Source organism: Camelina sativa, chromosome 20, assembly GCF_030686135.1.
Source record: "Camelina sativa cultivar CO46 ecotype springtype chromosome 20, ASM3068613v1".
Lineage (NCBI taxonomy): Eukaryota > Viridiplantae > Streptophyta > Magnoliopsida > Brassicales > Brassicaceae > Camelina > Camelina sativa.
The window spans coordinates 35,240,151-35,307,046 of record NC_141899.1 but is presented as its reverse complement, the minus strand read 5'-3'; the positions used below and the strand labels follow the sequence as shown (position 1 = coordinate 35,307,046).

General features: G+C 37.3%; 7 protein-coding genes and 1 pseudogene across 8 annotated transcripts; 6 read left to right on the top strand and 2 right to left on the bottom strand.

The window, feature by feature from the left end:
• Positions 1-7,085: 7,085 nt before the first annotated feature.
• Positions 7,086-7,600, top strand: LOC109131271 (putative defensin-like protein 126). The gene is made up of 2 exons (XM_019241983.2): positions 7,086-7,192; positions 7,290-7,600. The coding sequence occupies exons 1-2, from the start codon at positions 7,147-7,149 to the stop codon at positions 7,472-7,474; spliced, it is 231 nt and encodes a 76-aa protein (XP_019097528.1). The 5' UTR covers positions 7,086-7,146; the 3' UTR covers positions 7,475-7,600.
• Positions 7,601-21,520: 13,920 nt separating this feature from the next.
• Positions 21,521-24,408, top strand: LOC104771981 (putative serine/threonine-protein kinase PBL19). Its single transcript, XM_010496615.3, has 4 exons — positions 21,521-22,551; positions 22,944-23,195; positions 23,508-23,630; positions 23,776-24,408. Exons 1-4 carry the CDS (start codon positions 22,147-22,149, stop codon positions 24,247-24,249), a joined length of 1,254 nt encoding a protein of 417 aa, XP_010494917.1. The 5' UTR covers positions 21,521-22,146; the 3' UTR covers positions 24,250-24,408.
• Positions 24,409-24,926: 518 nt separating this feature from the next.
• On the bottom strand, positions 24,927-26,354 carry LOC104771979 (FCS-Like Zinc finger 1). Its single transcript, XM_010496614.3, has 2 exons — positions 25,723-26,354; positions 24,927-25,463 (listed from the first exon to the last, which is right to left on the bottom strand). The coding sequence occupies exons 1-2, from the start codon at positions 26,091-26,093 to the stop codon at positions 25,271-25,273; spliced, it is 564 nt and encodes a 187-aa protein (XP_010494916.1). The 5' UTR covers positions 26,094-26,354; the 3' UTR covers positions 24,927-25,270.
• A 6,949-nt stretch (positions 26,355-33,303) lies between these two features.
• LOC104772941 (uncharacterized) lies at positions 33,304-33,882 on the top strand. Its single transcript, XM_087504154.1, has 2 exons — positions 33,304-33,753; positions 33,844-33,882. Exons 1-2 carry the CDS (start codon positions 33,304-33,306, stop codon positions 33,880-33,882), a joined length of 489 nt encoding a protein of 162 aa, XP_087360280.1.
• Positions 33,883-34,965: 1,083 nt separating this feature from the next.
• Positions 34,966-39,843, bottom strand: LOC147919889 (uncharacterized). Its single transcript, XM_087505284.1, has 5 exons — positions 39,559-39,843; positions 37,136-38,817; positions 36,408-37,041; positions 35,983-36,203; positions 34,966-35,900 (listed from the first exon to the last, which is right to left on the bottom strand). The coding sequence occupies exons 3-5, from the start codon at positions 36,912-36,914 to the stop codon at positions 35,753-35,755; spliced, it is 876 nt and encodes a 291-aa protein (XP_087361410.1). The 5' UTR covers positions 36,915-37,041; positions 37,136-38,817; positions 39,559-39,843; the 3' UTR covers positions 34,966-35,752.
• A 3,766-nt stretch (positions 39,844-43,609) lies between these two features.
• On the top strand, positions 43,610-44,524 carry LOC104772938 (uncharacterized). Its single transcript, XM_010497494.1, has one exon. The coding sequence runs from the start codon at positions 43,610-43,612 to the stop codon at positions 44,522-44,524; it is 915 nt and encodes a 304-aa protein (XP_010495796.1).
• Positions 44,525-45,669: 1,145 nt separating this feature from the next.
• On the top strand, positions 45,670-47,595 carry LOC104771977 (uncharacterized; annotated as a pseudogene). The gene is made up of 4 exons (XR_015593034.1): positions 45,670-46,025; positions 46,281-46,672; positions 46,912-46,995; positions 47,220-47,595. The product of XR_015593034.1 is annotated as an uncharacterized LOC104771977 (transcript).
• Positions 47,596-52,771: 5,176 nt separating this feature from the next.
• Positions 52,772-53,077, top strand: LOC147919888 (uncharacterized). The gene has a single exon (XM_087504153.1). It carries the CDS (start codon positions 52,772-52,774, stop codon positions 53,075-53,077), a length of 306 nt encoding a protein of 101 aa, XP_087360279.1.
• The last annotated feature ends 13,819 nt before the right edge of the window (positions 53,078-66,896 follow it).

Sequence of the window (66,896 nt, the reverse complement as noted above, 5' to 3'; positions counted from 1 at the left end):
TCAAAAATAATACAATATCTTTTCCTTTAAAAACTCTAATATTTAATAATAATTATATTGTTTGACATAAACAATTAAAATCTTTAATGGTTATTAATATGCTGATAAAAAAATATAAAAATAATTATTTTACGGGTAAATCTAAGAAATTTAAGTATTTATAATATAATTTAACTTGTGGTATACTGCATAATAACTTTTATAGATGTAACTTTTTCATGGGTTAAATAAATAAAAAATATTAAACTTAAGTTTAATTTTAAAACGCTAAAAAATTAAAAAAAATATAATTATGTACGAGTTTTTATTTCACCGGTTAAATCTAAAAAAGTAATAAGAATTTAAATTTTGATAACTATAAGAAATTCAATAGGTAAAATGTAACATTATTAGAAATAAAACTAAATCATTGTCCGGTTGTATCTGCGGTATACAGCTGGTCAAATTTTAGAATTAAAAATCAAAATACAATTATACAATCTTAAACACTAAACAAAAGAAAAAAAATTAACATATAATTTTAAAAAATTTAGTTTTTTTTTGTTATAAAATTATTGTCCCGCGGTATACCACGGATTAAAATCTAGTGTTAGTGTGGTAAGTGCTAACAGCTTATATTAATAATAACATTATTTATGGATATAGCAATAAATGTTTTTAAGTAACTTACTTAACACTTCTTAGTACTTCTCAGAACTACTACCACAGCAGTCTTCTCACAAGAAACTACTACTCCAACACAGAGAAGAAGAACAGCTCCGTTACTTACAGCTAGATGATGCAATGGTTACCTCTTGCGAAACTCTCCGTTTTCATGTTAGGGTTAATGTGAGCAATACAGGAGAAATCGACGGTAGTCACGTTCTGATGATGTATTCGAAAATGCCACCGGTTATATCTGGCGTTCCGGAGAAACAGCTGATTGGTTTCGATCGTGTTCATGTTCATTCCAATGAGATGATCGAGACGGTGTTCGTGATCGATCCTTGCAAGCATCTAATCGTTGCTAACGACGTGGGAAAGAGAGTGATTCCTCTGGGGATCCATGTCTTGTTCTTGGGAGATTTATTACAGCATTCTCTCTCTGTTGAACTTTAGAGAGTAAAAAATACTGTAATCCGAATTGAAAAAAAGAGGCAATAAAACTGTTTTCTTCATATAGTAAAAGCCACGTCAGATAAAGGAGGGTGAGACGCACGCAGTATTGAAAGCGCGTGTGGCCGCCTAGAGATTTTATTCTACAGAGAAAGGTGAGCTGTCATGGGTCCCACGATTTTCTGAGGAAAAGGTCCCCACATCTGTTGTAGTGTTTGGGGATAGACGCAACCTCAGCATAACATAACATTTACTTCCTCTGTCTCACAAAGATTGATATTTTGGGATATATTTTTATTTCACAAAAATTGATGTTTTGCAAATTTTAAAAAATAATCATTTAAAATATTAAAATTTTTGAATTGTTATTAGTTTATATTTTCTCTCTTTACCAATTAAGAAATTTTTTAATTTTTATTTGTTAATTAATTTATAATTACTTTTTGGTAGAGAAAGAAAATATAAACCAATAACAATTCAAAAATTCAAAAATTTTTTTATTATTATTGGTTACTTCTAAGAGGTAACCATTGCATCATCTAGCTGTAAGTAACGGAGCTGTTCTTCTTCTCTGTGTTGGAGTAGTAGTTTCTTGTGAGAAGACTGCTGTGGTCGGCGTATAGTGGAATTATCGTTTGTCTGAGAAGTAGATTCATTTCCTAGGAAGTAGAAACGTGGTTTGGCCATTCAATATTGTAGATTAATAAACTAAAATAGTAGCAAACGTACGCATCGTTAGTGTAATTTTATAAGCCCGAACTTTAGTGGAGATTTCTCATGTGGTTTCATTTAAATAATTAAGTAAAAAGAAATGTGAGAAATGAGTTGGTGTTGGAGTATTAGGAAATATTGAAACTATGTTGTTGTGGTTAACCATCCGATGAACAAACCCTATTTTCTTTCTTTTTTTTCTCTCGCCGCTCTCTTAGTTCAAAAGTCTCTGTCAAACCTTTGGCGCGTGGCGGCTCATATAGCGCTAGTATCAGTCACCTCTTTTAGTTTCTTGTTTAGTTTTCAATCCTTGTTGTAGTATCCTGTGGTTGTGGAAGCGTAGAGGTTTTTAGCGAAGTGGATCTGTAGATGTGGAGTTTCAGATCTTGCGAAATTATGTTTTTGGTCCCAGATTCATAGGATTTGATGGTTGTTGGTTTATTCGGGGTGCCGTTTGGGGTCGCGATTCACGGAGGGGAATATTGGCTGGGCTTAGTTAAGACGACTGATTCTCTTTGTTGAGTATACTCGAATTTGGAGGCTCCCGTTTTCTTCACATGATGGCTCTTCCCTCTTCCTTCATCAGTAAATGTTTGCATCATTGGATCTCGACTCTTCATATTCTCGGTACCCTGTTCGTCTCTACTGTCTTCTTTCTTGGGTCTCCTGTTTGCTCTGATCAGATTGTAACCACTTAAGATCTGGTATCATCAGTTGCTCATGTTCTGTAGATATCTCTTTATGGGCTGTAGTCTCCCTTGTTTGGGCTAAGTTTCTCATCCTCGACTATATCTCTTTGTTAGTTAGGGGATTGAGCTTTGGTTTGTGCTTGGTTTAGAACATTTAGAATTAAGACTTGTTATAGCTTAATTACTTGTTCTCTGTGGCGATGAAAGGTTCAAGTGGGTCTTGATTATCTTACGGTTACATCCCGGGAGACCAGAGCCGGCCAAGAGGCCAAGCAAGCCAAGCACTGGCTTGCGGCCGTTAATATTAACATTAAATTCCGGCTGGATTTTGATAAAGTTTCCCTTAGGCCAGTGGTCTAGTTAAAGTGAAACTAAGTCAACAATGCAGGTTTGAATCCTAGAGTTGCAAATATTTTTTTTGTTTTTGTTTTTGGCTTGTAGCCCTAAAAAATTCATCGCCGGCTCTGCGGGAGACCCTTGACAAAGCACTTATAGAGAAAGATGCATCTTATGCGGAGAAAGCCAAGTTCCATTTTCTTGTTTTGACCATTTGTGTTGAAGCCTGTTAAACACCAATTGGTATGCGGAAAATCCCTATGGTCCTTTGAGAGCTAATTCAGTTCCGAGACAAGATGTTTTTGGCTTAAGCAATGTATCGGTAAAATTTTTTCCTCTTCTATAGGTTATGGAAAGATCATTGTGTCTCTGTAATTTCACTCTCGTCTTTTATCTTGTGATTTGTAATCTTTCCAAACTTTATCAATATAATCCGTTCAGTCAAAAAAAAAAAAAAAGGATTAACCATCCGACTTATTGACCTACAGTATTTGCTTATTAATCAATTTTTATAATGTACTTATAGACCTATATGACTCAATCCGCGACTCAATCCTGTTTAGTAAATGCAAGTATTGACTATAATCACACGCTTTTAATAATTTTCTTTTACAGCTTTAGACGACACGAGACTATATATACTTGTGTCAAACATTTTCAACATAAAATTATCAGACGATTCAGACAGTAAGATTTAATATCCCTTATTTTGTTCCACAACAAGTAGATTAATAAAAATTCCAGTTGACAAAGGAAAAAAAAAAGAAAACATAAAAAAAAAAGGACAAAAGTAGTAGTATATTTCATTCCAAGCAATGTATCGATTATTTTATAGGGTCGTTTTTTTTTTTTTTTTTGACAAACCTATAGGGTCGTTTTTTTCTGGGTTCAAAAATGTAGGGAAAAAAAGATAGTAATACGTCCAGTGTTGCAACTTATATTTTTATACGTTGTTCAATAATTTTCTTTGTCATAAAAAATGCCATATCGAAGATAGCATTTGTAGCAACTATAATATGGGAGACAAAAAGAATTTCATTTAGCAGTTCATATTACTGTATACCTTTTCAAATTTTGTATTTTTTATTAATTATAGTTTTTATTTATTAATGAAATTGAAATATCAGTTTGTGCAAAAATACCTCACACGTATGTGGTAAACGTGGATACCTCTCCTAATATTCAAGTAATACATATGTAATAACATTATATCAACCAGTCTCAAAATGAGTAAATTTGAGTAACATATCGTAAAACTAAATTTTTAAATAATAATATTACAATAAGTAATAAAATTAATAGTGCATTTAAATTTATACAAATTTTAGAAACGAGAAAAACGTAGCGTATATAAGAAAAATACATTCAAAATGCATTTGCAATGTGGGAAATTGGGAATGTCGGAATGGGACAAAGCCAAAAGAAAAATGGATTATAATTTCACAATACAGATACTCAATATGAACAAAGGTCTGGCCAGAAAGACTTTAATTTTCTCAATGATTGATCACAAACTCAGAATATAATATACAGCCGTTAGAAGATATAAAATGTCTTATATACATATATATATATATATATGGAATTCCTATATATATACAATCAAGAGAATAAGAACGATAACGTAACTAAAAAGAATAAAATAAAATAATTATATGGATTCTTACACAAAATACCACTTCTTACGCCAAATGTTTTGTTTTTTTATCTTTTTTCCTCACTAAGTTTCAATTTTGTCATTTTTGCCATTTCAAAATATTTCAGAATTTTTTTCAAGAAAGACATATTTCATAAAAATATATCCTAAAAATAACTGAAACCTAATAAACCCAAACTTTATGTGTAAATTTGTAGATATTAATATTGGCATTTTTGAAAAAAAATTCGGACAAATGGCAAAACTTATAAACACCCCTCAAATAAGTCTAATTAACTCAATGTTTACATCATGTAAATCTTTTTCAAACTAATGCATGGAGTTTCTGAATGCCTAACTTTTCATTTGGTCTTATGAAATGTTTTCATATCTAAAAATATATCATAAATCTTTTTTTCTCAAGAAAGACATATTTCATAAAAATATATCCTAAAAATAACTGAAACCTAATAAACCCAAACTTTATGTGTAAATTTGTAGATATTAATATTGGCATTTTTGAAAAAAAATTTGGACAAATGGCAAAACTTATAAACACCCCTCAAATAAGTCTAATTAACTCAATGTTTACATCATGTAAATCTTTTTCAAACTAATGCATGGAGTTTCTGAATGCCTAACTTTTCATTTGGTCTTATGAAATGTTTTCATATCTAAAACTAACTTTCTCCTTTTTTTTTTCCCCAAAGCATCATTCACACTGCTTATCTTAATTGGTGATAATTGAAAAATTTCATAAATTATAACAAATTTTATATTATTCAGATATAAAATTATTTGTACGGAAGAGTGACAAACCTATAAAATATAACAGGGACGGTAAGTTTTTAAAAGAATCAATTATAATCCACATTAAGATGAATAAATATTGAGATTAGAAATTTCAATTTTTTTTTGAGATTTAACTTTACATATTTATAATCTTAGATAAACTATGCAGTTATTTGCCCCAAAAAAAAAGATAAACTATGCAGTCGATTACATTACAATTTTGACAAATATTACTTTATTATATTTATAATAGTATCTAAATGTTTCACCACTGTTCCATAACAATAAAAAGAGAATCAAAATCATTATACCAACATATATAGCATAAAATATTTAAAATGAGAACCACAAAAAAATTATATAGAGAACACAAAATAAAGTAATTATCTTTACTTGTTTCTAATTCACTAACTAATTTAGCTTATGTTGACCAAAAACAATATACTTATCTTTACTTGTTTGTACTTTGTAATTTTTTTAACTTATCTTGACTAATGTCATATGTCTTTGCAATTGTTGTCTGGCTTTTTTAACCGTTCTTATTAGTTTTATACATGTTGACAGACAGAGATTAGGACAAAAACAAAAATTGAAGTTGTTTTCTCTCTTCTCTCTCCCAAAGCGACACCTTTCTACAAAACCATTTCCAATTTCCATAGATTCCGGCCAGTGTTGGGTTCTCCGGCGTCGGTCGGTCCTTTTTCTCTTTTCATTTCTTCAATTTATCTTTGTGCATAGTTTTTAGATAGTTATTTCGGCAAATCGGGTTCTCCAATTCTCATCCTTTACTCATTTGGCAAGATGGTGTGGGAAGATCTGAGTCCATCAACTTTACTGGTACCATTCCCGACTTGTGTGATGTTTCATCACATCCAAAATTCACCGGGAGTCTTGCATTTGAGGCGAAAAAGGGTTTTGTCGTCTTTTCTCTGTCACGGTTGGAATTTTTTCCAGATTTGCATTTTCATTATCTTCTTCTGTAAGAGTGTTGGAAGAGTGTTTTTCTGACCCTACTCAAACCTCAGGCTAAGAGTAATTGTGTCAGTCTCCTTCAATCTCTGATTGATGGTTTTCGCTTCATCTTCCATATATGCTCTGTTCTTTCTACTTTGTATATTTACTACATGAGAAACAGAAAACAAATTAATATTTGGGAGATGAAACAAGTAAAGATAAGTTCAGTGTTGCAAAAAGTTCAGCCTCAAGATTCTGCATGGAAATCGTAACAAAAAAAAATCAAATGAAGTTGGACAATAGCTGATCATATGAACGGTTAGCGACTAAGACTACTCTTCGTAAAGTATCGTCAATCTTCCTTCTACTCTGTTTTTTTAGTGTATGGCGCATACATATGTATATGTAATACTTATGTTCCAGTAATTTTGTATAATGTCTTTGTAATTACTCTTTAAATTTAATGGAAGTTTGATTTGTGGAAAAAAAAAATGTTGACAGACAAAATCATACTTCTTTTATGAGGTAAAAGCATGGAATACTTACCAAATTCATCACAAATTTTACACCAACAGATTCTAATTATCTTCTTTGACTAGAACAATTATCTTCTTTGACTAGAACAATTATCTTCTTTGACTAGATTTGTTTTTTTTTACTTATAAAATTCATGACAATTGTTATAAAAACAGATTCTAATTATCTTCTTTGAAACAGTAGGTTTATATAATATTGATATTTCCCCTTGTCTATAAATGGTTTTAATAAAAAGAATTATACATAAAGGGAAAATATCAATTTGATAATATATGCATGTATCTGAATATTATATATATATATATATGTGTATATGTATGTGAAAGTTCATCATACACTAACACTACCACTACTCTTATTGTTTTTGTATTTTGAAAACTCCAATTACCATCAAAAATGATCAAATTCACCTTTCTTGTTGTCTACATTATCCTTATTCTAGGTTTTTTTTTTTACCATCTCTAAAACTATGAAAAAAATCTTGTCGTTTTACTACCATGAAATTGATAACGTTGTGTGTTTAAATATTATTTTTACAGGATTGATGGTGAATGAGATTCAAGGAGAACAAGGAATGTGTCATAAGATTTTAGCAGACACAGATTGTGGTTTTGGCTCTTGTACCGCTATGTGCTTACAACTATGGAAAGGAACTGGCAAGTGTGTTACAACAAATGATGGAAGCTTGATATGCCTCTGCAATTTTTCTTGCATTATTCCTTGATTTTTTCACTTTATTTGAAATATATAGATCATCAGATACTAAAGAATTAATTATAATAGAGAAAATCATATCCGATTGACCCAAAAAAAGAAAGAGAAAATCATATCCATTCCTATTTTAAGAAAATATGAAATGTGATTCAAACTTAACCCAAATAACCTAAAGTAAATAATCGGAAATTAAAATGTTAGTCAATAAAATAATATTAATTCTCAAGATAATCTTGCGATCAAAAATAAAAAATTACAAAAAAAATTGTAACGGCTCACCCGCCACTTTTTTAATAGGCTATATGTCAACTCCCAGTATGTAGGCCCACACATATATGACGGATGGTTTGCGCGTTCAGAAGGCTTTAATTACTTGTTTTTAATGTAATTTTGTTGCTATTAGTGTAATTTTGTTTTTTTAATGTATTGAGTAAAAAATTCATAGTTTAATCATTAAAAATGTGAATAAGATAAAATAAAACAGAATTTCAAGACCCAAAATAAAAGGCTTTGTGAGTTCTCCCAGACACGATTATCGAAAAACCTCTCCAACCAAGCTTTCCGACGCCAGCGAGGCCTCTGCTCATCGGGATCCACATGTTCTCTCAACTGTTCATAAAATTTCTGTTTTTTTTAGTTTGTCTTTTTTTCAAATCTTTTCCCCAATTTTTTCCCCTTTAAAAATCTTTTCAAATCCTAATAATTTTTACCTCCGATCCAAATCAAGACCATCGTATATCCCCGCTGATCTATCACTCACCGAAGAGACCTTCTTCGCAAATCTCGGGAAGTCTCCTTTATCATCCCTATCTATGGCAATCTAATATGAAACTAGGATTTTCCCCATTGGACCTAGCTTTCATCGTCAAATCAAACCGAGGCCACCGGTTGCTCCCACCGATCTTTCACTCACTGGAGATGCTCTGTGGTTTGCATGCCTCTCCACCAGCTTCGGACAGCTGTCACAGCTTCTTCCCATCTCAGCAATCGGTTCTACAACTAGGATTTTCCCCAGTGGACCTAGCTACCAATGACGACACTTGCCACGGCCACTGCTTATTCCTGCCGATCTCTCACTCATCAGAGAACCCACCTGCACCGCAGATCTCTCCGCAAGTCACGGGCGGCCGAAAATCTCACCATCCATTGCGCTTTCTTTTTGGATTCAAGGGTTTTCCCTAGTTGACCTAGGTCTCAAATTAGGCCCATTAGCGCAACAACGATCCATATCCATCTATTCTTCTCAGGTTGGTGAATATAGCAAGCAAAAGTCCATTACATCATTGTCCATGATTTATCATTGCCATGTTCGTGTTACTCCGCTCAATGGCCGAAGACTCCATTGGAGAAAGGTAACAACAGTGAGGCTTTGGTTATTCATATCTCCTAATTGGAACCTGGCTTTAGCTAAATATCGGGAGTTGAGGTTTGGTTTTAAAAGTATATGAATCTATGGTCTCTATTCCTTGAACTGTTCTAGCAATAATGGTACCCTTGATCTTGAACGCTTTATGTTCAACAACGGCTACCAGTTAAGCTGGTCACCTGATGTCTTCAAGCATCGTCTCTCAACCATCTCCATCACAAGGATCCCATCCCAAACAGTACCTATTGCATTTTCTCGAAGTGATCCAACCTTTATGCTTTGGGTTTCAAAGCAAACCTTAACCGACTACATCACCACAGTCTCCAGTTTCCTTGCTATCTTGTTATTGTGGGTTCTTAGTGCCCCGGTGGACTCTGATACATCAATTCTCTTGTCAACGTCACAGTGTCAGTTGACCGTGACTACTCATCTATCCTTTGAAGCTCTCAAGGATGGCCCTTCGATGTACCATGATGTCACATGTGTCAATAGGCTTCTAAGCTTTTGGTTCATAGCTCTCTTGGATTATACAATCGATGAACTATTTATATCCTCTTTTGGCATTGGGGAATGCCTTCTATGTATTGTATTGTATCAAACTTTGGCTCTAGCTCCTTCTTTGTACTTGTATTGGTTACATCTTGAATGAATGAAGCAAAGTGTTTTGACAAAAAAACAAAAAAGATAAAATAAAACGGTGCGGTTTAGATATCAAGTCAATATGTGCGGTTTAGATTCTGGTCTATCACGGGACTGTGGGTCCGTTTGGTGGTATTCACCAATTTTCTGCTATTTGAGATACTTGAATCAGGTTTCCCGGCTACTTGTGGGCACGTGGCGTGCTGGGCTTGGGCTTCTACTTGGGCCCATCTGGATTTTGTTGTTATTGGGCTCATTGAGTGTTCTTGGTTTCTGTTGGTTTCTGGCATGTTTTATGGTTTGTTTTTGGGTTCCTTACTTTGTTTATTTTCCCGAGGACCGGGCGGGTAGACTTTTGTGGTTTTTACCACAACAATTGGGTTTTAATCTATGAATATTGTTAGTTGGAATTGTCAAGTCCTGGGCAATAAGGCAACCATTGGTAATCTTGGCATAAATATCGGCCTGATGGAAACGAAACAATTTCCTAGTTTTTTCGAACAATTTGTGGGGCATTTTGGGTACACAAATTTAACTAAGATTGACCCTATTGGTTGCAGTGGTGGTTTGTGATTTTTTATAATCGAGAGGATTTTAACGTCTCTATTTTATTCGAGTCTAATCGGTTAATTGATGTTGAAGCGGTTACAAAGGATGGGTCATCTATTTAACGTTTGTTTATGGCGATCCTGTTCCCAAAAACTATGATTTGGTGTGGGAGCGGCTAGTGCGGATTGGTGTGTCTCGGTCATCACCTTGGTTCTCTGTAGGTGATTTTAATGAGTTAACTGGTAATCATGAAAATCGAGGGGGCAAACTTTGTCATGCCTCTTCATTTATTCCTTTTACTGGGTAGATTCGAAATTGTGGTTTTTGGGATTTCCCCTCTCTTGGAGATTGTTTGACTTGGTGGGGTTGGCGGGGAAAAAAACCCATTCGGTGTCGTTTGGATAGGGCTCTTGGGAATAAGGATTGGCATGAGTTGCTTCCGGATACGGTTAAAGAATATTTACCTATGATTGCCTCTGATCACAAGTCTATTATGATTAATATAGGCGTAAAAAGGCCGCGGGGCGGTGATGTTTTATGTTCGATCGTCGGTGGGTTGGAAAGGAAGATTTGATGGAGGCAATCTTGGCAGGTTGGGATGGGGGACACACTGAGGGTTCACCCACTTTTTTAAATAAAATTGTAAATTGTCGGCAGGCTTTTTCTCGATGGCGTAAGACGCAAGTTCCTTTTGGTCGAGATACAATTGAGGCTTTAAAGAGCCAGCTGGACGTGGCTCAAGCCGATGACGTAACTCCACTTTCGGTAATCTCAGATTTAAATGCCCGACTGCAGGAAACCTATAGGGATGAAGAGGTATATTGGTATTTGAAGAATCGTAACAGATGGATGCGGGTGGGGGATCAGAATTCTAAGTATTTTTATGCCCAAACAAAGTAGAGATGGGCCCGCAATCGGATTACAGGTCTTTTGACAAAAACGAGGTTTAGTTTACAGAGGATGCTGATATATGCAATACTGCAGTGTCGTATTTTGCATATCTGTTTACAACTCTGCAACCGACAAATTTTGATCTTATGTGAGGTACGCACGGTCATTATGGATGAGGTTTGTGCTGCTTTATTTATGATGCATCCAGACAAGGCTCCTGGCCCGGATGGGATGACCGCTTTGTTTTTCCAAAAAGGCGTGGCAGGTTGTTAAAGGGGACCTTGTCTCATTGGTTAATGGTTTTTTCGAGGAGGGAGTGTTTGATAAGGGTTTAAATACCACGCACATTTGTGTCATTCCAAAGGTGGAAAAAATAACCTGGATGATAGAGCTGCGCCCTATTAGTTTGAGTAATGTGGGATATAAAATAATTTCTAAGATCATGTGTCAACGGCTTAAGATATTTTACCATGGCTTATTTTGGAAATTCAATATGCTTTTGTTTCTGGCGGACTGATTTCAGATAACATTCTGATTGCTCAGAAAATGTTTCATGGCTTATAGACTAATCCGTCGTGTAAAGGGAAGTTTATGGCAATCAAAACAAATATGAGCAAGGCATATGACCGGTGGAATGGGTTTTGATGCACAATGGATTGGGTGGATTATGTTTTGTGTTAGCTCGATTGAATATAAAGTTCTTCTGAATGGTCAACCTAATAGATTGATCATTCCGGAAAGGGGTTTACGTCAGGGAGACCCTTTATCTCCTTATCTGTTTATCTTATGCATGGAAGTTTTAATTCCCAATATTCGGAAAGCAGAGGAGGAAAAAATGATTATAGGGATCAAGGTGGCTAATCAATGTCCGTCAATTACACATCAGTTTATTCTTTTGTAAGGTCGACAAAGTACAATGTGAGGTCATTTTCGGTATTTTACAAAAATATGAGGCTGTCTCGGGTCAACAAATCAATTTTGCGAAATCTTCTATTCAGTTTGTCATACGGTTGCTGATGACACGAAAACGAAGCTCCAGAGGATCCTTGGTATAACAAATATTGGAGGTATGGGCTCGTACCTAGGTTTGCCTCAAAGTTTAAGTGGGTCTTTGTAACAACCCGTCTCGTGGACCCCACTAGCCTCACTGCTAGCCCACTAGCCTCACTGCTAGCCCACTAACCTCACTGCTAGCCGCCCCAATAGACCCCAAGCTGGCCCTGCAGGGTATCGATCCTAACCCATCACTGTGCATATCCCAATCTACCGGTAGGTTATTGGTGCGCCAGGCGTTCCTCGAACCCTGGTCCTCACCCTTTAATAACCTTCCCACAGGACAAGTTGCCACAGCTTGTCTTGTGGGAAGGTTGTTAAAGGGTGGGGACCAGGGTTCAAGGAACGCCTGGCGCACCAATAACCTACTGGTGGATTTGGATGTCCACAGTGAGGGGTTAAGATCGATGCACTGCAGGGCCAGCTTTGGGTCCGTTGGGACGGCTAGCGGGAGGCTAACAGGGTCCACGTACGGTCCATTAGGGCAGCTAGCGGGGGACTAGTGGGGTCCACGGGACGGGTTGTCACAGTCTATAACAAAGGTCTTTTCGTTTGTCCGGGAAAGACTGTAGGGTCATACGACTGGTTGGTAGGCGAAACTGCTTTCCAACGGGGGAAAGGAGGTGATGATCAAGTCTATCGCCACTGCGGTCTCGATGTTTGTAATGTCTGGTTTTCGGATACCAAAAATAATTACATCTAAACTCACGAGTACTGTGGCAAATTTTTGGTGGAGTACGGATGGTAGGACGGGTGGTATGCATTGGTTAGCTTGGGAGAAACTATGTTGCAGCAAACAGCTAGGCGGATTAGGCTTTCGGAAGGTTGATGATTTTAATTTGGCTTTGTTGGCGAAACAACTATGGAGGCTAATTGACTATCCCGATTCTTTGTTCGCTAGAGTTTTTAAAGGTAGGTAAATATTATAAGAATTTGAATCCCATGGAACCGATTCGTTCATACTCTCTCTCTTACGGGTGGAGGTGTATAGTTTCACCTTGCTCTCTAGTAAATAAAGAACTTATTAAAAGGTTTGGATCTGGAGAGTCCATTTCTATATGGACCAACCCCTGGATACCAACTCAATTCCCGAGACCAGCTCTTAGTAAGGGCTCGTTTAAGGATCCTTCCCTTAAAATTTCTCACTTGATTGATTGTCATACCAATTCGTGGCGGATGGATGTGCTTTCTAAGCACTTTGATCATGTTGATGTTGCGTTGAGAGGTACTGATGTGAGCACCGGATCGGACATCCGACCAGGAACACTCGCACAAGACCCGGACACCATTGGAACACTCGGATCACCCGCAGGACAACTCCGGACCAGCATGCCTAGGATAACTCTCGGTGCAACCACTCGCTCGAAGAGCTCGGCCAGAACATCCAAGCACAAGATTAACCACTTCGTCCAAGCTTTCGTCCAAGAAGACCAAGAGATCGACTCGGACAAAGCAACCATCGGCGAGACCGTCCGTACAGCCTTCGTCCTTAACCAAGGATGAGGGCGCCAAGACGTCAGGATCATGACTCGTACTCTTTTCCCTTACTTCGGGTTTTTTCCATGAGGTTTACCGGAGAAGGTTTTAACGAGGCGACGAGTCCTGACGCACAACGCCGCGTTTTGAAGCCAGTGACGCGGTTCCCGCGTTCAGCCTAAGGACGTGGCCTATTTTGTCTTTTTCTTTAAGCTTTGCGTTTTGAACCTTTTCTAGATCCTTCCCTTGTGAATGTTGGAATAGTGTGACGTGTTCACCGTCTGTGGAGACGCGTCAAGGGCTACGTGTGCGGTCCATTATGAGTCCGCGTGCCCTAGTTCCCTTTAAACCCTTACGCTATTTAAGCGTCCAACGCTACTAGCTTAGGTTCTTCAGACTTGAATGAAATATAACTTTTCCCAAAGAGAGATTCTTTGTGTTCTTGTCTCACCTCTCTTTCACGCATCTTAGTCCGGGACTGGGCTTGAAAGAAACCCTAGAAAGACCGATCCGGGATCGATCTCTCTAGACGGCGTACGACGCTTTCCACCACTCGTGTACACCGCCGTTCGAACCATATCGTCTCTATCGCACCGCGGTCAAACCGATCGTTGGTTGTGTTTCCCTTTCGCCCCCATCTCTTCCTAGTCAACCGAGGTCGAGTTTCTTACTCGGTTCGCTAGCCATCGTTCGTCTCCGACCGTCCGTCCGTAGCGTCCGACCGTCCGTGCGACTCGGCAGACGACCGCGTCCGGCGTTCCCATCAGTTGGTATCAGAGCCGAAGTTTCCTCCAAAGGTTGTATCTTTCCTTTCTTTTAGTTTCTCGTTTCTATTTCTTTAGTTATTGTCTTTAGCGTCGCATAGATCCGGTAGTTCTCGATTTGTGCTTAGTTCGGTCGATAGATCGTTAGTTGTGTCGTCGTTTTATCTATTTCTGGGTTTTTGTTCGACACAGTTCTTGCTTAGGAATCGCTAGATCGATAAAGTAGCCTGTTTGCTTTTCCCTTTGTGTTGTGGTCCTAAAGTTTAGCTTTTTGTGCGTGAGTTTGCTTTTAGGCGCGTGTAGTTACTTTTTGTTTAGTCATAGGTTGTCGTTTAGCTTTGCTGTCTTCAATCATTGACTGTCCCAAAGAAATATCTCATCCGCCAGTTTTAGACGCATTATACTCACGAATATTCGTTTTGGTTTGGACGAGGTACGTGACTCATTCGGCCAGCGCATCGCGTACGGACGAAGTCCACGTCATCGTTCGAGAATCATCTCTTGACCGTGATATCTACCGTTCTTGACCCGAAGTTTGTCCGAGATATCAACCGTTCGAGTTTCCTGTCAATCCCTCGGCTCCAAGTACCGTATCTCCGTCAATCCGTACGACCACCATCCGTACCACGGACGCTATGGCTGCACAACAACAACCGGAGATTCCGTTACCCCCGCCGGAGATTGGTGCCACCTTAACGGCCCTTCGTAACGGCATAGAACATCTAGCCGAACGTTTAGCCCGACTTGAACTTGCCAATCCTCCGAGAGAAGATCCACCGCCCGTGCGACGACGTAGGCAAGAACCAGAACCGAGTGACCAGTCCGACGACGAGTATGAACCGCGTCCAAGACAACGATACCGACGCGATGATCGGTACGAACCAGGGCACAAGTTGTCACCTCCGACCTTTGCCGGCAAGTCTGACCCCGAAGCGTACCTCGACTGGGAAAGCCGGATGGACCACATCTACTCGTGCTACAACTATCCGGATTTACGCAAAGTTTCATACGCCGTGGCCCAATTCACCGACTACGCACTCACATGGTGGGATCGTTTGGTCGCTGATGAGCGTCGCAACCATGACCGACCGATTACCACTTGGGAAGTCATGAAAACCGTCATGAGACGTCGTTATGTTCCACCACTTTACCATCGCGAGCTCCAAAAGAGATTTAGGAGACTCACGCAAGGTTCGCGATCCGTGGAGGAATATTACGAGGAGTTTGAGCACCTAAGCAACCGACTCTAAGTAGAAAACTCCGAGGAGTCTCTCATGGCTCAGTTCCTTGATGGATTACAGGACCGTATTGCGCGTAAGGTCAACGCCAACCATACCAGGGGTTCGAAGAGCTGCTACACTTAGCAGTGCAAATCGAAGCCCAAGTCAAGAAGAAGATCGCCACCACAAGCCGGACCAGAGCCCAAGGTGTTCCCAACTGGTCGCCAAGCGCATCACCATCCAACCGGCCACAAGAGAAGTCCCAAACGGCCGTCGTCGACTCGCGATTCAAGTCAAGAGAAACCACCAAGGACAGCCGACAAGATCCTCGCAAGACAACCAGCGACGCGCGCAGTCGGGACATCATCTGTTTCAAATGCCAAGGCCGAGGCCATTATGCCCGCGACCGTCCGAATGCCCGCACCATGATCATTACCGAGTCTGGAGAACTCGAGTCCGAAGGAGAAAGGTCCGAGGCAAATGACCAAGACGATGCGGACTTGGAGGAAGCCGTAGCTGAGCCCGAAGTTGGAGAGCTGTTGATGATCCGAAGAATCCTCAATGCCAGCCAAGAGCCGGACGAGTCCAACCAACGAGACAACATCTTCCACACGCGATGCACGGTAAGCAGGAAGGTGTGTGGCTTGATCATTGATGGAGGCTCCTGCACGAATGTAGCGAGCTCCTACATGGTCAAGAAACTTTCCTTGCCCACCACATGCCATCCCAAGCCCTATAAGCTGAAGTGGTTAGACGATAAGACCGTGATATGCGTAAAGGACCAAGTCCTCGTCCCATTTAGTGTCGGACCGTACAAGGACCAAGTCCTATGTGATGTAGTACCCATGCAAGCTAGTCACCTCTTACTGGGGGAGACCATGGCAGTTTGATAAGGGAACGTCACATTGCGGACGCACCAACCAGTATACGTTTGTACACGATAACAAACGTATCAGTTTAAAGCCTTTAACACCGACGCAAGTCCGCGAAATGCAATCCAAGCTGTCTAGGGATTCGGACTCTAAAATGAACTTCCTGATCCAGTCAAGTGACGTTAGAAAGTCCCTTAAGGACTCCAACCAAGTGTTATTGATGGTTTTTAGAGATTTGTTGGTTGAAGGAACATGAGACTTGGGGGATACACTCCCGAACGATATCAAGGACGTGCTTAAGCGATACTCGGACGTGTTCCCAGATGAATTGCCCGAAGGTCTACCACCTCTTCGAGGAATCGAGCATCAGATCGACTTGATTCCTGGAGCCCAGCTGCCAAACCGTCCCGCATACCGAGTAAACCCGGAGGAAGCTAAGGAACTGGAGCGGCAAGTATCTGAGCTCATGTCGCAAGGATATGTCCGAGAGAGTCTTAGCCCCTGCGCCGTCCCTGTCCTACTTGTTCTGAAGAAAGACGGATCTTGGCGCATGTGCGTCGATTGCCGGGTCGTAAACAACATCACGATCAAGTACCGGCATCCGATTCCGCGTCTTGACGACATGTTAGACAAGCTCAGCGGATCAACCATCTTCTCTAAGATCGACCTCAAAAGTGGATACCATCAAGTGAGGATGAAAGAAGGAGATGAATGGAAGACCGCGTTCAAAACCAAGCAAGGTTTGTACGAATGGTTGGTTATGCCATTCGGTCTATCTAATGCACCTTCGACTTTTATGCGTCTAATGAACCATGTGCTTAGAGCTTTTATCAACAAGTTCGTTGTGGTCTATTTCGATGATATCCTCGTTTATAGCTCTTGCCTATCTGACCATGTCGAGCATTTGGAACTTGTTTTAAACACTCTCCGCGAAGAGCAATTGTACGCTAACTTGAAAAAGTGCGTCTTTGCTGCTAATGAACTTGTCTTCTTAGGTTTTGTTGTCAGTGAACAGGGGCTTAAGGTGGACGGCGAGAAGGTCCGAGCCATAGAGGAATGGCCAACACCTACCAGCGTCTCCCAAGTCCGATCGTTCCACGGGCTAGCCAGTTTCTACCGACAGTTCGTGAGAGACTTTAGCACGGTTGCCGCACCCCTTACCGCGGTGATCAAGAAGAATCAGGAGTTCAAGTGGAGAGCCGAACAAGAACGATCCTTCCTGGAACTCAAGAAGCGTCTCACTCAAGCTCCTCTCCTTGTCTTGCCCGACTTCAACAAGACCTTCGAGGTGGAATGCGACGCATCCGGCGTCGGCATTGGAGCCGTTCTCACGCAAGGCGGCAAACCGGTGGCCTATTTCAGCGAGAAGCTCCACGGGGCCACTCTTAATTATCCCACTTATGACAAAGAGCTGTACGCGTTGGTCCGAGCCATGGAGACTTGGCAGCACTACTTGTTAGCTCGGGAGTGCGTAATCCACACGGACCACGAGACTTTGAAGCATTTGCGCGGCCAAACGAATCTCAAGAAGAGGCATGCGAAATGGCTGGAGTTCATCGAATCCTTTCCATACGTTATCAAGTATAAGAAAGGAAAGGAGAACGTTGTCGCCGATGCCCTATCCCGAAGACACGCCTTAATCACCACCATGGACGCCAAAGTTTTGGGGTTCGAGAGCATCAAGGATGCGTACGCGGAAGACGCTGAGTTTGGGGAATGTTTCAAGAATTTCGGTAAAGGCAACTATGCGGAGTTCTATGTGTATGAGGGCTACTTATTCAGAGATCGGCGCCTTTGCATCCCAGCCGGCTCTATCCGCGACCTATTAATCCGAGAAGCGCATAGTGGAGGTCTGACCGGACATTTTGGCGTGGCTAAAACTTTAACCATGCTTCAAGAACACTTCTTCTGGCCAAGGATGCGGAGCATGGTCGAGAAGCATTGCGGCCAGTGCGTGGTGTGTCGAGCCTCACAGTCAACCACTCATCCCCACGGACTCTACACACCGCTACCAGTCTCGACAGGTCCTTGGGTCGACTTGTCCATGGACTTTGTCCTCGGACTACCGCCTATACATCGGAATGATACTATTTTTGTGGTGGTCGATCGTTTTTCCAAGATGGCGCACTTCATCCCATGCCAGAAGAGCAACGACACAGTGCACTTAGCCAACCTATTCTTTAGCCATGTAGTCCGTCTTCATGGCCTTCCGCGGACGATCATCTCGGACCGGGAACCGAGATTCCTTGGTCACTTCTGGCGTACCTTGTGGAAAAAGCTGGGCACGAAGTTACTCTATTCCACTGCCGCGCATCCTCAGACCGACGGACAGACCGAAGTCGTCAACCGGACACTTGGCGCATTACTCCGAACGGCTATCGCAAGCAACAAAGGAACCTGGTTAGAATGCATTCCGCTCATCGAGTTTGCCTACAACCAAGCGGTTCACTCGGCCACCAAGAAGTCACCATTCGAAGTCGCCTACGGATTTAAACCTTTAACACCGATGGACTTGCTACCATTGCCACCGGACGAGACCGTTTGTCAAGATGGAGCCACTAAGGCCGAAATGGTTAAGCGTTTGCACGAAGAGGTCCGAGCCAACATCGAGAGGAAAAACGAGCAATACGCACGCTTTGCCAACAAGGGCCGAAAGCCAATGCTCTTTCAACCTGGCGATTGGGTCTGGTTGCACCTACGGCCGGAGCGTTTCACGCAAAAACGAAAAGACAAACTAAGCCCCCGAGGCGACGGACCATTCCGGATCGTCGAGAAGATCAACGACAATGCCTACCGCCTCGAGCTGCCCGATAAGTACAATACGTCCACATCGTTTAACGTTGCTGATCTTGTTCCGTTTGATGCAGGTGATGACGAAGATGTTTTGGGGACAAAACCTTCGCAAGGGGGAGGGAATGATGTGAGCACCGGATCGGACATCCGACCAGGAACACTCGCACAAGACACGGACACCATTGGAACACTCGGATCACCCGCAGGACAACTCCGGACCAGCATGCCTAGGATAACTCCCGGTGCAACCACTCGCTCGAAGAGCTCGGCCAGAACATCCAAGCACAAGATTAACCACTTCGTCCAAGCTTTCGTCCAAGAAGACCAAGAGATCGACTCGGACAAGGCAACCATCGGCGAGACCGTCCGTACAGCCTTCGTCCTTAACCAAGGATGAGGGCGCCAAGACGTCAGGATCATGACTCGTACTCTTTTCCCTTACTTCGGGTTTTTCCCATGAGGTTTACCGGAGAAGGTTTTAACGAGGCGACGAGTCCTGACGCACAACGCCGCATTTTGAAGCCAGTGACGCGGTTCCCGCGTTCAGCCTAAGGACGTGGCCTATATTGTCTTTTTCTTTAAGCTTTGCGTTTTGAACCTTTTCTAGATCCTTCCCTTGTGAACGTTGGAATAGTGTGACGTGTTCACCATCTGTGGAGACGCGTCAAGGGCTACGTGTGCGGTCCATTATGAGTCCGCGTGCCCTAGTTCCCTTTAAACCCTTACGCTATTTAAGCGTCCAATGCCACTAGCTTAGGTTCTTCAGACTTGAATGAAATATAACTTTTCCCAAAGAGAGATTCTTTGTGTTCTTGTCTCACCTCTCTTTCACGCATCTTAGTCCGGGACTGGGCTTGAAAGAAACCCTAGAAAGACCGATCCGGGATCGATCTCTCTAGACGGCGTACGACGCTTTCCACCGCTCGTGTACACCGCCGTTCGAACCATATCGTCTCTATCGCACCGCGGTCAAACCGATCGTTGGTTGTGTTTCCCTTTCGCCCCCATCTCTTCCTACTCAACCGAGGTCGAGTTTCTTACTCGGTTCGCTAGCCATCGTTCGTCTCCGACCGTCCGTCCGTAGCGTCCGACCGTCCGTGCGACTCGGCAGACGACCGCGTCCGGCGTTCCCATCAGGTACTGTCTTCGTAAAATACCAACCAAGAGGATCAAAGTGCTCCACCTTTATGTAGTTGTCTGAGAGAGAAATCACTTGGTTGGCATTTTACGAAGAATGGGCGATATACGGTTAAGTTTGGCTATCATGCGGCACGTATGACGATCCCAGGACCTTTTTAGGCGCTTGGTGACGGGCAAGAGATTACCCATCTCCTAGCTAGTGTTTGGAAGGTTCATTGCCCTCCCCCCCAAAACTCCAACACTTTATGTGGCAAGTACTGTTTGGATGTGTTTCGGTTTCAAAAAACTTGCGGCGGCATGACATCGCGTGTGATTTTGTTTGTTCATTTTGTGGTGCCGAGGAGGAAACAGTTAATCACGCTCTGTTTCTTTGTCCACCGGCGCAGGTGTGGCATTATCTCAGGTACCAGTAGGAACACATTGTTTTCCGATGGAGTCTGTCTATGCTAATGTGGATCATTTCTTTGACCCCAAGAGCCTGGGATCCCATGTGTCGGCCTTCCTGTGGATTTTGTGGTATTTATGGAAAACACGTAATGCAAAGGTTTTTGAAAACATCATTGAACGACCAGAGGAGGTTATTCGGGTAGCCGAAGGTGAAGCATTGTCCTGGCAGCAGGCTCAGGAGGAAGGTGAAGATGTGGACTCCACAGTCCAGCCAACGGTAACCGAATCTTGGTTACGAGGGCCAGTTATTTTTCTTCCCATGTTCTTTTCAGGCTATCGTTGCTTCTTTGATGGCTCTTGGAAAGCCGGCGATCCATTCGCAGGTGCCGGGTTGTTTTGTACCCAGTTTCAGGATCCGATGCCAAGTATGGGAGCTAGTAACTTCTGACAGAGTCTTTCCCCCTTACACGCTGAAATCAAAGCTTTCATTTGGGTTATGCGTTGCATGATCGGACATGATTATCGTAATGTGGCGTTCTACTCAGACTACTCTGATTTGGTGAAGATGGTGTGTTCGCCACATGATTGGTCGGCGTTCTCGACATACCTTGATAATATCAAGATGGACAGGGAGGAATTTTCTTCTTTTTCCTTATCTTATATTCCTAGAAATGCAAATGTAAAAACGGATCTTTTGACACGACATACGTATACATCTTTACATAATATTCTGTATGTAAATAATGTCTCTTTTCATTGGCTCGTTTGAGCTAATCTTTTACTGATAAAAATATATATAAAAATATATATATATATATATAATAAAACGCGTATGAAATTTCTGTTAGTCTCATAAATTCATTCGGAAATTCCATAATATTGTTACAAAAAGAAGGTTAGAATTGTATGGATTTAAAAACAAAGAGCTTAGAATTGTATGAGTGTATGACAAAGTCCAATCCATTGTCCACATTGATCACTAAAATCTCTTTCTCTTCTTCTTTCACACATACTTTTTCTACGTGTGATCCGTACGGACGCGATTTCTTCTGTTTTTTTTTTTTCTTTTTTTTCTCTCGTTTTAAAAACGCGATTTCTTCTTTTCTCTTTCTCCTTTATCTTATTAAGCAATGGCGTAACGTTTTTGTGTCCTTTTCCAATCTAAAGAATTCTTTTTTTTTCTTTCTCTCGTCTTTGTATCTACTCATCAACCTCTGGCTTTTAGTGTTGTCGCTTGTCTCTCTCCTTAATTTCCAGGAAAAAACTCTGTCTCCTGAATTTTTTAAATAGATCTGTGTTCATATACCCTTATTCCTATTTCCTCATCAGTTCTTTACTCAACACAATTCTTTTATGTTCTTCAGCTTTCTTTCTTCATAAATAATCTACCTTTCTCTGTTTTGACAGGAACCCAACTTTTCAAAGAAAAAAACATTTCTTTTTTGGGTTTAAACTAAGTCAGCTCAAAAGTATCAAAATTCCCACTTGTTTTCTTCATAAAGTTTCAATCTTTTTTCTCTGTTCTTTAAGACATGAATTGTCTGTTCTTGTTCAAATCAAAGAAACCCAGAAATCAACAGAAAGACAAAGACAAGAACAAGAAGAAGAAGAGCAGAAGGAAAGGTAAAGATTTGTTACAAAACTCAGCTCCAGAGTTGACGAATCGGAGTGAAACGCAGTCTTTTAATGTCCAGACGCCGAGATCGTTGCCTTCTCCAAGAAGTATCAAAGATTTGTATACAGAGAGAGAACAAAACCTTAGGGTTTTCACTTACGAAGAACTCAGTAGAGCTACTTATGGGTTTAACAGAAGGCTTAAGATCGGTGAAGGTGGATTCGGTAGTGTTTATAAAGGAAAGATTCTGACCACTGGAGGAGCTGATTCTGATCCTCCACTTGTCGTCGCCATTAAGAAACTCAACCGACAAGGTTTACAGGTCAGAATTTAATTACTTTACTTTCTTGTCTTCTCTCTGTTTTTTTTTTTTTTTTTTGGCTAATCTAATCATTAGGAGGTAATTAAACAATTAGTTAAAGCTAGCTAGCTAAGAGATTCTTCCAAGTTGCTTTGATGTAAAAATTTTGGGAAAAAAGCTTCTTAGAATCGTCAAGAAAAGAAGATTAGATTGATGGACCGATGAAGAAAACTCAAAATTTGTCACTTGTTTCATGATGGTGAAATAAAGACTAAGAATGGTGAAGGAAAAGAGTAGGAATTAGTCAATGGACGTATTTATTAAGTCAACATCGTTTCTTTAGAGTCAATTCTGAAGTTTTCTTTAAAAGTTTTTGAATTTTCCCTTGACTGTGGTTGAATGGTGTATTTTAGGGTCACAAGCAATGGCTAGCAGAGGTTCAGTTTCTAGGGGTAGTGAATCATCAGAACGTTGTGAAACTCGTAGGGTATTGCTCAGAGGACGGCGAGACTGGGATCGAGAGGCTTTTGGTTTATGAGTACATGTCGAATAAAAGTTTAGAAGACCATCTCTTCACCCGTGGATCACGCACATTACCGTGGAGGAAAAGACTCGAAGTCATGCTTGGTGCAGCTGAAGGATTGGCTTATTTACATGACCTCAAGGTACAAATTTAAAACCTGTCAGGAGAAATCTTGTTTTAGGCAGACCCTTTTGATGATTCTTGATATTTTAGGAGAGGAACAATGTTAGGCATTATAAGTTCTATGTAAATGTCGACATAGAGCCATGATTTAGGATTGAGATGTTCTGTGAACCGTGTTGTGATCTTTAGGGGATGAAATATAGGATTGAGAGTTGAGACATTTTGTGAACCGCGTTGTGATCTTTAGGGGATGAAGTATAGATTGGAGTTTCGCCAATTTGTGTGTTTAATGAATATATTGGATGATCAAGTCTTATTTATTTATTTGCAGGTTATATATAGAGATTTCAAATCATCGAATGTGCTCTTAAACGATGAATTCTGTCCGAAATTATCGGACTTCGGGCTTGCCAGAGAAGGGCCTGAGGGGGACAATACTCATGTCACAACCGCAGTAAGTATTGAAAACTTCTCTGTTAATTATGTCGTTGTTTTAGTGTTGTGTATTTGGCTTGTTCTGTTTGGTTTGACATGTAAGCTCACTCATAGTTTAAGGTGATGAATCTTTGACAATGTTCATTAAAATGTTGTCTGTACAGAGAGTTGGTACACACGGCTATGCAGCTCCGGAATATGTGCAAACCGGTCATCTTCGCTTAAAGAGTGATGTCTACAGCTTCGGTGTTGTGCTCTACGAGATCATAGCCGGACGCCGAACCATTGAGAGGAACAAGCCAGTAGCTGAACAAAGGCTATTAGATTGGGTCAAAGAGTATCCTGCTGATAGTCAACGCTTCAGCATGATCGTTGACCCTAGGCTACGAAACAATTATCCAGCTACTGGAGCTAAGAGTTTGGCTAAATTGGCTGATCTTTGTCTAAAAAAGAACGATAAAGAACGACCCACGATGGAATCTGTAGTGGAAAGATTAAAAAAGATCATCGAAGAATCCAGTAATGAAGATTATCCGATGCCTATGACTACGACTAAGGAAAGTAGTCAGGTAAGGAGGAGACAAGCTGCGGAACCTGTGAAACCAAGTTTGAGAGGAGGTGTTAGTGTTAGAGGATGATTTTGAGTTTAGAAGCTTTTTTGCAGTTTTATTACTAAATAAGTTAATGGTTTTTACAATTTGTTGGTTTATTGTGAGAATTAGCGGTATATTTATTTTGTGTTTATATATGAAATTTAATACAGTGAATGAGAAGAGAATCATTGGAGGTTGTGAGAATGTATTTTACTGTTGATAACGTTACATCTTAGCCAAAGCTTTCGATGATAAAAACTTTATTGGTTATGTGCAAATTATTTGTTAGAAGCGAACTTTTTTATGCATCAGACTATTATTGAATAAAATAGCCTTGTGATTACCTAGATCTCTAATGTGACCCTGGTGGTAATTTAACTAATTATTTGCTTAGGAAATATTGTACTACTACTCTCTCTACCAGTTCGTGAAGAAAAAGAAACTGTACTACCACCAAAAAGCATTTGAAGGAAAAAGATATTTATACCTTTATTTTCCACTTTTCGCAAGTCACCAAAACTTACCACAAAAAGAATCAAATGCAATACTATTACTCAATCTTCTATCAAATCATCAAGAAACAAAAAAAAACCTTATTCTTGTAGTTTTTCTCGTATATATTTTTTTCATAATTCCAACATATATAATTTGATTTTACATCTGTATACTCATCGAAAGATGATATTACCGAAACAGAAAGAAATTAAAAAAAGACAAGAAAATTTACTCAAAGATGCCATGCACTAATATAATTCACATAGGCATTTACAATTTTCTCTTCTCATACTCCCAAAATTTTAAGTGAAGAAACTCTTTTTTTTCCCTTACAACAAAAAAAAAAAAAGAAAGAAAACTAGAAAATTTAAAGGATCTTTAGCTTCCTTTTTTTTGTTCCCCAAGACTTGAAGCTAAAGTTAAAAAGATCTCAAGATCGGAAGAGAGAATCCAAAACCAGAGCTTCATAGCGTCAGAGACAATATAGCTTCTTATTTTCTTCATCTTTTTTCTTAAACCTAATTTATAATTATTATAATATCCCCCAAAGTCTGGATTTTTTTTTTTATAATTAAGCAGCAGCAACAGTTCCATTGCGAAAAGCATAATCACGAGATCTAGTTGGTGAAGAAGAAGAGCTTCTCTGTTCTTTCCTCCTCATTGCTGATTTAACAGAATAAGACAGATTCTGTTTCTTCTCTTTCGCTTCATCTCTCTCTATCTGTTCTTGTCTACACTCTTCACTACAAAACGGTGTGTCCCCTCTGCCAATATAAAAAAAACTTCAAATCAGACACAAAAGCTTGATCAAATCAACAAATTTGAAGAGATGGAAAGTCTGTCCTATTCCCCTAAATTTCATAATTTCAACCAAAACAGAGGAATCTGAAGAAATGGGTATCCAAAAAAAAATCAAATCTTTTTTAATGGGTTTTCATAAATTCGACTAATAAAAGAGAAAAAATTTCAAAAAAAGAATCAGATCTGATAAAGTATTAGTTATATCTTAAAAAGAGTTTTTACCTGTACATGTAGATGTCTCTGTTATCACCAAGAGGTTTCTTACAGAGGAAACAGGAATCCAAGAAATGAGGCTGTTGGTTGTCGAATCTGAAATCATGAAACCTTCCAGAGACAACAGATCTAGGAGACGAAACAGCGTACTGGTTGTAATGATTATAACAATAACCCTGAGGGTAGTTGTTGTTATGAATCCTGAGACTGTTCAATCTAGCGTATGAGAAACGGCTAGAAACGACGCCGTTCTGGTTGTTATTATTACCAGAAACCCCAGCTTCCATCTCCGATAAAGAAGAAGCCAAAGAAGTATTATCAACTTCTTCTTCTTCTTCTTCTTCGATGAAATAAGGCTTTCTCGATGATGAAACCTCCATTTTTTTGTTTTCTGGTTTTGAGAGAAAGAGAAAGAGAGAGAGGGGTTTTGTTAATGTGAAGAAAGTGTGAAGTGGGATTTTTATAGGAAAAGATCTTTTTGTATTTTTTTGGGGGTTTAAAGAGAGAGAAAGTAAGAAACTAGGGGCGAATTTTGAGAGAAGAGGAGAATCTATTGGCTTTTTGTAAAACTTTTAAACGCTCATTTTCGAAAATACAAGAAATCGAAAACCACTTTTGTTATTTTCTTTTTCTGAAATTTTACTTTATTTTGACACATAAGAGGGAATAATCGAGAGGAGCGTTATAAAACAAAAAACTGGTTCTAGAGGAACTCTCTAGAGAAGAGTAGTAGAAAGTAAAATAGTTTCTTTTTTTCTTCACATTTGTTGCTTTTTAGTTCAATTATTAACTTTCACATGAAAGTAAAATTACTCAATTTGATTTTTTACTATGACATGAAAAAGTTACATAAGTTTGAAAATTTAGGTAATTACTGTAAAAAATAACTACAATTTTTACACTTTCTCAAGGGTACATATATATATATATATATGATATTTAGAATAAAAAATAGGTATTTGTTTAAAAACAAAAGAATAAAAAATAAATAATGCAATTATATAATCATACATATTTATAGCTTATATTACTAATCACCTTTTACAAATAACTTTTTTACTAATCAGATTGTTTAAAATAGTAGGTGGATGGATTATACTAATCATTTCTATTAGCTAATACAGTAGTAATAGTATCAATCAATATATTGCTATAACCATATTGAATTCATAATTTTTCACACATTGAATTAAATATGAATTCTGATTTAACCACTATTAGTAACAACTAACAAGTGAAGAAGAGCCTACAGTCGTACAGTGAGTTAACAACTGTGAGATCACATCCGTCCAAAGAGAAACAACTTTTTTTTTAAGGTTTACAAAAACAACAAGGAAAGCAACAAAAATAGCGGCAATACTGTAAATTAACAAAAACAACAGGGGCCATTTGTAAAACAAAGTTAAAACTTCCATCACGGTTCGGTTCCATAAACCGTAGGTCCCACCACCAGCACTCGAGAGACGTTAAGAAAATAAAAAAAAATCATGGGGATTCGCAGGGGGAAGAAGAGTTGAGTGGACCCCACGAGCGTGTGGGGGTTTTGTTTTTTTCGGAACCGAGCTGAGGCGTTACCACTTTTACTACTTGTTGTTCTGTCTCTCTCTCTTTTTCTTTCTTCTAGTAGTATAACTCGACAAAATGGTGAATTCGAAATTTTTTATTTTTATTTCATTGAAACAATGAATTTGAAAATGGAGAAAGTTGTCGTATTGTCCACTTTATGAATTTCCGTGGGTGGGTGACGTCTTTAGCGAAGACTTTGAGGGAGGGAGCTGCTTTGTGGAAGAAGGTACAAATAGTAGTGGTGCGATGAGGTCGGTGTTTTTTTTATGTTTTTGATATTTTACTTGGTAATATAATAAGCAAAACAATAGTTTCAATCTCTAATACTAGTGTGGACCTTTGTATAATAGTGGTTAGTTTCAATTTCTCATTGTTTCAAAAGTTTGCATGTTTTTAACTTCTAATGATATGAATATAAACTCTCCTCTTTTTAGAATGGTGAAATAAGGATATTTTTGGTACGTTACAAGTTATAACCTCCTCTCAAACGAACTTAAAGTTCACACCATTAATACCATTACCCCCAGTCACCAAACACCGTCCCAATAGTTTAGTTACACCGCAAATCGTCATTTATTTCAATTTTTGTCAAACAATATATATGTATAAGTTACATGCGTGTGTATATATATCAGTCAACTAAATATTTGGGGACTGGGATTTTGATTTTATTAATCTCCAAGTGGTTAACATAATCAGATCATCTAATACTAGGTTCTCAACATGCTGTATAAATTCCCTATGACTATTGAATATATATAAATTTTACAAGTACCGGTAGACTAGCAATTGCAAGCAAAAAGAAAAGTGTTTCCATGTTCAATCGCTAAACAATATAAAATGAATACTATAATAGTATAACTTATTGATGGGGAGAAGATATTGTAAGAGGATCTTGGAGTGTGATACACCTTACGTACACGAGCTAAGGAATACGTGCAAGCAAATATTTTAACAAGTTGACGTCGCACACTTGCGCAAGGCTGAGGGCTCCGATGTTATCGATACCCCACTTGTTTGTGTGTTTCGTTCTCCGAACTAAAACCTACCTAATTATAGAAATTCCATATCTAATTTCAAATTAATATTTATAAAATGTACCTTTTTATCATTTACACCTCAACCATCATTCAAAATCAAAAAAAAAAAAAAACTATTATTGTCTTTCAGATAAATAAATAATTTATTGTATTGCTTATGGTGGTATTATTTTGAACTCAAAAACAACATACACCAAAAGTAAATAAATAAAACAATCGTTTCCCTTACGTCGGTCTTTCTCTATCTTTTTCACCTTTTCCCTCAAATTCGTATTTAATTATTCTCTCCTCTTTTGTCATATCCACTTTTCTTTATGGAAAAATCGTGGTAACTTTGTCACTACATGACGTGGACTCACCGCCCAAACCCATAGGGTATGGTCCACTCATATCTGATATCTCCAAGATTTGAAGTTCGTATTTACTGTCCTCTGCAATTGCCTCTCGAATTATTTGTTTCATCCGTTGAACCGCTATCACTATTATTACTAGTGTCCATGATAATTCGTTTTTCTCGTGAGATCAATAAATTAGAGTTACGTTACAGTCCAATCAATATAGATGTGTGTGAATAACAAACTTTAATCTTCTGTGTGTACGTACACTTAGACGTTTTACCTAATTTTGAATATCGTTCAAACTTTTATATTCTCGTTTAATGTACTACTACGTACTATCCGGCAGAAAACCGCGGGCTAAACTTTATTTTGATGAAAATTCGTAATAATGTATTTTGTTATTATATTATTTATAATGGTTTGTGATTAAAATTTTGTTGCTTATATTATAATTTTTGTATTTTAAAAATATTTATTGAAAATCTGTCAATAAACATTTGCATGTAATAAATAAAATTATTTAAACCTTTGTGAAGTCTTTGCTATAGTTGTGAAGTAAGTAAAAAAATATAACTAACATGTAAAAAAAAATCTCATTTGTTAGTTTTTTAAGTACAAATTAGTTTTAATTCTAATAATTTTTTTTTTTTACTTTTCTACAATTTATTTTATTTGATGTTTCCCTATTTACGTTTTTTTATTAAAAATATTTATATAATTAATTATTTAATATTAATTAAATTTTTTAATGGTATTTGAATGTAATTTTTTACACATCTTAAAGTTAGTTATATATTTGTAATTCCCAATTAATATAGTAGGATAGTCTATATATAGTGGTTGGTTGATACTCATAACAGGAAATGCTAAAATGGTTGCAAACACTACTAAGGAAATAATTAATAAGCTTACGTTATACAATTATTTGGGTCAATAGTTAATAATTATAGAATTGATGTTTTCTTTACAAGTGTTTTATTTTTCCTTTGATTTGAATCATACACACCTATTAAAACAGACTCGTGTGTAGCTTTTGTGTAAGTCTGTCAAAAATTCAACATGGTGATGTCATAGCCAATAATGTATGCTTCTAGATTCCACCTAAGAAACTAAAATAAGAAACAATTGTTATAAAATAGCAAAAGTGCTATATATTTCTTTACGAGGTTTGTATATTTCATCAACCACTCCTCTTTGCCGGGAATCCATCGCCCCCTAGCTAGACTTTTTCTTCTTTTTTCCTAGTATTAAATATTTAGAAATTGTGCAAGACTTGTCACCAAGAAGAAGAACAATATTTTCTAGTTGAACCTACTTCTTTGAGCTGTTTGAGCTTACTTACCATAAGAAAGAACATCTTCCTAGATGGAGAGTCGAAATATATGTGAAACATCAAACATAATATAGTGGTGAAATCATAAATTACTAATATTTTACTACTTATATTTGTGATACTGCGTAAAATTGTAACATGTTAATTTACAAGACATATGCACGAAACCATTATATTAATACACATGATGAATGAATAATTGTTTAACGATTATATCCAACCATTATTATAGTGACGATTTGACGAACATATGATGAAGAATAATTTAGTTGTTATAAGTTCACCAATTTAAACAAAAACAATCAAGTTAACCAAAAAAATAAAGGTTCACCAAACAATTTGTCAAGAATTAAAAAATGCCTATATTTTTGTCACTAGACACCTACATGATATAAATATCTTGGAAATAGTTTAGACCGACGTAACAAGTCGATCGATACTTCATTACAACCAAAAGGAAAACATATAATAATGGCATTTTACATTCGTTGTCCTCAGATGTTGGATGTCTATAGTACACGTGTAAACCAAGGCATGATAAAATCGTGACACGTAAGACATAACCGATCAGGATTTGTCTGCTTCACCAATGAATCTAGTAGTATCATCATCTGTTGTTTTCACAATCTGACGGTCGATAAAATTATAAGCATTTCACGCGATTTTGTGACCGTCCGATTGTAAACTGATTCTTTCGTCCCCACATTCACCGGATCGGGTAAGTTTGAAGTACAAATTTCGCCAACGAAATGATATATTTTTTCCTTTTTTTTTTGCAAAATTATTAGGAAAAATTATAAATAAAAGAGTTTTTTCTAAAAATTTGTTCATATACTTTTTTTTTTTTTTAAGATTGTCAATTGTAACAAAAATGCCCCTACTAATATAAATAGTGAAGTTTTTAGGAGTTTGAACCAAAAAACAAACAGAAACCCCATATTAGTATACAACTGTGTAAAAAAAAAATTGAAAAAAATGTTTTGGATGTCAAAAATCAGTTTGTAAATTGCTGATTTCTGGTCTAAATTGTTTAGAATAGATTTTCTACGATTTTTCCTCTTTCTGAAGTATTTAGATTGTTCATTCTACAGTTTGTACATGTTCTACGAAGTTTAGACGAAAAATTTGTTCTAGAAATTTCAGAACCTTAATTTTGTATACAAAATTAAGAATATGTATTCTACGTTTTTCTTCATTCTACATCAATTCAGAATTTGTTTTCTAACGTTTTACCCTATATACTAAAAGAAGTAGAAAATATATCATAGACATTTTAGAATTTGTAATCTGTAAATCTTAGAATACCCTAAAAATTGAAAAAAAATAAATTAAATAAGGAAAGTGAATATTTTTAAATATTCTTAATTTATGGTTAAGACTTTGTAATTATTGTTTAGATTTGTTCTAATACATTTTAGAATGCGTATTCTAAATTATTTAGAAAATAAACAAATTAAGAAAAATCGACATTATACTTTAACGTGATTGGTAACACCATCTCTTCCACCTTCCACAAAAGCTTTCACTTACCTGTTTATGATGCAAATCTATGTTACTTGTGGTGTATGGACACTAGATGCCAAGAAAGAGTGGAGATTTATTGATGATGAAGAAAAACGTGCTAGATTACTGACTTTGCAACCCACTACGTCTCTTGAAGAGTTGAAGGTGATGGTTTCAAAAGACTATGAAATAGAGCAAAATATGTTTGATGTGGAATTCAGTTATCTACCCACAGAGGTTAAAGTTGATTGTCCTCCTGTTGTATTGACAAATGATAGAGGTATGAAAATTTTTCTTGCATATCTGAAAAAGATAAACATGATTCGGTTGTGTGTTACATTCAAAAGAGTAGTTGATGGTGATAGGAGTAAAGTCCAGTTCGATCTAAATAAGTTCCCAGTTGATACTAGCAATGGTTGTAATGTGGAAGTTGATGTGGGAAATTCAGTAGGTATTATTTCAAGGAATTCACCTAAGCCGACTAATGATGTATTAGAAAAGCCTACTGATGCTAATCTTGGTGATGCTGCTGGTTTAAAGTTGGAAGATTCAATGGTAAAAAGGGTAAATATTTCAGCAGTAAGGAAGCTTTACATGCTACTATAGAAATGTATGCAATGAAATATAACTGCGACTACAAGATTACAAAATCTGATAAGAGATGGTGGTGTATACGCTGCATTGATAGTGCTTGTAATTGGCGTCTCCGGGCTGAGTGTTTACAAGCGTCTACATATTTCAAAATTAACAAGTTTGTGGGTAACCATACATGTGCCCCTTAAAAAAAAAACTCATTTTGTAGGACTCCATCTGCAAGAACAATTGGACATCTCATTAAGCAAAGATATGAGGGTGTGAAGGAAGGTTCTAAACCGAATGATATAGTTAATATTATTCGTTCAAGGTACAGCTGCGAGCTAACATATCACCAAGCTTGAGAGTCTCGGGAGTATGCAGTTAACGAAGTTAGAGACATTTCTGAGAAAAGTTATGCTAAGATTCCAAAATACTTGCACATGCTACAAGAAGCGAATCCTGGTACGTTCACGAATTATGAAATTGACTTTGATGGAAGATTTAAATATCTATTTATTTCTTTTGGTCAATCAACAAGAGGGTTCTACAAGTCAATGCGGAAAGTGATAGTAGTTGATGGTACATTTTTGAAGAATAAATACAAAGGGGTTCTCCTAGTTGCTACAGTTGTAGATGGTAACTCCAATTTGTATCCAATCGCATTTGGAATTGCTGATTCTGAGAATGATTGTTCCTGGGAGTGGTTTTTTTTGCAACTTAAGATGGTTATAGCTGATGAAGAAGGTTTATCATTTGTGTCAGATAGACATACATCGATTGCTAAATCAATTGGAAACATCTATCCATTGGCTAAACATGGTATTTGCATCCACCACTTGATTAGTAATGTGATAACATATCATAAGGGCAGAGGTGTCGCTGGTAAGGTTGCAAAAGCATCAAAAGCTTATAGAGTTGCTGAGTTTGAGAAAGAATTTGGGCGAATTAACAATATTAGTCATGCTATTGGAAGTTATCTAGATGAAGCCGATGTGACAAAATGGGCTCGCCGTCATTTTCCGGGTTATAGGTATGACATTAACACCAACAATGCAGCTGAATCAATCAATGCTGCTTTGAGGACACCCAGAGAGTATCCAATAATTCCTTTGTTAGACAGCATCAGAGAAATGATGACACACTGGTTTTATTAGAGTAGAGAGTTAAGTGCAAAGCTCCTTTAACTGTTGAGGTGGAGAAAAAGATTTCAAGAAGAATAGAGAAAGGTAAATTCATGAACGGTTATTTGATGAGCAGATCGCAGATCCAGGCTAAAGGTAATGGAGTAGACTACATTGTTGACTTAGAAAGAAGGACTTGTTCATGTGGAAAGTTCAGCATCCAAAAACTCCCTTGTAGACATGCTATAAAAGGAGCTTTTGATATAGGCAATGATCTATATCCTTATGCTGATGATGTGTATACCACTACCGCATGGAGATCGCAATATGAGGAAACTATTAATCCAATAGGTGTTCCTGAAGAAGAATGGCGAGTCCCACAACATGTTGAAGATGCAAAAGTTCGACCACCTGAAACAAGAAGACATCCAGGACAGCGAAGAAAAAGAAGATATGAATCCGCTGAAGACAAGATAAAATCATCACAAAACTCACAAGGGTCAAAGAGACATAAGTGTGCGCGGTGTGGCAAAGAAGGGCATAACAGAACGACCTGTGATATCGTGATATAACAATGGTTTGTGCATCAACTTAAGATTCATGTTTTTGAATTTTTGATTTCATTTATATTTACGGTACTCGTTATGTTTCAGGTAGCCTCTGGGTTGTGTTTCACGGCAGCTGCTTTGTGATGAATGATGGTGTTTGATAGTTTTTATTTTCGAGTAATAGACTCATGTGTTTTGAAATTCGTTGATGGTGTTGATTTAAGATTAATATAATACTCATGTGTTTTGAAATTCCTTGATGGTGTTTTCTTTCAATCAAACTTTCATTAAAACCAGAGTACAAAAAACAAGACTAACAAAAAGTGTTAAGACATCATATCATCTTCTTATAAAGCCGCGCCACTGAAACTGTCAATACGACTAGTACACAAATCCTCTGCTTGTTCGACTTCTCCATACTCTCTTTTGCAACCATTAGCTCTTGCCTGATGATCTCAATCATATTCTTCTCCATCTTTTCTTCCATCTCCTTCACCATCTCCTTTTGGAACTCCACATTGTTTGTTACCATCTTTTTTAGATCCTCTAAGAGTTGGTTTTGTTTGCTTTCAACCATCCTAATCTCCTCTAGAAGAGCATCATCAACCCAACGGAACATGTGTTTCTCCTTCTTATCCTAAAATCATTGTTTCGATAACAATATTAAATAAATTTCAGCTATTGTGATGAATAAGGACTGATAAAAGTAAATTACCTTCACACCAACAACACATCTATAAAATCTTCTACAGGGATTCTCTTTCGTCTTTGAAGTGTAGGTTCTAATCTCTCCACCACACCAGCACCTACACGGAACTCCAACCTGAGAACTTCTCGACGGTAACCATGACGAACCAGCCGAAGAACGCTGGCTCATGGCTCCTATCAGTTTTTAGGATGAAGAAGAAGAAAGTATCGGGAAAGAAGAAGAAGAGAGTATTGGAGAAGAAGATCGAGTATTGGAAAAGAAGATCCCTAATTTTATTTTTTTCCCTAAATATTGAAATTAAAAACCGGGTCATCGGTATGCTTACATTGGGTCAACATTTAAATTGGGTCAATAGCTGGTTTAAATCTGATCGACATTTAATTATGGTTGATGCAAATCGGATATGTTTTTTGTGTTGCTATGTTAACATTTAAATCGTGTATGTTTTTGTGTTTTTATGCTTATGACCTTATGTTATTGAGTCTCATATTAGTCAGTCCTAAAGCAACACCATCAAGGATTAATACTAATGAGTCTTATATTAGTCTAACAAGCAAAAGCATCAAAAACCATCATTTACAAAATAATCATAAAGATACTTAATTAGCCAAGGTCTACAAACTCAGCCGCATACAGTGGATGCACATAATTTTTCATTCGATCCACTAGCACAGGATCCTTTGCTGCTGACCAAAGATCGACTGCCAACTTCAAACGAGCATGCTTGATGTTTTCATTGTCAATCAACTCATAAGATAGATTACGCATGTGACACTCGATATACTTCAGGGTATAAACTCCACAATCACAATTTGACCGATTTAATTTAGGTGGCATACGAACCTGGATGATCTCGTATTGAGTCAACAAGGGAGCTTTTCCATCAATCTTTTTGTGAATCTCCTTCACAAGACGAGGGAGGACATTAGCGAGTGGCTCAACGTGTCTTCTGCTTTGGTATTGCCGTATTGATTACAGTCAAAGACTTCAATTGTTCTTAATCTGAAGTTAATGCAAACTGAGATCCAGTGATTACCATTAATGAAGACCGGTGCATAAATTCTGTCCAAATCTACAGCCCAACTTTTTCCTGTCTTTCCATGAGATAAACAATTCACCTTTGGCATACTATAACAAAAGGTGATTCCAAGTGTGGGTTCGTCCTGCCGATCTAAACTTATTGTAGTCGGCCTTGACGTGCTCGCTAAACTGACAATTCATGAAACCTATACGATCCAACTCTAGGCGGCCTAAAGATGTATGCTCCCGAAAAATATACATCATTGCATCCATTCCTGAAAATATTTAAAGACTCAGGTTTGTCTTACTTAAAGAATATAAAATATAATATTTAAAAAGATTGATATGTACCTCGTTTCCAAGCCATTTGCAGCCCATCATGACTCGGTTAAATAATTCTAGATCAAGTAAAGTTGGACCCAGTTGAATGCTTCTGTAAACGTAAAACAATTGTAAGATTACAAAAAAAAAATGATAAATCATAACATGTATATAAAAATGTTTGAATCACGTACTCGAGATGCCTATTCCACTCTTCGAAAGCATTCCATAGATCATCAGAAACGAAAGTCAACACCGCATCCGGTTCATCTTTACCCGCGTCTTTGGGACTCAGTGTAGGATCAAATCTGGTCGCAACAGACTTTTGAGATAAGTGTCTTACTATGTTCTTTAGATAGTCTTGTGTATCTACATTAAGGTCTATCAACAAATTATCTAAATCAAACAGTTCAACCTGTGAAAAAAAAATATATATAAAAGGCTTTAGTTAAAGTTTACAACACATAAGTTAAAAGGGAGTTTACGACACATAAGTTACAACACATAAATTATGTTTACAACATACACATACAAACAAAGATATAACAAAAAGGAAAGACCACACAACATATTACAATATAACTAGATCGAACAAGGCATTGAGCTACTTCTTACGTACCGAAGTTTTGGGCTTCACTCGTGATGGACTAGGATCCACTTCTGCTGGCTTAGGATCCACTTCTGCTGGTCTGGATGGCTTCACTCGTGATGGACTAGGATCCACTTCTGCTGGTCTGGATATCAAGGCCTTGATATCTGATACATCTTTCTCCAATGTTAGCAATCGTTCCCCAAAGGTCTTTGTGAAGCTCTTGAAAGAAGAGTCAATCAACTCCTTAAAGAACCGCTTCATATCATCTCCACAAGAACAATGTGAAGTTGATGCTCGCTGAGATAGCACCATCCTTTTCCGTGTCTCTGCTCCATGGTCAACTTGCTTCTTCTTCCTCTTCTCTAAGCTAGACACTTCTGGGATATTAGCTTGTTTCTCACCACTCTCCCCTCCAACCGAAACTTCATTGTCCCCTCCAACAGTCAGAGATTGTTCCACACCAACATCCTCAATGTTATCATCTTCCACACCATATCCTTCTGACACTTTCCCAAATATGATCTCCAAAATCATAGCCAGATCTGATCAAAGCTTCCAAGTTGTCCACTTCACAATCTTTAATTTCATCACCCCTCAAATATTCAATGGACTCCAATACATCAAAGTTTCCAGTGGAGGAAATGCATGGATAAACAACATCCTGACAAAAAAAAAAAAAAAAAAAACCAATTCAAAAAAAAAACTCAACATATTCGCATATAAACTTTTTTTTTTTTAAGAAAAAGTCAACTGACCTTGTTTCCAATTGATTTCTCTACAAGAAGGAGCTCATCATAGGATACTTTAGCAGCACCTTTCCAATTAGAGATTCGGCTAACTGTAATCTCTGTGTCAATCTTCTCTCCCATAAGTTGTCCAATGAGAGGAATGGCTTCCATAACCCAAACTTGAAGAGCATATGAGAAACCATTGAGGATGTAACTAATGGGGTTCTTCAATTTCTTTCTTGCTTCCACTATAGAGCTAACTAAATGGTCAAAAGCTACAAGACCACAAGGATAAGTCCTAACCTTCTCTAGATCCATGACCAGCTTGATGTATAAATGTGGTATAGCTTTCTTCTCATCCTTAGCCACTACCAACCCAGCAATCGCGCAAACATACACAAACCGGATTCTATCTTCTTGTTTTCCCCACGATGGAGCTGCTTCAAGGTGGGTCTTCATCAAGGTTTGAATGGTAATGATACCATCCCTCTTCAACAATTTGCTCTAAAACCCATTATCATCTGTCCAACTCTCTGGATCATGACTGAAATCGTCATTATGCTTAAGACCAGTAACAGCATGGAATTCTTGCATTGAGAATCTAAGCGGCTTCTTACCAAACACAAACCACAGCTCATGTTTTCTCTTAGTCACCAACTGCCTACACATGATGTTGTGTATCAACCGAGCTGAGTACGCAAGACCATTCTCATACAATGCAAATACAGATGCGAAAACTGGATCACTCTTCACAATCTCATACTCTTCTGGTAATGCCTTCTTGATTTTCTGTAAGATAGACATTCGACAAGTGTTATTTATCTGTCCAACTTGTGGCTTGCTTCCATCTTCCATAAACCGTTTAGGGTACTTCTTTTCCATTCCTGCCGAAAAAAGTAAAAGATGAATTAGTATAAATTAGCCAAAACTGAAATAAATCATAACAATAATCAACAAAGATATTAGCCAAAACTGAAATAAATCATAACAATAATCAACAAAGATATTAAAAAATTACATACTAAAGATTACTAAAAGTATGATTTAAGAACAAGAAAACTCTGGTTATTAATCATTTAGATGCGAAACAGGAATTTAAAGACAAAAATACACTAACGAATTGAAAATTAAACAAAGTAAGACTTAACGATCTTAGTTTAATCTTAGAAAATGATAACTTTCATATAAGATATACACTTGTTTTGGTTTCTTCTACGCATACACAACCACATACTACAATAGTAGGAGGATCCAAGCCTAAGAAAAAAGCTACTAACTTTGATGTCAGATTCTAACATGAACATCAACCGCAGGATGATGGTAAAACCACCTTCCAAACTCATATTTCAAGATCCAAAATCATAAATTTATGAACTCCAATAGTAATATTCAGCTCTAGAACAACCATTATATACAACGAAGCCTAATAACTTCCAATTCATGTGTATATGAATGGAAGAAGCCATCATAAAAACACTCCGGTTTTAAAAAATTATCGAATCCACTACTGTTAATTTGGTTCAAGAACAACTACTGTAACCAAAGTAGCCTAATATCTTCAAATATATGGGAAACTACAACAGCTTCACATTAGCATGAAGCCTCAGCGCATTGAAGAGCAAAGATAATATCTTTCATTAAGGAAAGCTATGCTTAAGACTGTTAGAGCACCACCCACAATAGCCAGAGTTTTGTGATAAGCGCAAAACCTGAATTCAACAAAAAAAAAAAAAAATTATAGTTAAGGATCTTAGTTTAAATTTCCAATCTTTCATATGAGATATACACTTGTTTTGGCTTAAGAAATAAAGTAGAGACGTATGTCAAATACCAAACCGAACCCATTGTTAATCAGCTTTTTTGTAATATAGCTCTTTGTTAGTTTTAAAATATCCAAAAATAGTTTCATAAGAAAACAAAAGTATACTCGTGAACACTTAAATTGTTTAATTGCCTACGTCAAAAGAAAACAAAAGAATACTGGTTCCATAGTGTCAAGAAACATAGGATGAATCTAAGTTTGAAATTTAGATGGTAGTCCATATATAATGTGGGGATGGTTAAATTTTTCCTCATCTCAAAGGAATCAATTAGAAATCAGAGATCAATGGTTGTTAACCAATTATTTAGAAGGGAAATGTGAATCTGAATCATGATAAACACATGATTTGTACATAGAAAATACGAAGAAAAAAAACAGAGCGACAAAACTAAATGTTGCGATTTGAGCGTGTGTTAGTTCAGGTTTGTACATGAACGTAATCTACGAGTGGGCAAGAAACATCTCTTTTAATCACGAAATTATTGTAATCAACATGCAAAAATTGAAATCGAATAAGAAAAAATTGGGTTGAAATCTGGTTTGAAATGGAGTGAACAAATTTAAATAATCTTAAGAAACGAACACAACATAACAATCAACATGCAAAAAAATCCAGAAATCTACATACCTAATACATGGAGAGATGGAGCAATGGTGAAGATGGAGATGTGGTGAGATGGTGAAGACGATGAAGAGGGAGAGACGGCGGAGGATGGTGATGGAGAGACACGATAGAATACCGGGACGATGGAGAGACGGCGGAAGATGGTGACAATGGAGAGAGACGCTGGTGGCTAAGGAGAAGATGGAGAGAGACGGCGGTGAGGTTAAAGATGGAGGAGAGAGACGACGGTGAAAAGTTTAGATTTTTTCCTTTTATTTTTTTAAGGGTTTCGCTTTCTTCCCTACCCAAATATTATAATTATTTTTCATAAACACCCAATATCCCATTAAAATTGATAGTTTCCTAATTTGATTTGATTAAAATCTACAAATTAAATCTGAATTTGTAATTGAGGGTATTATTGAATCTGAATATATAATTAAGGATATTATTGACTTTTAATTACACCCTAAAACCCATTTAACCAAACTTTTTTAAAAAAAGTGTAGATGGACAAAAGTTGGGAAAAAGCTCCTTTATTTATAGTGTTCCCAAATTATAATGCCATAGGAAAAAATTTAAGAAACGAAGTTAATAATCAGAAAAATCGTGGATTAAAGCCATGAATTGTTTGTAATTTTTAAATATTTTAGTTTTTGGGTATAAAATTTAGTTTCTTAAAAAAATGGTAATTTATTTAATTTTTAGTTTTTAACCATGATATTTCTACTAAACGTTTTTATGCTTTTACTGTTACTATTTTTATTTTGTAATTATTGATAAATTATATTTTATATAAAATATATTTAAAAAATGAAAGAAGTGATGAGTATTTTTGGAAAGAGACACAATTTTGGTTTTTCTTTGAAAAATTGATAGAACATTCCAAATTTAAATGTCTTATTACTCTAAAAAAATAATCATGTACAGATACAAAATAGATATAAAACAGAAACCAAAACGAAAAATCCCAAAAATTATAGCCAACCAAAGCCTAAATTTTATATAATCACTCATAGTGACCAAAGAATATAATGAAACAATCCCTGCGAAAAATCTAGGCACATGTTTTCATATGATAGTTTCTAGATTTTTATTTATAATAATAATGAAACATAATTAAACATATAATTGATTTGCCTAGTTGCTGAGTTCGTTACATGTGATGTGTTTTATAGAAGAAGTGAAACCATTGTGGTCGCACCATGGGCCATTATTAGTCTACATATTGTGGTATACCACATACATATAAAAACAATGAACCTAATGTACCAAATACATATAAAAGTAATGAACCAAATACAGATCAATTGGGTAAATGTTTTTGTCATAACTGATAAATCCAAGAACACGCTTGCTCTACGACAGATTCCCTTATATTAGGTGGGATAAAGCAAAATACATACCTATTCAACAACTTTTGGTTTTGAATCAACCATGATGTTATTTCTTTTAAACAAGAGTGTTACTATCATAGCTAAATATAAAATTGCATTTCTGGTTTACAGTTCATTTTTCGTTATTAAAACTTACACCATCTTCAATTCATCTTTATTTCTATTTTTGTAATGGAATTTGGATTCGATTTTATTTCAACTCATCTCCCTTTTTATTTCCAAAATAGAAATTTCTATTTTTTTCTCTCTATATTTGAAGACTTTCATTTCTATTTTACACTAAAATTTGTAGATCTCTATTTTTTACTCTAAAATAAAGTAGGGTTGGAGCAAAACCAACTCTAAAAATAGAGTTATCTTATTTTGAAAAAAAAATGTAGAAATGGATTGGAGATGTTCTTATATGAGTTCTTCTCATAAAGATTATGTTATAAATTAGATTTTTTCTATCTAGTAATATGTTAATAAAATATCATCTAACATTATTGTGATGTTTAGATTCTAGTAATATGTCTGGGGGTTCGCCCTATTTTTCTCTCCCAAGTCCAGCCGCCGCCGAGAAAAATAAGAAGTCTTTCATTTGCCCTCTCCGGCCACCGGGCTCCATGCCGGAGCTGTGGGAGGGCGTAGTTCTTTCGTCTTGCTTCCTAGTCTATGTTCTCCTTGGTTTAGATCTGTTATTTTCGGTGTAGTAGCTGTTGTCACAATCCTCCTTTGAAGCGAAGTTCGATTGAAGAAGAGGAAGCCTTCGCCGGCGAGATCTGGTTGTGGTAGAGACGTTTCTGTGTGTTAACGGGATAGTCTTGGTTGGGGCTTGGTTCTGGTGGTTCTCTAGCGGCAGGTGGTGTGAAGGAGACGACCGCTCGTTTCCTGGTCTGGTATGGTATCTCTTTCGATCTTTTCTTCTTTGGACTGCGGGTTTTTCAACTAGGCTGTGTTGTTGGTGTTAGTATGGCTTCAATCGTTGGTTTCAAGTTGAGAAGTTTGTGGTTTGTGTCTTCTCTCAGACTTACATTCTCTGTTGGTTTGTACTGAATCCTTAGTTCTTCTGCTCTATTTGGTCTCCTGGCTAGTCAGTGTTTGCGCTATATGCTAGGTTTCGTTCCTTCTGCTTGTCATCCGGATGGTAATTTGTTGCTAGCCATCTACTAGCTCTCTTCTGCAGATCTTTTGAACTGCGGTTTTGGGTTTTAGGCATAGTAGTGGATTCGTCTTTCAGCTGTTCTCTTGCGAGGAGGTCACCAGTTTTGATTCTGTAGATGGTTAAAGCTGGGTCGACGAGGGTCTGCGTGTAAGAGCTGTTAGTCCTCCTTGGCTTGTCTCAGGTCGAATCTCAAGGTTATCTTCCTTGTCCCTAGTTTGGCTCGCCTTCTTCCGACTGGTTTTGTGCGACGGGATGGTTGTGGTTTCTGTTTCTCTGATATCGTTCGAGCTTGCTTTCGTTCCTGCCGGTGCTGATGATGGTTTGTCGACGGTGTGCTATCAAGGTTTATAGCACTTCCGGTCTTATTGGTACTCTCTGGCTCTTACAGGTTCTATGGGAAAGCTTGTGAGCTTCTTTCTGATTCAGCTGGGCAGTTTTAGATCTTTGGTTTTTGTTTATTCCTTAGTGACCTGTTTTTCTAGGTTATTTAGTCTTTGTATCTTTGTTTCCGGAAGTGTGTAACTTGCCGGCTTAAGCTTCCCTTGTTTGGGCTTAGTGCTTCCCTTGTTTGGGATTAGTCTTAGGTGATTTCTTTGTTTTCACCTTTTTGTATTCAACAGATGTAATCTGTTCAATGATAATATAAACCTAGATGACTAAAAAAAAAAAAGATTCTAGTAATATGTCTATCTAGTAACATATAATGTTTACCAATCATAACAAAAATTTCAAACCTCACATCACTAAATAGTCTAGATTAGTGTTGTTTGAACTTGTGTTGGTCAAATTGTTAAATTTCATTGTAAGAAACTAATTGAAGAAGTGAAGTGACTTTAGTGCAGTGGTAGGAGGTAAGTCTAATTATAGAAGGCACCATCATAACCGAGATCGAATCCCGGTTCCTACAAATGTAAGAATTTGGCTAATAGGTCAGCTAGTCGTGGTCCAATAGTTTACCAAAAAAAACTAATTGAAGAACTTTTTGACCATTATTAATTGGGAATCATTTAATATGGTTTGTGGACAAGGGAACAACATTTGTTGAAATATCGTTTAATTGGGAATCATTTATGCATGGCGCAGCATCTTACATGGCCGAAATTTGTTGAAGCAGGGATTAATGAAGACAATTGGGAATGGTAGAACCACTTATGTTTGGAAAGAGAAGTGGCTTTTTGACAAACATCCTCGAGCACCCTATCGGCTACAAACTTTCTTTGAGGTGAACTTGCAAGTTGCTGATTTAAGAGCCTCAGTTGATGGACAGTGGGATATGGGGAAGATTTATAGTTTATTTCCACCGGATGATGCTAAACAGATCTTAGCAATGGACGTTGCGTAGGCTAAGGAGGATCGATTCATATGGCCTTACACAGCATCGGGAGCTTATTCGGTTAAAAGTGTTTATTGGTTGCTCCGAACCCTGCCTACATTATATACACCTCGCTCAGAGGATGTCATCAACACTACTGCGCTGAAGGCAAAGGTTTGGTCTGTAAGGACAGTCCCAAAAATTAAGACATTTCTCTGGAGAATGTTATCTGGGGCTCTGGCTGTTTCTGAGAGGCTTGCATCGAGAGGGTTACTGATAGATACAAGATGTATGGTGTGTGGTCATACGGAGGAGACTATCTGTCACATGTTGTTTAAGTGTCATGTAGCTAGACAAGTTTATGCGGTATCAAATGTTCCATCACCACCTAATGGTTTCTCGGACCATGATGTGGTGAAGAACTGGGAATTTTTGATGGGTTTAATGCAGGAAGAGAGACAGCCGGAGGAGATTCGCCGAACTATTCCCTGGTTGTTATGGGGTACATGGAAATGGCGAAATAACTTTATTTTCCAAAGTAAGCAAATGGATATTCAAGAGTTGGTGAACAAAGCTTATCAGGAATCCTCACAGTGGGTCGCAGCTCAAGTTGTGGTTGCTTCTTTGGATAAATATTTGGTTGTAAAGCAACCAAGTATTGAGATGAAGTGGAGAAGGCCAATGGTAGGGGTTGTAAAATGTAACATTGCTGCTTCATGGAGGAATAAATTAACAATGGTTGGTGGAGCGTGGATTACTAGAGATTGTCAAGGCCATGTGTTACATCATGCAAGGTCTGCCTTACAGGCTACTGACACGGGGATTTTAGCAAATCTGCGGTGCTCACTATGGGCATTGGAGGCGTTGCAGATCTTACATGTGACTAGGGTGGAAGTGGTGATGGACAACGCAGCAGTGGTTGATGCAATTAACAGTCCGTGTGAGTGGCCAAGATACGCTTTCATATTGAGAGACATTCACCTGATACTAGCAAGCTTTGACTACTCGGAATGTCACCAGGTGGCGATATCAGCGAATCAGGTGGCTGTGGTGATTGCAAAAAGTGTTACGTCATATCTATCACTTGGAGGCCCTTCGTGGTTGCATGAGCAGGTGCGGGCTGATATGGGTTTTTAGTTGTAAGTTGAATAATTCAAAGAATCCATAAAATTTTACCTAAAAATAATAACAATATTATTATTAAATGTTTAGTAATTAGAGTAAAATAAAAATGAAACAAACCAAACAACATAAGAAGATAGAAAAGTCTAATTTCTTATTGAGTTATTTACAATTTTACTCTTTAAAACCTAGGGTTAAAGTTTTAGATATAATTAAATCTAATTTAACATAAATGAATTCATAAAGAATATAAGATTATGATTACATATTATACAAAAATTATGAATATTATTAATTAAATTAGTTAATAAAAAGCACATTGGGTTATCAGTTCGGTTTGGGTTTAAACCGAACCAAACCGAACCGTTTGGGTTGAGAAAAAACTTAACCAAATGGTTCGAGAGTAGGATTGGGTCTGGTTTGGGTCGGTTTGAGTTCGGTTGGGTTGGTTCGGTTCGGATCGGTTCGGTTAAAATGCCCACCCCTAGGGACAAGTACGGTTACTCCAAAATAAACGATACAAAATAATGTTTGATTGGTGAAAAACAATTTGCGGTACTGAATTCATATTATTTTATTAATAACTAGTATAATTATATATTTTCATTTTTTGTATCAATAAATAAAAAATTTAATTTCAAAAATTGTTATTATATTAAAAGTTTCAAAAAGAAATCTATGGTTATTAGAAAAATGGATTTATTATGTTGACCAAAAAAAAACTGGTTTTATTAATGATTATATATGCATATATATATACTACTAAAATTACTATTATTTATAGAATGATTTTGTTTTTTAGTACATTCTAAAAGGAGAGAGAACACAGAAAAGTTATTTTTTATTTGTTATTTGCATATATATATGTAGGTGTATATGTGTATGTAGATAAAAGATATATAATTATTATCATAAAAATCGAAAAAGTATATATATTGGCGGTTTTTCTTAAAATCCGCTGGATAAATGGTGTTTCTGTTTGAGAAAGCGGAACAAGGCTTTATCCTTTACATAAAATCGCATCTGCTTTTTTTTTTTTTTTGGAAAAACGCAAATTGTAAAAAAATTTATGATTGGTGTAATGCAAGCGTTTTTTTGGGAAAAATATTTTGAAACCGCTCCTACTGGTTGCCGATCACAGCCTTATAAGAGCAAGTTTATCGCAGGGTTCATAGAGGAATCCTTAGTGTTTTGTTGAAAAAAAAAAAATCAAAACAAAACAAAAAAAATGTAAGATCTCCCCTTATATAGTATACTCGGATCGTGGGTTAAGAGACGCTACATGTCGTCTTTCTGTTGGGCGAACTGAATAATACAAAACGAAAAAAAAAAAATTGTTTAACATCGATTTTATTATTTTTCCTCTCTCTCTCTTTCTCTTTCTCTTTCTCTTTCTCTTTCTCTTGCGATTGAATTCCCCAAACCAGAAAAGAATTTGGAATCAGAATGAAGGGTTTGGAATCATGGTCTGTAATCAGAGGAAGGGTTTGGATTCAATGATTCTTCCTCGTCTCCGGTGAGTGATATAATTTGGTGTTAGATTTAGGGATTTGATTTGATTTGTCGATGAAATTGGAATCAATTTGACGAAGATTCCGTAAAAGGATTATGGAATCGTGTCCTTTGTGTGGTTCGTGCTTGGGAATAGCTCCACATTCTGAAATCGTGTTCTTGTTTATGGTGCTAGTAGTCGCATTTGAGTTTGATTTCTGGATCTCATGGTTCTTCTTGACGTTATTGTGTTAAGCATTCTGATTCATGGTTTAATTAGTTAGGAGGAAACTGAGGAACCTAAGCTAGAAGATGTGATGCGTAGAGCTGCAACTAAAGATGGTACATTGATTTTGACAACTTTGAATGAAGCTTAGGCAGCTCTGGGATCTGTAATGGATGTCCTCTTTGAGAGTTTTAGAATTGGTAAAGGAACAAGAAAGCTTTTGATGTGCTGTGTAGAGCTGCAACTAACGATGGTGATAATTTCTCTGGATGCTAAAGAGTATTCGCGTTGCAATGCATAAGCATTGTTTCAGACTTGAAACAAAAGGTGTTCATTTCTCTAGTGGCGACGCTTATTTCATGACTCCTTCTTATTTGAAAGTGATGTGGAGAAGAATCATTTTCCTTCGGATTGTACTTGAACAAGGTTACAACTTTGTTTTCACGGTATGTTTCTTAAACTCTTGGTAACTGAAAGCCAGAACTTATTGGTTCGTATATTGATTGATTCATTGTCTTCCCTTTTTGGTCTCCAGGATGCTGATGTGATCTGGTTCAGGAACTTATTTGTTTTTCAAAGCTTTCAGTATTTAATGTTGTCTTCTGATTCTTTTTATGAACTGCATTTGATTGAGACCTCTTGTGAGATCATTCACATACTTACAAAGCCTTAGTCTGCTTGGCAGGGAATACTGTGTCCTTTTTGTTTGATAAACTCACATGACACATATGTCATGTATTTTGGGAGGCTAAGCGTGGCATTTCCCAAGGTATATATTGTATTGTATTAGCATGAAGGATTGAGCTATAAATTGGTTGATATATGTGTTGGAGATAGGATGTATTTTATATGTTTTATGGTGTCATGAAATCAGAATTGCATTTTGGGTTTGGTTTGATACTTAAGCTGCTCATATATGTGTCTCTGTTTTTTTTATTTGAAGAACTATTATTATGTGTGTATATCCGAAGAATTGATTGGTTTAGTGAGCAGAGTAGAGTGAGTAAAGAGATGGCTGGGCACAAGATCGCACATGCAACTTTGAAAGGTCCAAGTGTTGTGAAGGAGTTAGTAATCGGTCTCGCACTATGGCTTGCGGCTGGTGGGCTATGGAAAATGCATCACTGGAACGAGTAGAGGAAAACAAGAGCCTTCTATAATTTGCTTGAGAAAGGATAGATTGGTGTTGTTGCTGCAGAAGAGTAAGTTAGTAATAGAGGGAGATTTGATGATGACGATTACCTCAAATTCTAGTGTTTGCTATTAAATTTGCTATTAAAAAGGCTGCAATGTAACATACATACAAATTAAACACTTGCAAATCGAATTCTTGTGTTTGCTCTTTATTTACCAAAACAAGATCCAAATATTTTTGATTTTGCCACTATCTAAAACAAATTAAACACTTGCAAGATGATTTGGTTGAGAATATTTGGGCAAAATTTGGAGCTAATCAGTATTAAAATTAATCATTAATCTCTCCATTTATAAATTGCACTTCTGTTGTAATATGTATTAATGTTTTTATTATGTTTTGTATGTTTGAAAATAAATAAAAATGGAATATTTTCTAATTTTATAAAATCTTAAATGTTTACACATTTATACCACTTCTATTCTATTTAAAATTTTTAAATTTAAAAAAACAATATTTTCAAAAATAAGAGACCTAAAATAAGAACCTACCAATAAAAGAGAAAATTTTATCTAAGAGATCATGAGTTTTTATATTCTAAACAATACACAATTAATTCATAAAAAATTTAAGAACTCCCCTTCTAACAACCCACCAATAAATATGCTCTAAGTTTGTTCACTTTTGCTGTTTGTGAAATTAAAAAATAAAATAAAATAGAATTGATATCAGATATAAGCCCTAACTTTATATGGGCCAATCTTTTTGTTTCTTACCCTTTTAAACCTCTAACTTTGCCTGTTAAACGTTTCCTTCAACTTTTCCAGATCAGATATAAGCCCAGGAGTAGGCCTAACATCAGTTTTGTGTCACTAGATAGATTACAAATCTTATTTATTTGGATTTCCTTTTAATATCTAATATCTTTTGTCACTTTCTTTTTTAACCTCTTTTATTTTTTCTTCTAATCGTAGGTTCCAAGTATTGGTTCGTCAAGTCTCAAAGTGAATGATACAGTAAATGAATAAATCATGCTTCTATCCTCAATTTTGATTTTGATTCGGTCATATATCAAATAAATGTGTTTGTTTTTCGAGATGTATACGAATAATGCACTCAAACGCCACGTCATATTGATATTGTATTGTTTTGTGTCACATATGTAGTTTTTTTTGGTCAACAAACACTCCATTAAGGCTCTGATTGGCAGGAGACTTTTAAAACTTTAAAACAAATAAAAGACTTGACAGCTAATAATTTGCCAATCAGACTTTTTTTACTTTTATTTTTTTAAAAGTTTTGTAAACCACTTTTATTTTTCTCTTCGTTGTTTACTCAGAATTTTTAAAGCCTCAAATTCAGGCTTTAAAATTAAACAAATAGAAAAACTTTATTTTTTTTTCTTCCCATTATATTTAAAATCTCTCCACAAGTTTATATATATATTTTACATAATTTTATTTTTATAAATTAATTTTTCTTATTTTATTCTCTTTCTTTTAAGATCCATTTCAATAATAATTATTTTTATTTTCATTATTATCATTAATATCATCATTTTAATATATTTTAATAATAAAAGTAATAGTTATCTTATTAAAAGTATTTGTTACCAATCAAATTTTAACAGTTAAAGTTTTTAAAGTTTCTACAGATAAAGCATTTACAGCCAAATTCTCTACAGCTAAAATTTTAAAGTTAAAGTCTTTACAGTCATAAGTAACAGCCGTTACCAATCAGGGCCTAAATTAAGTTATAAAGTTTTTGGTACTCCCTTCTAGGGAACCATGATACAACCAACTAACTTACAAAGGAAAAAAACGATCTCTGGTGTGTTGCTTGAACAAGTGCACAACATCCAGGTCAAACTACAACATAAAAGATAATAAGCTTTAAAGCTAACGAACAAACAGCTAAAGCAAAGATAAGAAGGTAATGAAACCATAAAGATAGTGTGATCCACTAAGAAGATAGGCCACATGAAATGGCGGAAGGCTGACCAAGACCGAATCACTGGCCACAGAACGACAAATTGCCACACTGGAATAAAAAGATTTTGACGGGTTTTTAAAAACCTAACTCGCACTAAAGATGATGAATCTTCAGCTCCCTGAAAAGGGAGGCAGCATGTAGGTTGGGAACGAGTTCCCAAAAGTCGAATGCCGGGAAAAGGGTCTAAGATAAAACCACATTGCCACACCACATTGCAAGATCTAAACCAAGTGGATAAAGAAGGGCGGAGAACATAACGAAACCAAGTAGTCAAAGGACATTGAAATGATGAGGAAACTTTTGTATTATATCTCTCAATACATGAGGAATTTCTCCCACTTAAAGAGGAAACTGAAATGTTTTCAGTAAACTGCCTGCTTAGTATTGCATTATTTTCAAATATGCCAAAGCGTAGATGGGCACAAAAATCTCTTTTCTTTGAGATGCATAAAAAGAAGGTGCTCTCCCCTGAGGAGGAATTAGACATTACATTCCATAATAGTAATTGGCTTTTAAAGCAATACCTTAAAGCCAAAATTCTTATAGAATTAATATTAGTACATAACCAAAAATTAATGGACCTAGCCTCAAATGATTTTAATCTAATGGACAAAAATGGCTTTAAGTATGCTAGTCTAGTTGAGAAATTCTTGGGCCTGGCCCAGAAATGATTTAACAATTGCAACCCTAATTCATAGGTTTGGTGCTCTAGATAGAGGGCACAACAACGACGGCCGCCTGAGGCGAGGTTGGCGGCTGGGCACACGCGTCGGAGGCGAGATCTGACACAATCACCGCTTAATGAATCTATATCTCCAACACCTAGATGGGATAGTGACAACGGTGAGAACAAACTGCGGTTGGACATGGACATGACCGGCAACGGCGACACCGGATCTGGAAGACCCAAACAATGGCCGCCAGAGAAGCCAACCGAGCAAAATCCATGCTCTCAAGACTTCTCGCCTCCTCAAGATTGAAGGATCTAGGATTTCGCGGAAGAAAGAGGAAGCAGAACTCTCTGACGACCAGAACGTGCGGTGGAACTAGGGAACAGACGGTTGACAAGGCGAGATATTGATTTCTGGCCACCAGATCTAAAAATCCAAGTACTGCCTCGACGGAAGATAAACCAGCAAATCTCACAGCAATAGAGATTGAGATGTGGGTTTTGTCTTGGCAGAAAATGGAACAACATCCATCGGCTAGACTCAATCCCCTTCTATAGCAATCGGAAAGAGCAAGATCTTTTGCAGATCCATGTGAGGAGGCTCTTCGGCTAAACGCCGAGACACAATCTTGACCACCGTAGGTTAGAGTAGCGAATGGCGAATAGAGTAGCCATGTGGTGGTTTGGGTAAAAGAGAAACTTTGGAAGAGAACAGAGAAATTCAGAACCAGAGATCTATGTTCTGGATTCGAGGCGGCGAGGGATTCTGCAGGTGGTTGTTGCAGATGAATGCCTACAAGATCTCCGACCGCCAGATCTGGCAAACTAGATGAAGCACGGTGGTCGAGAAAAGAACTTCGGTTATAAACCGAGAAGGAATCAGCTCCAAAGGAGGTGAGTGAGCCGCTGAAGTGCAAGTCGAAGCATAGAAGACTCAGCGAGGAAGCCGGAAACAGAAAGAGAACAGAGGAGAAGCAGAGAGGAGGAGATTCAGTTCGACGCTAGCGAGCAAAGGCTCTACCGGCGTCGGAGAATGGAGAAGTTTTGGTTGTCTCATTAATAGTGCCCGAGAGAGAGTTTTGTGTCACATATGTAGTTCAGTATATGCATTTTTGTCACGTGAAATTTAAAAAGTCTATTAAAGCAACTCATAAAGATAGTTGTCACACTAAACTTGGAATAATATATCAAAGGATTTTAATCTCTCTGCCCCCTAATTTAAAATTGTATTTAAATGTTTATTTTTATTTAGATAATTAGTAAAAGACAAATACATTTAAGGTTTCTTCCATATTTACAGATTCAACTTAATTTTGGATCTAGATATGGATATCCATATCTATTTCGGATCTTAAATCCCCAAATCCATAACCAAACCCTAATTTCTTTATTTTCTTTTTTTTCTTCTCGTGTTTCTTCTCCTCCGACTCGAGTCGACACTCGATAGTTACAGAGGAGGATCAATCTCTTAATCCAATCTCGTTTCATCTTATTCTTCTCTTCTTCTCTCGATACTCTCGTTTTTTTCTTCTCTTTTTTGTCATCTGTTTCTCTCAATCCCCTTTCTTCTTCTCTTTGGAGAAATCTACCGTGAGAAAAAAAAAATCGCCGTGAGAAATCGGAATTCGCCGTTCATTTCCTCTCAGCTGCCGGTCATTGTAAGCCATTCTCTTTATTTTTTTGCTTTGATCCCTAATTCGACTAATTGTTGGGTTTAGTTATCTGAATTATGTGAAAAGGATATGAATTTTGTGAGTTCTAAGTTTGGGAAGTGTGTTTTTGAAATGATTTTGTGAAATGTGTTAAAAACACATTTCATTTCTTATAATTATGTAGATATATAATGAGATCCGTTTATGTGAGGTTGTGTTCGATTGAGTTTGTGAGATTGTGTTTGTTTGAGTTTGTGTTTGTGTTTGTGTTTATGTTTGGATTGTGTGAGTTTGAGTTTGTTTTTGTGTGAGTTTTTATCTCTTTGCTTTCGATAATGAGATTGTGTGATTTTGAGTTTCTTTTGGACCCGTTTGTTTTTGGATTATTTTTGTGTTTGGATTGTGTGAGTTTATGTAGATAATGAGACTGATTTTCAAAGTTTGATTTAAATTTGTGTTTTTAGGTACCAATCCAAATGGCTAAAACCAGAGGAGGAGGATCTAATGTAAGAAGTGGTACTAGAAGATCCGAAAGACTAAGGCAATTGGAGATACCAGGTGAAAATGTAGTGGATGATGTCGTGGGAGATCAAGTAGGTGAAAATGTAGTGGATGATGTCGGGGAAGATCAAGTAGGCGAATCTGGTCCGGTGAATTCATCACCTATCCATCCGAGACATGTCTCTGACCAGGAGGTAATTTATTTTGTTTAGTACAACATATTACAACTATGCTGTGACACTTAATTTCTTTGTAAATTTGTGTTTGTATTTCAGGAAACAGAGATGGATACGGAGGAGGACACTGAACCTATTGAACCAAAGTTATATTTTAGTGATCCAAGCGTCTATGGAAATCATGGCAAGATTTCATCAAGGTGTCAAATTTCTAGTACGTTGGATATGTTAGAGAAGCTCGAACCATCAGAAAAGGCATGGTTTAAGAAACACAAGCAGTTCAGGAACGTATGGCACATGGCTAGGCACAAAAATAATAAGGTTATGGCAATGTGAATGCTTCTATTACGGACAGCTCGTATAGAGAGAAACGTAAAGTCTGCTGGTTCGTAGTGAATGGCGTACCCATACACTATTCAATGAGAGAACATGCTCTCATCACTGGTTTTGATTGCCATGACTATGATTTAGGATTTAATGAGAAGGAATATGGAAAATTTGACTTTGTCTTAAGGGTTTTTGGGTCTAAAAATGTTACAATGAAGGATGTGGAAGAAAAGCTAGATTCAATGAAGGATAAATGCAATGGAGATCGCTTGCAAGTGGCTGTCCTTTTATTCTTAGCCAAGGTAATAAGAGGAAAGAAAAAGTATGATAGCATATATCCTTTCATTCTGAAGATAGTGGGTGATTTGAAAGCGGTAGAAACATTTCCATGGGGGTGAATGGCTTTTGAAGACAATATCAAAACGATATATCATGAGATGGAACATTGCAAAGGCAAAGTGCTAGATCAAATGGTATTTCCAGGGTTCATAATTCCTCTTGAGGTAACAGATAAAGACTAATTAATAAGTCTGTTTATTTTCTATGATTTTAAGATATTTGATTGTGTAACATATTTTACAGGTTTTGGCGTTTGAGTGCATTCCCCAGCTGTCCAGAGAATATCATGAAGTGGTAATAGGCGCTAGAGATGGCTGTCCATTGATGTGCAAGAAAAAACTTAAAGATTCTTTGATGAAAGGTTATCCACTTGAAGAAATAAACGAAAAACTTGGGACAGATAAGGTAAGATGTTGGTACCATTAGTAGATTAGCAAAATTTTATAAGATCATTATTTTAATCTTTGTTTTATTGTACTTTACAGGACATCATAAGTATCTTAGAACCATTGGAGGAGCAGCAAGATCTTTTGCATCGCATCATGGAACAACATGAAGATGATGATTTTATGGACCCAATTGCTGATGAATGGAACAAGCGTCTCGATGTAGAGAAGAAGAAGATTTGGTGGGAAAATCTTTATAAGTTAGATATTGTTTCTCGAGGATTTGGAGAGGCAAATGTTCCATAAGTCGAACATTTGGAGGAGCAGCAACAAGAAAACGTGTCAGCAGCTGAACATATGGAGGAGCACCAACAACAAAGAAATCTGACTAGTTTGAAGGAGCTTGAGGAGAGGTTGATGAAAGCCATGGAAAATGGATTTATAGAAGTTAATGAGAAGATAGATAAGAAGATAGATGAATTTGATAGGAGGCTCAAAAATATTGAAAACTTGGGAATGAATTTCCAGTATAGAGAGAATCTTGGGAATGCATTTTCTGCATGTAGAGATGCTGAGGCTGGGAGGACAGAAGGAACTATTGCTGGTGATACAGGAACGGGGACAAAAAAGAAGGAGAAGTTGAAATTCAGATGGGAGAAAGAACAGGAACGGGACCAGAAAAACAAGGAGAATTTGTGAGTGACATGCAAGAAGGATTTGAGGTTCAGATGAGAGAAGGAATAGGAAATGGAATAGAAAAAGAAGGAGAATCTGAGAGTGAAGGAGAACAAGGAGAAGAAGGAGGAAAAGAAGGAGAATCTGAGAGTGAAGGAGAAGAAGGAGGAAAAGAAGGAGAAGGAGAAGAAGGACAAGATGAGCCAGCTGGTGATGGTGAAGGAGAAGAAGAAGGAATAGAAAAAGAAGGAGAAGGAGAAGAAGAAGGAATAGAAAAAGAAGGAGAAGAAGAAGGAATAGAAAAAGAAGGAGATGGAGAAGAAATAGAAAAAGAAGGAGGAAAAGAAGGACAAGGTGAGCCAGCTGGTGATGGTGAAGGAGAACATAAAGCTCCGAGAGAGAAGAGGAAGCTCCATCCGTCAAAGTTCATCACTACTCCTTTCACGGCTGCGAAAAAAAAGAAGAAGTGAAATTTGTTTGTGTAGTTTTGAAAACTTGTCTTGGATATCCAACTGATATTATTAGGTACAACTGGTGTTTATAGGGACAAGTATGTTTTTGGGTTATTTTGTTTTTTTGACTATTATGCTCTTCGGTTAACTGAGTAAAGTTAAGTATGTTCTTTGTACAACTGAGTAAAGTTAAGTATGTTCTTCATTCACTACTACGTTCTTGGGTTATTTTTAGGTACAAGTATGTTCTTGGTACAAATGAGTAAAGTTAAGTACAACTACATATTTTGTTTTTGTCCTTTTGCGCCGTAAAAAAGTCTACATTGTGACACCTGACGCCATCAAAGAACCTCACATGTATAAAAATTAATTGTTTGGGCCGTCAAAAATTCATATAGTTGTCCAGTTGTACACAGTTGTACTTAAATTAACATAATTGTTCTTTGTTCTATAAACCACAAAAATTAGTTGTTCTTCACTCTAGATCAATTTTTTTTCTAGTTGCACTTATGATATTACATAATTAGAATAGAAGCCCTATGTCATCTTGTATATAAATGTTTGAAATCACCATTATATCTTGATTCTCATAATTTGTGGTCATTATATACAAAGTAACTTTAAAATACTAAGGTTGTTGATTGAAGAATTTGGATTTCTATGGTTTAGATTTGTTTTTTACATGTGAAGTGGATTATGTTAAAATTTTGTGGTTGTTACATATAAAGTAACCTTAAAAGACAAAATTTTTATATTTTGGTTCTAAGTTTTCTAATTTAATTTTTATATTTTGGTAATAGACTATAGTTGTACCGGTTGTACTTAGTTGTACCAAAACAGAACAACTCAAAATTTGTACAAATACGACAAGGAAATTAACAATAGTTGTACCTGTTAAACTCAGTTGTACAAAACAGAACAGATAAGTTTCACAGATACCATCAAACACAAACACCATCGTTTCTAAAAGCAATCAGAAACTCTACAAATACAAACACCATCATTCCTAAAATCATCACAATAAAAGCAATCAGAAATCAATTTTGGTCACCATCATTGTCAAACAACTCACCTGTACCAGTCGACTTCTTCTTACCTCTTTTTCCTCTATGTTCTCCAACAGATGCGTACCTTTTTTCTTGTCTTCTTCCTTGTTTAACATCATAATCCGGAGGCAAGATGAACCGTTTCATCGTCTCCTTGGGAACAGTCTATTGACAACTATGGGGAACCGGATAAATCGTCCTTGAATACCACAAAACCCAAAGCTCAATCCAGTAATATTTTGAGCACAAGTCATGTAACTGTATCTCAGTATCTGCTTCCTTCTTTGTTTCTCTTGCAGCTGCTATTGCATGCACACATGGATATTTATCTATATCAAATTGTTTACAGCTGCAAGTTTTGCTTCTGAAATTAACAAATATTGTAGACCATCACGTCCTATCACACTATATTCAAGTTGGTAACAGTTTAGCTCATTCACCACCAACAGTTTTGCTTTCTTACATGTTTTGTGAAGTTCTTTCTCCAGAAAAGGAACCAGCTTATGTGCAGTTGATATCTCTGCAGAAGCTTTTCTATGTTTAGGAAACCACTCAATCATTTTCTCGATAATAGCATCTATCATTTGTAACAGTGAGTAGTTCCTTGCATTTTCTAAAACACCATTAATATATTCAACAACATTGCTTGTGTCTAGGTTGTTTTTTTCTCTAGGAAAATAACATCTAGCCCACTGCTTTATCTCCGTGTGCTCATCTAGATACAAACGTGCCGAAGGATATGTTGACGAAAAATCACCATAAAGATGTAAGAACTCTGCCTCCGTATAAGCTCGAGCATATTGCCTAAACTTTTGGCACATATTGCTTTGTTTACTCCAATAACTTTTCCTTTCACATTCTGAGACAAATGGTAGATACAATGCCCATGGTGAGACAATGGATAGAGCATTGCTATTGCCCTGAGGAGACTGAAGTTTCTGTCAGAAATAAACACAATTTCAGGTCCATGTGGTATAAGCGATTTGAGCTTTTCGAGAAACCAAAACCAACTTTCATTATTCTTGCCATCTACTACACCAAAAGCAAGCGGATAATGATGATGATCGGGATCTTGAGCTGTAGCAACAAGTAGCACTCCACCATATGCAGTCTTAAGGTGGGTTCCATCAAAAATGATCACTTTTCTCATGACTCGGAAGCCTTCAATGGAAGCTCCTAGTGCGAAGAACAAGTACTTAAACTTATGTTCCTCATCCACTTCCACATATGAAACTGTATCAGGATTTATCTTTTTTAACATGAACATATACGAATACATAAGCCTAAAACCTTCCTCTGTGGTACCTCGAACATCATCTGCAGCTTCTTTTTTTTCCTCTCCACGCGGTAGAGTATGACACCTACACATCAAATCTTCCTTGAACCAAGTGAATGAGAGCTTTTGGAGTTGGCGTGGCAATTTTACCCGGATAATCTGCAACCAAAAAAGAAGCAATCCTTCTAATTCGCCCTACACTTGTTCTTGACCGAGAGCATGTATGAATATTTCTATGAGTTCTTATAGAGAAAGGCTTAGACTTTTCACTCCTTGCAGCTCTTACGTACCAATTGCAACCATTCTGTGCTTCAGAACATTTTGCCACATATCTCAACGACTCCGACTTCTTTGCAACAAACTCAAAACAATTTGATATGATATTGGGGAGCATCAGGACATGTGCTCATTGTTTGATGCGTGTCTTCTCAACCACTAAGAATTTGTGCATGAAACCAGTTGGAAATTGTGCTCAACTCAATTACAAAACTCCTCGAAGAAGAATCAGATCAAACAGAGTTCAGAGGACGAAGTTACGCAATTTACAAACAGGTGATCTCCAGCTTACGCGAATTCAGACATACTCTCATTCAAAGGAGGATTCTGACCAGACCAAATTGAATTAAGCTACAAACCAAATTGTTCTAGAATCTTGGTCCATCAGAGAAGCCCAACAAAGTGGATTCAGCCCAAAATCAAGAAGAAAAGAGAGATTTTCGTCCATTCTCAAAACAGCATTTAATTATGTGGTTTTCTCTCTCTTGCACTCACTTTAGAGTTTGAATTTCAATTCTCAAGTTGCTGCATTTCCAAGTTGCTGAATGTTATAGGGAATTGTTGTATCTCCTCTATATAATGAGGCTTAATTCATGAATAAAAAATAAGTTTTGTTGTTGAGTAAAAATCAGAGAAGTTTCTCTCTTTCAAGATGTGATATCTTGTAATTTTTGGAACTCCATGTTCATGGTGCGTCATATCTATGTTCATGGTTGGTTCAGACTTATCATAGACCCTTTCACAGATCTTTGTGGCGTCTCTCGATCCATTCCTTGTTGGTGTGTCATATCCAACAAGTTGTTGATCTCTTTTGGTGTGTAATATCCAAGGAATCGATCCACCGGTATATCAGGAGTCTTCTGCAGCTCTTGTGCGACCATTCGCTCCACATCCTTTGATCCTTTAGACTTCACAGTCTCTTGGATGCAAAGTTTATCCCTTTCACCACCTTAGAGTGTCGACTCCTTGGGAGAATCATATCAAGTGGTATCAGAGCCACTCAACCGGTATTTGTCTGTTCATCTTCTTATCTCTCCATCTTCTCTCATTCATTTTCTCATCTCTTCATCTTCTATTTCTGTTTTATTTTTATTTCTATATTTTATCAAAAAAAAAAGAAGGAAATGGAACCAAAAAAAAAAAAAAAATAGTATCCAGATTTGAGGGCAAATCCTTTTTCAAGAGGGAGAGTATGATATGATATTGGGGAGCATCAGGACATGTGCTCATTGTTTGATGCGTATCTTCTCACCCACTAAGATATCAAAATCATTCATTAAACATAAAGATTAGCATAATCATTGTATTAACCAAAAAGATCATCCTAAAGCAAAAACAAATAAATGTCTCAAACAAGCAATTCATGTTTTTTTAGATAAAAAGACAATGTTTATAACTTGGAGTAAGTGGAGAAAGGGGATGTGGTGGCTGGTGTTGTGTCTTACTTGGTGGCTGGTGAGTACCTGACACGGTGGCTGGTGGTATGTTGTCTTCAGGTGTGGTTGCTGGTGTTGTTGTTGGTACTCTTGGTCGCAAGGAAGCAATAATAGTATCATATGCTGGATCTTTCTCTTTCACGTAGATGAGAAGCTCTTGATGCTCCTTCTCACGTCGGGCATTCTCAGCATCTAGATGAGCTATCTTCTTGCGAAGTTCTTCATGAAGCTCGAGAAGTGATGGTTGAGAAGATTCTGCATAGCTTTCCTTCCTTTTCCCTTTCCTTACTGTCTCAACAAGAGATCCAAGACCAAAAAGGTTTCCTTTCTCATCTGTTTGAGTACACTAAAACAAAGAAAAACATCAAGGTTAGAAAGTTATCATGAAGAATAATCATACACACTCATCAAAATAAAGAAACTAAGGAGTTACCTTAAGAAAGATATCATTCTTTTCATCAATGCTGAGAGTACGATGAGTTGAACGTTCAGAAGAATTCACTGAATTTTCTGGACCATCATCGTCCACTTCACACAGTCTCTCCTCTAATGTTTTCTCATAAGTCTCAGCTACTTGTTTAGCTTTTTGATCAACAAACGATCCGTCAGCTCGAGTATGTGTCTTCATGAACACTTCAGCAAATGATACCGGACGGCCCAACTCTTCTTCCTACAAAGAAATTGTTAAATGTTAAAATCATGGAAACAAGGTGTTTAGAGTGTTATAATCATGGAAGCAAGGTGTTTAGGGTGTTATATCATGGAAGCAATGTTAAATTACCATTTCTTGATGAACTTGCACATATGATTTCTGACCGGCAAGGTGTTTGTGGACTCCAAGACCACCACGATCGGAGTTTCTGCACTGCGAGGCATTTGAGCTCCTCTCCATTACATCAGGTTCGTTCCAATGATCACACATCTCAGCCCACAGTTCTGCACTGGTGATCCAAACAGGTTGTTTACCACTGCTTTTAGCTTGACTAACAATGCCTTTCATTCGCTTCTTGGCTATCTTTAAGAACCCCTCTCTAACAAGCTCAGTAATCCCAGTATCCCAATAGAACTTCCGCTACATATTACAATTGAGTTAATGGTTAGTGATGATACTAAGTCAGTTATGAGAGATAATAAAACTTTGAAAGCTATAAGACATTACCGCAAATGTCCTGAAATATCTCTCTTGAATGTGTCTAGGAGTAACCTTCCAGCTGTAGTAAGGACCATCGAATTTCCTTCTAAATATTCCAGAGATCACCCGAGAAATTTTTCCTTTGTGTCTGTTAAACCTGTCACAAAACAAACACAATCAGTCTTAACCAATACAAAGTAACACAATCAGTATTATCGAAACAATCAAACACAACCTCTAACTTAATGAACAAAACGAAATTTACAATATCAATCTTAATCTCAAAACAAAACAAACAATATCAATCTTAATCTCAACTTAATCAACAAAACAAACAATCTAACAAAGCGAAACCTGTGAATGTGATCGACAGACAGAAGTGGGAGATTCTCACAAGGATTAAATTTACTAAGAGATCTAAACACAACCTCTAATTTACTCACAGTGTGGTTTCGCTTTGATTCTTTAACTAATCTTAATAAAACACAACCTCTAACTTAATCAAACAAAAACAGAGTCTCAACCTAACTCTAAAAGCAAAAAAAAATTACCATAGAGTCTCAACGTCGGGGATGGGATCGACAGACAGAACTGGGAGATGTTGTCGGCCTGGAAGAGCTAGCATTGCATCTAACAAACCTTGGTAGTCTTGCTCGGCAGGATTAGGAATAGGGTTTTCTTCTTCGGCAGGATTGGGATTAGGGTTTACTTCTTCGTAATCCTCTTCTTGTTCTTGTATGAGTGGAGGAAGAGGAGGCGGTGGTTGAGGAGCAAGAACCGGTGCTTGCAAACCAACCTGCGGTGGTTGAGAACCAACCCGCGGTGGTTGGGAACCAACCCACAGTGGGGGAGAAGCAACCCGCGGTGGTGGAGAAGCAACCCGCGGTGGTTGAGAAGCAGGAGGCGTTTGTTGTGTCCTCGGCGGAAACTGGGACGGCATAGTTCTATACGAATTACTCACGGACTGAGAGCCTGATGGATTCGAGGAGTGAGACGATGTTTCGACACCACTTCGACCTCCGCGTGAAGTCGCACCATTGGAGGCCTGATTAACTGCGGCTCCAATGGGTTCCCTCGCACCAATGGAGGTCTGATTATCGGCGGCAGAACTGGGATCCCTCGCACCATTATAAACCCTAACACCTCCAGCGGATCTGGCTCCGCGACCCCTACCACCTCCAGCTGATTTGCCTCCGCGACCCCTACCAGCCATTAGAGAGAGTTGAGAAAGAGGATAGATTTGAGAGAAGAAGAGGCGAGATTGAGAGGAAGAAGAGAGATTCGAGAGGAGAAAGAAGAGAGAGTTGAAAGGTTTTCGAGAGAAATAGAAAGAGAGAAACAAGAGAATATGTTGTGTTCTTTGCCTAGTAATTAACGAAGAGGGGTCGCAAACTGGTCGCAAAAGAGACACATACTAAAAATTTGCCTAGTAATTAACGAAGAGGAGTCGCAAAGTGGTCGCAAAAGAGACACATACTAAAAAAAAAGGGGGGAATATTACGCGCCTAAACCTTGGCAAAAATAATAAAATGGTTAAAATTAGTAACACAATGGTCACAGAAGAGTAGCGAAATAGTCGCAAGTTCAGTAGCAAGATAGTCGCAAAAAACAAGAGTCCCAAAGCTAGTAACAAGTTAGTCGCAATTTGTTACCCTTTTGTGACTCTCCGAATTTGGTCACAATACAAATTTTTGGAATCTATAATTTTTGCACAATTCTATTGATATCAATCAACAATATGGACTCATGATTGTCTTATAGTGTATATAGAATAGTTTATGACCTTTAAATATTGTTTTTATATCTTTGTTTTGCAATTTTCATAGAATCCTAAACCTTCTTATAAAATAACATGTATACTCTTTACAATGATTTAGATATTATGAAATTTTTGTGTCTAAATACTAAAATGGAAAGCTTTGACAAAGTTTATATGACTGATATTGATCAATTCAAAGTGGAAATGTGTATAGAAACATGTTAACATTTAACTAATGTGAAATTTCAAATTCAACAAATCGAGAGTTGCTAAGGAGTCGCAAACCAGTAGCGAATTCAGGTGTTAGTCGCTAAACAGTCGCAAAAGAGTCTCTAGCTCAGGTGTTAGACGCTAAACAGTCGCAAAAGTAGTTGCACAGTGGTCGCAAGTTCAGTAGCAAGATAGTCGCAAAAAAGAAGAGTCCCAAAGTTAGTAACAAGTTAGTCGCAATTTGTTACCCTTTTGTAACTCTCCGAATTTGGTCACAATACAAATTTTTGGAATCTATAATTTTTGCACAATTCTATTGATATCAATCAACAATATGGACTCATGATTGTCTTATAGTGTATATATGGAATAGTTTATGACCTTAAAATATTGTTTTCATATCTTTGTTTTGCAATTTTCATAGAATCCTAAACCTTCTTATGAAATAACATGTATACTCTTTACAATGATTTAGATATTATGAAATTTTTGTGTCTAAATACTAAAATGGAAAGCTTTGACAAAGTTTATATGACTAATATTGATCAATTCAAAGTGGAAATGTGTATAGAAACATGTTAACATTTAACTAATGTGAAATTTCAAATTCAACAAATCGAGAGTTGCTAAGGTGTCGCAAACCAGTAGCTAATTCAGGTGTTAGTCGCTAAACAGTCGCAATAGTAGTTGCAAATAAGTCGCACATGTCGTAGCAAGTTCGTCGCAAAAAATAGGAGTTAGCAAGTTATCGATAAATAAAACTTGTGACACGAGTATACGTTGCAAAATCGTTGCTAATTTGTGACTCTTTGTGTTTTATAAATTACTGTCACTGAACAGTCTCAAAATGCGATTGTTTTGCGACTATATTGTTTGCGTCATAAATTTGCGACTGTTTTGCTTCTTCTTTACATTTAGTCGGGAAACAGTCGTAATTCAATTACTAAGTGGTCGCTATTTTTTGCGACTGAACAAAGAGTCACAACTCGTAGTCGCTAAATGCAGGTTTTCTTGTAGTGATATCTTGTAATTTTTGGAACTCCATGTTCATGGTGCGTCATATCTATGTTCATGGTTGGTTCAGACTTATCATAGACCCTTTCACAGATCTTTGTGGCGTCTCTCGATCCATTCCTTGTTGGTGTGTCATATCCAGCAAGTTGTCGATCTCTTTTGGTGTGTAATATCCAAGGAATCGATCCACCGGTATATCAGGAGTCTTCCGCAGCTCTTGTGCGACCATTCGCTCCACATCCTTTGATCCTTTAGACTTCACAGTCTCTTGGATGCAAAGTTTATCCCTTTCACCACCTTAGAGTGTTGACTCCTTGGGAGAATCATATCAAGTGGTATCAGAGCCACTCAACCGGTATTTGTCTGTTCATCTTCTCATCTCTCCATCTTCTCTCATTCATTTTCTCATCTCTTCATCTTCTATTTCTGTTTTATTTTTATTTCTATATTTTATCAAAAAAAAAGAAGGAAATGGAACCAAAAAAAAAAAAAAAATAGTATCCGGATTTGAGGGCAAATCCTTTTTCAAGAGGGAGAGTATGATATGATATTGGGGAGCATCAGGACATGTGCTCATTGTTTGATGCGTATCTTCTCACCCACTAAGAATTTGTGCATGAAACCAGTTGGAAATTGTGCTCAGCTCAATTACAAAACTCCTCGAAGAAGAATCAGATCAAACAGAGTTCAGAGGAAGGAGTTACGCAATTTACAAACAGGTGATCTCCAGCTTACGCGAATTCAGACATACTCTCATTCAAAGGAGGATTCTGACCAGACCAGATTGAATTAAGCTACAAACCAAATTGTTCTAGAATCTTGGTCCATTAGAGAAGCCCAACAAAGTGGAATCAGCCCAAAATCAAGAAGAAAAGAGAGATTTTCGTCCATTCTCAAAACAGCATTTAATTATGTGGTTTTCTCTCTCTTGCACTCACTTTAGAGTTTGAATTTCAATTCCCAAGTTGCTGCATTTCCAAGTTGCTGAATGTTATAGGGAATTGTTGTATCTCTTCTATATAATGAGGCTTAATTCATGAATAAAAAATAAGTTTTGTTGTTGAGTAAAAATCAGAGAAGTTTCTCTCTTTCAAGATGTGATATCTTGTAATTTTTGGAACTCCATGTTCATGGTGCGTCATATCTATGTTCATGGTTGGTTCAGACTTATCATAGACCCTTTCACAGATCTTTGTGGCGTCTCTCGATCCATTCCTTGTTGGTGTGTCATATCCAGCAAGTTGTCGATCTCTTTTGGTGTGTAATATCCAAGGAATCGATCCACCGGTATATCAGGAGTCTTCCGCAGCTCTTGTGCGACCATTCGCTCCACATCCTTTGATCCTTTAGACTTCACAGTCTCTTGGATGCAAAGTTTATCCCTTTCACCACCTTAGAGTGTCGACTCCTTGGGAGAATCATATCACAATTCTTATGTCCAGACTTTTCAATTAAACTTTGTATTGCTGTTTTGCTTTCAAATTTCTGGCCTATCGTAAAATCAAGACCATCTTCCCATAAAAGAGGTCTAGACTTGTTTCCTTCTACATCTCTATCTTCATTCTCGACCACCACCAGATTTTGTAGTGATGGTTCTCTTACGTACATATCTACGATACCACGACCACCACTACCATTTGTTCCACCAACTAGAGCAATCTCTTTATTCGCTCCATCAATTAGAGCAATCTCTTTATTCGCTCCATCAATTAGAACAATCTCTTTATTCGCTCCACCACTATCATTCGCTCCACCAATTAGAGCAATCTCTTCATTATTTGGAAGATTTCTTGTTGCCAAATCCTTTATCAAAACTTGATCAAACCCCTCATTCTCATCAATCCCCTGATTTTGTTCTTCATTATTGGTAACTTCGACATGCAAAACACTTCTAAACCCTTCTTTAGACACATCCTTTAAGTAACACACAACATCTTCATCATCTCGAATATAATTTGGTATTCCCTTATAGTTTGGGAATGAGAAGGGAAAGTAACTAACTCTCAGATTTTTCATAGCCTCATCTACCCTTATCTTGCTGCATATCTTCTCAACCAACTTAGCATATGATACATCACTAGATGATGTCTTCATAAGAAAAGAATACACTTCCTTATCTTCTCTTGAAATCAATCGTACATCTTCTCCGATACTTGAATAGTATCCATCATAAAGTAAGCGTATGATTGAAGTCTTTGGCATTGTCACCTGAAAAAGAAAGAGAAAGAGAAACAATCAATTTCCATTTTTTAGTAGCAGTTCATAAACATAGTTGTACCCATTTGTCTCAGTTGCACCAAATTTTTGGATCCTTAATTTCCTACATAGTTGTACCCAATGGTCACAGTTGTCCCAGATCTGAAATCCCCAATTTTGTTTTACAAAATTCGGCATTCAATCTCAAATTCAACCTTTCTCAATCATAATAACCAACACAAGACCTTAATCCACTAAGAAAACAAGTCTACTAACCTTAACAAGCATAAAGACCAAATAAATTTACAAATCTACAATTTTTTCAATCATTGAAATTGAGATTCCACAACAATTTCATTAAACAATGTTATATCTAAGGAAATTTAGACAAGAAGAGAGATTAAAACTACCTTCAAGTGTGTGTTAATGGTGGATGAAGAAGAAGACGAAGAGAGGGAGGAGGATTCAAAATCGTAAGAATGAGAGAGGAGCTCAACAATATCAGACCGTTTTATTTGATTTTTGACAAATGAGAGAGGAGAGAGAGTTTTAACTATTGGTTATTTTTCTTTTTTTTCTTTTGAGATTCAAATTTATTATATAATATAAGAAGGGTAGAGTGAGATTTTGATAATATTGGAAAAGATAGGGGGTAGTGAGAATAAGTAGGGGGTTTTCAAATTGGAATTGGAGCAAAATGGGCTAGAGAGATTAAAATCCTATATCAAAGCATTGGTTTATTTCTTCTTTCTTTTTCTTCCTTTTAACTACGTAATTTAATAACTTTTTTTTTTGTCAAACACTTGCATTTCATTACTCAAACGAGTGAAGGATCATACAAGCAATGGTTACAATACAAGATAAAAGGGCATTCCCCAATGCCAAAATAACAAGAAAATACAGCTAAAGATAGGATTAGTCGGCAATAGGTTCTTGAGACCTTTGAGCCAAATTCATGAAGATACTTGGTACATGTGAGATCAAGATTGTCGAAAAGCTCTTCCATGATCAAATCAATGGAAAAGGAGATAGCCACTGTCATGAGACGAGTTGGTGTTAATGAAGGGGTCAGAGCTGAGCTTCTTACCGGTTTGAGTTCACAGAGAAGTAGCTTGACAATATTTCGAGCATGGTTGAGAGTGCTCTGAAGCTTGGAGATATTTGCTAGAGCTGCCGCCGAAGGACAACTGGCCTTGGACAGACCAAAGCCGTAGTCAAAGAGACAACTTGGAATCAGGATGAAAAAGCCATAAAACTTCAAGCAAGAGGGTTCAAATAACAAGGCCAAACTGGAAACTAGTGCCATGATTCTCAAGGAATTTAAGCAAAGCCATAGCAACGATGACGAATCACTTCTCAAATGGAAACCATAGAGTAAGTGATCTTGATCACACCATCGGCTATAATATGGCTTCGACACAAAGGATCATAATTGGGTTTACATGGATTTAGAGTTGGATCAGCATTTGAGTGGGAGTTGTCCTCGGAATTTATAGATTGAGAATGACTAGGTTCGTTAATCGCGGGGCATGAGGGCAGGGAATTGTGGAAGTGTCGGTAACCCTCGTTCCATGGATCCAGGGTCATAGTGCCGTTCTTCCGCATTCCCTTGGTGTGGCTAGAGAATAGAAGCAGGAGTCCCGATTGCCTTGAGCTTTGATGAGCAGGTTTCGTCGAGTACTTGCTTCCAACCAGGGTTTGCAAATGATAATAGTTGTCCCGAACCAAGGTTGTCGATAGAAGTTGCAGAAGTTGTCGAAAACTCTTACAAACACCATATCGAAAGACACTTAGAAACGAGTTTAGCAAAAGTTCAGAATTAATGGACCTGGGTTTTGAAGTTGTGGGCTTTACTTTTGGTAAGCTTAATGGGCATGTAGATACGATATGGCCCACCAAGAGAAAACCTAGTTTTCCAATCGAAAACCAAGGAGGAGATTGGGTGTGACGGCTGGCCGGAAGATGCGGAGAGCTTTGCGCAGCATAGAACAACTCTTGTGTGTGACAGATCTGCAGGATT

Bases quoted from the DNA above. Each gene is read 5' to 3' on its own strand.
- LOC109131271 (XM_019241983.2), top strand. From the start codon at position 7,147: ATGATCAAATTCACCTTTCTTGTTGTCTACATTATCCTTATTCTAG. The intron at 7,193-7,289 runs GTTTTTTTTTTT...TTATTTTTACAG, and splicing joins CTACATTATCCTTATTCTAG to GATTGATGGTGAATGAGATT.
- LOC104772938 (XM_010497494.1), top strand. From the start codon at position 43,610: ATGTTATCTGGGGCTCTGGCTGTTTCTGAGAGGCTTGCATCGAGAGGG.
- LOC104772941 (XM_087504154.1), top strand. From the start codon at position 33,304: ATGAACGGTTATTTGATGAGCAGATCGCAGATCCAGGCTAAAGGTAAT. The intron at 33,754-33,843 runs GTGATATAACAA...GTTATGTTTCAG, and splicing joins ACAGAACGACCTGTGATATC to GTAGCCTCTGGGTTGTGTTT.
- LOC104771979 (XM_010496614.3), bottom strand. From the start codon at position 26,093: ATGGAGGTTTCATCATCGAGAAAGCCTTATTTCATCGAAGAAGAAGAA. The intron at 25,464-25,722 runs GTAAAAACTCTT...TTATATTGGCAG, and splicing joins AGAGACATCTACATGTACAG to AGGGGACACACCGTTTTGTA.
- LOC147919889 (XM_087505284.1), bottom strand. From the start codon at position 36,914: ATGATTTTGGAGATCATATTTGGGAAAGTGTCAGAAGGATATGGTGTG. The intron at 36,204-36,407 runs GTACGTAAGAAG...TTTTTTTCACAG, and splicing joins GAGTGAAGCCCAAAACTTCG to GTTGAACTGTTTGATTTAGA. The intron at 35,901-35,982 runs GTACGTGATTCA...TTACGTTTACAG, and splicing joins GAGTGGAATAGGCATCTCGA to AAGCATTCAACTGGGTCCAA.
- LOC104771981 (XM_010496615.3), top strand. From the start codon at position 22,147: ATGAATTGTCTGTTCTTGTTCAAATCAAAGAAACCCAGAAATCAACAG. The intron at 23,196-23,507 runs GTACAAATTTAA...ATTTATTTGCAG, and splicing joins CTTATTTACATGACCTCAAG to GTTATATATAGAGATTTCAA. The intron at 23,631-23,775 runs GTAAGTATTGAA...TTGTCTGTACAG, and splicing joins ATACTCATGTCACAACCGCA to AGAGTTGGTACACACGGCTA.
- LOC147919888 (XM_087504153.1), top strand. From the start codon at position 52,772: ATGAGAGAACATGCTCTCATCACTGGTTTTGATTGCCATGACTATGAT.